At 39.9% G+C, this 71,742-nt stretch overlaps 2 protein-coding genes and 1 long non-coding RNA gene across 10 annotated transcripts in view; 1 reads left to right on the forward strand and 2 right to left on the reverse strand.

Moving 5' to 3' along the window:
- Positions 1-16,056: 16,056 nt before the first annotated feature.
- Positions 16,057-27,654, reverse strand: DUT (deoxyuridine triphosphatase). 3 transcript variants are annotated; one of them, XM_029238609.1, is made up of 8 exons: positions 27,188-27,477; positions 26,682-26,765; positions 26,415-26,553; positions 24,338-24,429; positions 22,643-22,687; positions 17,315-17,389; positions 17,086-17,156; positions 16,062-16,185 (listed from the first exon to the last, which is right to left on the reverse strand). In XM_029238609.1, exons 1-8 carry the CDS (start codon positions 27,309-27,311, stop codon positions 16,129-16,131), a joined length of 687 nt encoding a protein of 228 aa, XP_029094442.1. In that variant the 5' UTR covers positions 27,312-27,477; the 3' UTR covers positions 16,062-16,128. The 3 variants fall into 3 exon arrangements, with proteins under 3 accessions (XP_029094441.1, XP_029094442.1, XP_029094440.1); XM_029238608.1 differs by lacking the exons at positions 26,682-26,765; positions 27,188-27,477 and adding an exon at positions 27,561-27,654 and having other exon boundaries at positions 16,057-16,185; XM_029238607.1 differs by lacking the exon at positions 26,682-26,765 and having other exon boundaries at positions 27,188-27,472.
- Positions 27,060-48,462, forward strand: LOC114904542. The gene is made up of 4 exons (XR_003795979.1): positions 27,060-27,302; positions 45,484-45,572; positions 46,565-46,643; positions 47,162-48,462. It is a non-coding gene; the product is annotated as an uncharacterized LOC114904542 (long non-coding RNA).
- Positions 48,463-53,736: 5,274 nt separating this feature from the next.
- SLC12A1 (solute carrier family 12 member 1) overlaps positions 53,737-71,742 on the reverse strand; it is a 93,233-nt gene continuing 75,227 nt past the window's right edge. For 4 of the 6 annotated variants that reach the window (XM_029238597.1, XM_029238593.1, XM_029238598.1 and 1 more), the window contains 7 exons: positions 69,107-69,250; positions 65,735-65,866; positions 65,388-65,499; positions 63,576-63,662; positions 57,491-57,626; positions 56,061-56,128; positions 53,737-55,034 (listed from right to left, as the gene is read on the reverse strand). In XM_029238597.1, coding sequence (XP_029094430.1) covers positions 54,899-55,034; positions 56,061-56,128; positions 57,491-57,626; positions 63,576-63,662; positions 65,388-65,499; positions 65,735-65,866; positions 69,107-69,250 — 815 coding nt within the window. In that variant the 3' untranslated portion in view covers positions 53,737-54,898. The remainder of the gene's footprint in view (positions 55,035-56,060; positions 56,129-57,490; positions 57,627-63,575; positions 63,663-65,387; positions 65,500-65,734; positions 65,867-69,106; positions 69,251-71,742) is intronic. The other 2 variants (XM_029238596.1, XM_029238595.1) reach the window with 1 other exon arrangement.

Here is a 71,742-nt window from a genome sequence, read left to right on the forward strand (position 1 = left end):
AATAATTCATTGGGGTTGGGGATGGGGGAATAGGTGGAGACACAGAAGAAACAAAATCAGCTAAGAGCTGATAATTGTTGAAGTTGAGTGATGAGTACATGGGATTCCTCATACTACAAATTCTACTTTTGTACATGATTGAAATTTGTTTAATAGCTATTTGAGAGAGTAAGTTCCTTGGTCATCCATGATGCAGGAAATTTCTCTGGCTTCCAGTCTCTTCTCCAATTAGCCTCATACCACATTTTGGGACCCCCTCCCAGAACTTCTGAGTCTCACTGCCTCTCCTCCTTCTCAGGCTGCCCAAGCAAGCCTTGAGCTCTGGACACACTCTAATACTGGGGGAGCCCAGCAGAATGGTTTGCTGACTCCCTAAAAATTCAAGAAACCAGTTTTTACCCTAAGAGGAATTTTGCCCTAGCTTTACAAAATGACATCAGGTAAAACTAGCATAACACCTGGAGTGTATAGAATTTTTTAAAAAGTTACTTCTCCTCCTCTTACTATTTGTATTTTAATTGAAGTCCTGACAATTGATTCTAACAAAAGTTAATATAGATAGTATATCAGGACAAAGCAGCTAAAAGATGATATTCTATACCTGCAAACAAGTCTTGGGGAGAAATAAGTAAACTGTGGCAAAAGGGTAATTATTTTTGCCTTTTAACAAAAGATGTTCAGTGCAGACGTTGTGTCATACATAAATAAAACTATCTTTAAAAATAATTTTTTTTTTTTTTGCTACTCAATTATACTGCAGTAGCCAAATGCTAGGCAGCTATCACAGTAGGCTCATCAGAGGTGCATGGGAGGCCTGAGGAGTCTGAACCCTGCCCCCAACCATGAACTTGGTGAGGCGGAGAGAGAGGTGCACCACTGGCTCCCGGTTCCTGATGGTGATTAACCCAGTCTCTCTCCTATCGTAGCATCAATTAGCAACTGCTCCTTTCGCTTTGTCTACTTTGGCCTAGAAAATGAAAGCTTTGCTTAGTGCAGGTCTGAAGTCAGCTGAGATTAATGTTCAAACCCCCCCCAAAACGTGTGCTAACAAAAAGAGGAAATGAAGTCATGTAAGGAAAAAGACTTTTCACACTTTTCACAAAATACATGTACAGGAAGAATAAGAGAATTCACTCTGGATGATTATGCTAATAATGCAAAGGTGGAAACTGTGCCTGTTGTCCCCTTTTAATATTCCCAAGAGGAAGGAAAGGGATTCAGAGATGTGGGGACGGGGAGGGAGCCACTTGCCAAAGGCCTCTGAGCAAGGGACTCAAAAAAAAAATGGACGTGTTACCATTGGCATGTGCCATTGTCCCCAAACATATGCGAGACAATGTCAGCGCTCACTTCTGGCTCTAAATTGAAAAAACACTTCCTCTCCTTCTGCCAGCACCATTTTCCCTCCTCCGCACCCCTGGAGTCTGACACAGTTTCCATTCCGAGGAGACCCCGTAATGACTCCAAGGAGACTGGGTAACATATTCCAGTGAAAGAGCTGGCAGACAGTGTGAGACAGCACGGGGATAAGTTTAGGCTGACATGAATTAGGAAGCATTTCTAAGTTACCCTTTGAAGTTTTTATTGCCTCATCATCAAACGGCTTCTCTTCTTTGGCTGTATATTGATTTTTCTGACTATGAAAAAGCGTTTCATCTCTTCTATGATAATCAAACACAGTCTCAGCCAACGGGCACCTTCTTTTTTCTGAACCGTATTATTGCACATATCATGGAATTATCCTACACTCCCTATCTGACAGGACCCCCATACAGCATTAGTCTCTTTCTAATGTTATTTTCCTTGTCATGCCCAACAATATAATGTTTACATTCCAAACATATAGCTGCAGGGATCATATTATTTGCCTTTGCTCTAGTCAAGGTCTATTTTATGAGAGCTTCCTGTCATTTGTCCTGATCTATGCTACTGTTTGTCAAAACATCACCTCTGAAATTGCCTGCTTCCCTAAGATGCCAGAAAAAAAATATTTCATGTCAACTGAAAATTAAGTCATTATAAATCCCACAGAAGTTTCTAAATGGGGCCACCCTTGGAATTTTATTTTTCTTTAAGTATAATGCGCTTTCTAATAGTCAAAGTGATTGGACTGGAAGAGTATTTTTGTCATATTTCCCCTCTAGCCCCTGGCACATCAGAAAATAGTCACAAAAAGGTTGCTTCTTTTTTATCTACTTGTACAATGTGTGATGGCAGGGCCAACCTCATATGTGGTTCAGTGTTCATACCTGAGTGGAAAGTTGGGTTAACGTCTTTCCTGAATGGAGAAGGGGTATGAGACCCTTGATCAGGAACTTGGAAACTAGCCCTACAACTGCTGTGGTTTGGTTGGTTTCATGACCCCAAACACATAGCCTCCTTTAGGCTCAGGCAATTCATGTGTTATCTAACAATGTCTTAGGTCAGCTTGAAAGATGCAGTCCCTATTTTGTTCTTACAGTTTCTCACTGTCATTTCCATCCTCTGTGCTCATTAGCTGGCTATTTTGGTGATGGCTTCTTAACCTCATTGTCACAGACATCAGATTAATATCAATTCCTGAAGCTCAGCTCTGGTGATGTCACTCTTTGCCCCAAACTCTTCCATGGCTGGCCACTGCTTCCCTGGTGTTTAGGACCCTCCAGAGTGAACCTGCAACCTACAATTCCAGGATGCTTACCAGCGATTTTCTATATGTCCTTTACACTCCAGTCTATCTGAACTTTCGTTTTGCCATTTTATGAATATGCCTTGTGTCTTCTTTGTATTTTCAAGGTATATCGCTTACTGCAGAGATTTCTATATTTATCTTACTTCCCCTGCTAGATGGTAACATTCCTGAAGATAATTGTGACCGTTTATTGACCAAATATTCTTTGCTATGGACTGTGTGAGATAGTTTACATCCATCAACTCTAGATTTTCTAATAATGTAAGGTGGATATTACTATCTTGATTTTTCAGATGGGAAGATAGTGGTTAGATGATGTCCTCAAGGTCATGTAGCTAGCATGTGACAGCTCATGTCTTAGTTGTTTCACGTATATCATCTAGAAAAACACTAAATTGAATGAATGATGATGCCGGCACTTGTTCAGCACACAGATGCTAGGCAATTACAAATGTGAATAAATGAATGAACGACGGGATTTTATACCTTAAATTAGCCCCCTAACTTTAGATAATTGCCACCAGGTGGCAGTAGTTCGCCACAGCCATACAGACTGGTCGCAAGATTCACTAAATGGAATAAGAGAGCTGGAAGGGACCCTGGAGATTATCTGACACGTTCGCCCTATTTTATGCTAAGAAAATTGAGAATCCGTAAAGTTATTTTATTTACTCAACATCTTTTAGTTAGTGAAAGAGCGGACTTAAACTTAGGTCTAAAATTCCCAAAGCCACTGTTTTACCATTAGACCAACTTGTATATTTTTTCTTCAAAACTTATAATTTATAGTAATAATTTTCCCATTGAGTATTAAAATATTCAGTAAAATAGTAAATGTAATCAAAACTAAACAAATATATTTTATCATAAAATTTTAAGTGTTTCCCTTAACCAAGTAATATAGTTTTCATGTTAAAAGATGTTATGATATAGATAATGCAAAAAGGAAAAATACCACCAATTCCAAAAGCCAGAGATAATCATTATTTTAGAATATATTCTCCCAGAGGATTCTTACTCATCTGTAAAACCCACTTTTGAAAATTAGGATCAAACCAAGACATAATTTAGTAATTTGTTAACTTTAATTTCTCTCTATAATCTGACTTTCATAAATAGTTACTTGACATTATCTTTAGGAGACCTCCTGGATCTTAAAAATTCTCCAAAATTAACCACGTTTAGTTGCTAGTAAAGGGAGACCATTTTTATATTTATTTATATTTATGTATTTATGAATTTATTTATTTAACATCTTTATTGGAGTATAACTGCTTTACAATGGTGTGTTAGTTTCAGCTTTATAACAAAGTGAATCAGTTTTACATATACATATATCCCCATATCTCCTCCCTCTTGCATCTCCCTCCCACCCTCCCTATCCCACCACTCTACGTGGTCACAAAAACACCCAGCTGATCTCCCTGTGCTATGCGGCTGCTTCCCACTAGCTATCTATTTTACATTTGGTAGTGTATATATGTCCATGCCACTCTCTCACTTCCTCCCAGCTTACCCTTCCCCCTCCCCGTGTCCTCAAGTCCATTCTCTATGTCTGTGTCTTTATTCTTGTCCTGCCCCGAGGTTCTTCAGAACCATTATTTTTTTTCTTTAGATTCCATATATATGTGTTAGCATACGGTATTTATTTTTCTCCTTCTGACTTAACTTCACTCTGTATGACAGACTCTAGGTCCATCCACCTCACTAGAAATAACTCAGATGCATGTCTTTTTATGGCTGGGCAATATTCCATTGTATATAAGTGCCACATCTTCTTTATCCATTCGTCTGTTGATGGACACTTAGGTTGCTTCCATGTCCTGGCTATTGTAAATAGAGCTGCAATGAACATTGTGGTATATGACTCTTTTTGAATTATGGATTGCTCAGGGTATATGGCCAGTAGTGGGATTGCTGGGTTGTGTGGTAGTTCTATTTTTAGTTTTTTAAGGAACCTCCATACTGTTCTCCATAGTGGCTGTATCAATTTACATTCCCACCAACAGTGTAGGAGGGTTCCCTTTTCTCCACACCCTCTCCAGCATTTATTGTTTGTAGATATTTTGATGATGGCCATTCTGACTGGTGTGAGGTGATACCTCATTGTAGTTTTGATTTGCATTTCTCTAATGATTAGTAATGTTGAGCATCCTTTCATGTGTTTGTTGGCAGTCTGTATATCTGCTTTGGTGAAATGTCTATTTAGTCTTCTGCCCATTTTTGGATTGGGTTGTTTGTTTTTCTGATATTGAGGTGTATGAGCTGCTTGTAAATTTTGGAGATTAATCCTTTGTCAGTGGCTTCGTTTGCTAATAATTTCTCCCATTCTGAGGGTTGTCTTTTTATCTTGATTATGGTTTCCTTTGCTGCGCAAAAGCTTTTAAGTTTCATTAGGTCCCATTTGTTTATTTTAGTTTTTATTTCCATTTCTCTGGCAGGTGTGGCAAAAAGGATCTTGCTGTGATGTATGTCATAGAGTGTTCTGCCTATGTTTTCCTCTTCCTAAGAGTTTAATAGTGTCTGACCTTACATTTAGGTCTTTAATCCATTTTGAGTTTATTTTTGTGTATGGTGTTAGGGAGTGTTCTAATTTCATTGTTTTCCATGTAGCTGTCTACTTTTCCCAGCACCACTTATTGAAGAGGCTGTCTTTTCTCCATTGTATATTCTTGCCTCCTTTATCAACGATAAGGTGACCATAAGTGCATGGGTTTCTCTCTGGCCTTTCTATCCTGTTCCATTAAACTATATTTCTGTTTTTGTGCCAGTACCATACTGCCTTGATGACTGTAGCTTTGTAGTATAGTCTGAAATCCGGGAGCCAAATTCATCCAGCTCCATTTTTCTTTCTCAAGATTGCTTTGGCTATTCGGGGTGTTTTGTGTTTCCATACAAATTGTGAAGTTTTTTGTTCCAGTTCTGTAAAAAATGCAAATGGTAGTTTGATAGGGATTGCATTGAATCTGTAGATTGCTTTGGGTAGTATAATTTTCACAATGTTGATTCTTCCAACCCAAGACCATGGTATATCTCTCCATCTGTTTGTATCATCTTTAATTTCTTTCATCAGTGTCTTATAGTTTTCTGCATACAGGTCTTTTGTCTCCTTAGGTAGGCTTATTCCTAGGTATTTTATTCTTTTTGTTGCAGTGGTAAATGGGAGTGTTTCCTAAATTTCTCTTTCAGATTTTTCATCATTAGTGTATAGGAATGCTGGAGATTTCTGTGCATTAATTTTGTATCCTGCTACTTTACCAAATTCATTGATAAGCTCTAGTAGTTTTCTGGTAGCATCTTTAGGATTCTCTATGTATAGTATCATGTCATCTGCAAACAGTGACAGCTTTATTTCTTCTTTTCAGATTTGGATTCCTTTTATTTCTATTTCTTCTCTGCTTGCTGTGGCTAAAACTTCGAAAACTATGTTGAATAACAGTGGTGAGAGTGGACAACCTTGTCTTGTTCCTGATCTTAGAGGAAATGGTTTCAGTTTTTCACCATTGAGAACGATGTTGGCTCTGGGTTTGTCATATATGCCCTTTATTATGTTGAGGTAAGTTCCCTCTATGCCTATTCTCTGTAGGGTTTTTATCATAAATGGGTGTTGAATTTTGTTGAAAGCTTTTCCGCATCTATTGAGATGATCATATGGTTTTTATCCTTCAATTTGTTAATATGGTGTATCACATTGGTTGATTTCCGTATATTGAAGAATCCTTGCATTCCTGGGATAAACCCCACTTGATCATGGTGTATGATCCTTTTAATGTGCTGTTGGATTCTGTTTGCTACTATTTTGTTGAGGATTTTTGCATCTATGTTCATCAGTGATATTGGCCTGTAGTTTTCTTTCTTTGTGACATCTTTGTCTGGTTTGGGTATCAGGGTGATGGTGGCGTCATAGAATGAGTTTCCGAGTGTTCCTCCCTCTGCTATATTTTGAAGGATTTTAAGGAGGATAGGTGTTAGCTCTTCTCTGAACGCTTGATAGAATTCACCTGTGAAGCCATCTGGTCCTGGGCTTTGTTTGTTGGAAGATTTTTAATCACAGTTTCAATTTCAGTGCTTGTGATTGGTCTGTTTATATTTTTTATTTCTTCCTGGTTCAGTCTTGGAAGGTTGTGCTTTTCTAAGAATTTGTCCATTTCTTCCAGGTTGTCCATTTCATTGGCATATTGTTGTTTGTAGTAATCTCTCATGATCCTTTGTATTTCTGCAGTGTCAGTTGTTACTTCTTTTTCATTTCTAATTCTATTGATTTGAGTCTTCTCACTTTTTTTCTTGAGGAGTCTGGCTAATGGTTTATCAATTTTACCTTCTCAAAGAACTAGCTTTTGGTTATCTTGATCTTTGCTAACGTTTCCTTCATTTCTTTTTCATTTATTTCTGATATGATCTTTATGATTTCTTTCCCTCTGCTAACTTTGGGGTTTCTTTTGTTCTCCTTTTTCTAATTGCTATAGGTGTAAGGTTAGGTTGTTTACTTGAGATGTTTCTTGTTTCTTGAGGTAGGATTTTATTGCTGTAAACTTCCCTCTTAGAAGTGCTTTTGCTGCATCCCATCCGTTTTGGGTCATCGTGGTTTTTTTTGTCATTTGTTTCTAGGTATTTTTTGATTTCCTCTCTGATTTCTTCAGCGATCTCTTGGTTATTAAGTAGTGTATTGTTTAGCCTCCATGTATTTGTATTTTTTACAGATTTTTTTCCTATAATTGATATCTTGTCTCATAGCATTGTGGTTGGAAAAGATACTTGATATGATTTCAATTTTCTTAAATTTACCAGTGCTTGATTTGTGACCCTAGATATGATCTATCCTGGAGAATGTTCCATGAGCACTTGAGAAGAAAGTGTATTCTGTTGTTTTTGGATGGAATGTCCTATAAATATCAATTAAGTCCATCTTGTTTAATGTATCATTTAAAGCTTGTGTTTCCTTATTTATTTTCATTTTGGATGATCTGTCCATTGGTGAAAGTAGGGTGTTAAAGTCCCCTACTATGGTCGTGTTACTGTTGATTTCCACTTTTATGGCTGTTAGCATTTGCTGTATGTATTGAGGTGCTCCTATGTTGGGTGCATACTTATTTACAATTGTTATATCTTCTTGGATTGATCCCTTGATCATTATGTAGTGTCCTTCTTTGTCTCTTGTAATAGTCTTTATTTTAAAGTCTATTTTGTCTGATATGAGAATTGCTACTACAGCTTTGTTTTGATTTCTATTTGCATGAAATATCTTTTTCCATCCCCTCACTTTCAGTCTGTATGTGTCCCTAGGTCTGAAGTGAGTCTCTTGTAGACAGCATATATATGGGTCTTGTTTTTGTATCCATTCAGCCAGTCTGTATTTTGGTGGGAGCATTTAAGCCGTCTACACTTAAGGTAGTTGTCGATATGTATGTTCCTATTACCATTTTTAAAATTGTTTTGGGTTTGTTATTGTAGGTCTTTTCCTTCTCTTATGTTTCCTGCCTAGAGAAGTTCCTTTAGCATTTGTTTTAAAGCTGGTTTGGTGGTGCTGAATTCTCTTAGCTTTTGCTTGTCTGTAAATGTTTTAATTTCTCCATCGAATCTGCATGAGATCCTTGATGGGTAGAGTAATCTTGGTTGTAGGTTTTTCCCTTTCATCACTTTAAATATGTCCTGCCACTCCTTTCTGGCTTGCAGAATGTCTGCTGAAAGATCAGCTGTTAACCTTATGGGGATTCCCTTGTATGTTATTTGTTGTTTTTCCCTTTCTGCTTTTAATATTTTTTCTTTGTATTTAATTTTTGATAGTTTGGTTAATATGTGTCTTCGTGTGTTTCTCTTTGGAATTATCCTGTATGGGACTTTCTGCGCTTCCTGGACTTGATTAACCATTTCCTTTCCCACATTAGGGAAGTTTTCAACTATAATCTCTTCAAATATTTTCTCAGCCCCTTTCCTTTTTCCTTCTTCTGGGACCCCTATACTTCAAATGTTGGTGTGTTTAATGTTCTCCAGAGGTCTCTGAGACTGTCCTCAATTCTTCCATTCTTTTTCCTCATTCTGCTCTGCAGTGGTTATTTCCAGTATTTTATCTTCCAGGTTACTTTTCCGTTCTTCTGCCTCAGTCATTGTGCTATTGATTCCTTGTAGAGAATTTTCAATTTCATTTATGGTGTTGTAAAAATACAAAATACACACTCACAAAAAGGGAAAATGGAGAAAAAAAAAATATATCATTGCTCCCAAGTCCACCGCCTCAATTTTGGGATGGTTCATTGTCTACTCATGTATTCCACAGATGCAGGGTACATCAGGTTGATTGTGGAGATTTAATCTGCTGCTCCTGAGGCTGCTGGGAGAAATTTCCCTTTCCCTTCTTTGTTTGCACAGCTCCTGGCATTCAGCTTTGGATTTGGCCCCGCCTCTGCATGTAGGTCACCTGAGGGCGTCTGTTCTTCACCCAGAGAGGACGGGGTTAAAGGAGCAGCTGATTAGGGGGCTCTGGCTCACTCAGGCCGGGGGGAGGGAGGGGCATGGAATGCACGGCGAGCCTGCGGCGGCAGAGGCCAGCGTGACATTGCAACAGCCTGAGGTGTGCCGTGTGTTCTCTCGGGGAAGTTGTCCCTGCATCACGGGACCCTGGCTGTGGCGGGCTGCACAGGCTTCTAGGGCGGGAGGTGTGGACAGTGACCTGTGCTTGCACACAGGCTTCTTGGTGGCTGCAGCAGCAGCCTTAACGTTTCATGCCCGTCTCTGGTGTCCGCACTGATAGCCATGGCTCGCAGTTATCTCTGGAGCTCGTTTAGGCAGTGCTCTGAATTCCCTCTCCTCGTGCACCCCGAAACAGTGGTCTCTTGCCTCTTAGGCAGTTCCAGACTTTTTCCTGGATTCCCTCCTGACTAGCTGTGTCGCACTAGCCCCCTTCAGGCTGTGTTCACGCACCCAACCCCAGTCCTCTCCCTGAGATCCGACCGAAGCCCAAGCCTCCGCCCGCCCCGGCAGGTGAGCAGATGAGCCTCTCAGGCTGGTGAGTGCTGGTTGGCACCGATCCTCTGTGTGTGAATCTCTCCACCTTGCCCTGTGCACCCCTGTTGCCGTGCTCTCCTCCATGGCTCTGAAGCTTCCCCCCGGCTACCACTGTCTCCTCCAGTGAAGGGGCTTCCTAGTATGTGGAAACTTTTCCTCCTTCACAGCTCCCTCCCAGAGGTGCAGGTCTTGTCCCTATTATTTTGTCTTTTTTTTTCTTTTGCCTTACCCAGGTATGTGGGGAGTTTCTTGCCTTCTGGGAAGTCAGGTCTTCTGCCAGCGTTCAGTAGGTGTTCTGTAGTTGTTCCACATGTATATGTATTTTTGATGTATTTGTGGGGAGGAAGGTGATCTCCACGTCTTACTCTTCCGCCATCTTGAAGGTCCGACCATTTTTAATATATTTTTCTTCATATACTTCTTGAGAAGATTCTCTCAGTGAAAATTCCAGTTTCATTTATATTTTTCCCTTTTCTCATTCTCTTTTCAGTAAGTAAAAGATCAATGCCAGGGCTTACCTGGTGGCGCAGTAGTTGAGAATCCTCCTGCAGATGCAGGGGACATGGGTTTCCTCCCTGGTCTGGAAGATCCCACATGCCGCTGAGCAACTAAGCTCTGTGCGCTCCAACTACTGAGCCTGTGCTCTAGAGCCTGTGAGCCACAACTACGATCTCGTGTGCTGCAACTACTGAAGCCCACGTGCTTAGAGCCAGTGCTCCACAAAAAGTGAAGCCACCGCAATGAGAAGTCCATGCACCACAACAAAGAGTAGCCCCTGCTCACCGCAACTAGGGAAACCCTGTGTGCAGCAATGAAGACCCAACACAGCCAAACATAAATAAATTTTTTTTAAAAAGAGCAATGTCAAAACGCTGTGTACACAATCCATCCAAATGGAGATGTCTTTTCAGCAAAAGGCATTTTACTTTCACTTTTGAGAAACTGTTCCTCCCCACCTCACCTCTCTTCTCAGGATGATGATACAATACTAGAGGGTATTTCTCAGCTGAAAGGATCCAGTCAGTTACAAAAATAGTATATTTTACACTAATGAACAGAAGATAAAATGGCTCCAAATGCCTAATCAAAGATCACAGTATTACCTTTACTTGAGTGATTACATGCCTCTTAGCATGGATTTTGCATGTAAAGCTTTCTCTACATCCAGGGATGCTCTCTGAATCTATAAATATTACTACAAAAATTATCGTTGAATTTTGGCCCAGATGATTTCTGTCCTTTGTAATCGTCAATTCCTGTAACTGTCAATCTATCACCATTACCTTAAGGGTATATGCAGTAGAGGTTAGCAGTAGGAAAAGAAAGTTGTGAGGGGTGGGGTCGGGGTGTGTGTGTGTTGGTGCTTTCCTAACAAGGACCACTGCTGGAGTTGAAGTGGGGAAAGAAGAGCAAATGAGAAGTTGCATCAAGTGTGATTTGGGGATGGTCAGAGCAAGAGGATCGGGGTAGGTAGGAGCCCTGCTGAGAATGGTCTATATGACAACTTGGACTCAGTACTCATGTAATTATGTTAATATGTCCAAGGTCCATTAACCCCAAACACAAAACTCCAAGTACCTACATATCTCAGCCCTCTAGTCTTCTACCATTCTTTCAATGATAAGATGGAAAATGAATTTGAGGAAGTAATCATTTGACATCTCCTGCCAGGTGGGATGGAGATGGTCATGTGGCAAGAAATACAGTACGTTCCCTACATATGCATGAGTTCTTTTCTGAGAGCGCGTTCGTAAGTCCAATTTGTTCCTATGTCCAACAAAGTTAGCCTAGATACCCAACTACCTAACAATCAGCTATATAGCACAGGATTGTAATAGGTTTATAATACTTTTCACACAAATAATACATAAAAAACAAACACAAAAAATAAAACATTTTTAATCTTACAGTACAGTACCTTGAAAAATACAGTAGTATAGCACAACACCTGGCATACAGGGGCTGGCATCGAGTGAACAGGCAAGAGGAGTTACTGATTGGAGGAGGGAGAGGAGGTGGAAGATGGTAGAGCAGAAGGATCGTCAGCAATAGGAGACGGAGGGCAAGATGCAATTTCACTCATGCCTGATGTTGATGGCACAGGTTCTGGTTCCTTGCTGGATTCAATTCTATCTACCCTCTTTAAAAAACGATCCAGTGATGTCTGGGTAGCAGCTCTTTTTTTCTCGTCATAGATGACACGGCAGCACTGGATGGCATTCTGAATGGCTGCTGCAACCTTTGTGTACCGTTCTGTGTTCAGGTCCTGTGTCTCAAAAACTAACAGTGACTCCTCAAATAAAGAAAATCCCCTGCCATTTCCTGCGTCATGAATCTCTTCAGTTCTACAGTTACTTCTTCCTCTTGTCTCTCTTCACGCTTTCTCTGGGCCTCCAATACCTGGCACTTCTTAGCAGTACCAGCTACATCACCGCTGCTTTTATGCTTGTTTCCAGACATCCTGGGCTTGAAATAAAGATACTGTACTACTGTACTCTATACAGTAAAGTACACAAGCAAACCACTTGTAGCGGATGCACATACGTGACAACGTACGCCAGACACATGAACTAACTTACGTGACTGGACATACAAACGCATGTTTGCATCTTTGAAAGCTCGCAACTTGAAGGTTCATATGTAGGGGACTTACTGTACTGTGTAGGGAAGGTGCTTTGAAATCCAAATCTTGGGCCTTCCCCCACCTCCATCCCCCCATTCATTTAGGCTCCCTGTTTAAATACTAGTATGTAGCTTCCTCTACAGATAGCCACCAAAGGAAATTAACTGAAGGAGCATCAGATTAGTTTGTAGGAGTCTCCCTGATTATTTCTCTTCTGATGTATACAGCACCAAGGACAGGAGTGGATAGTGGGCATCATTAGTGAGGTAGAACTGTCAAGGGAGAGGAAAACTGCCTGGAAAGAAACTGAATGGTAATTGCTATGCAATTTGCAGTTAATTGATAATCAAAGTGCAGCCCTACATGTGAAAATGATGCTTCTCTTTGGTCATCAGTAAAAAACTGGTTTCCTTTGTAGCAGAAAGGAAGACTTGCCCTAATAAAGTGCTGCTTCCTGGTTTTCCTTTGCTACCAACTGAATCTAGCTGATTGAAATAAGGCAAAGATGAAATGAGCTCAGGAACCAAGCCTTATTAACATAGGGTTTCACTTCCTAGAAAACTGGTCCAGACCACTATTTAGGTGTTCCTATTCTGCAGTTATTCACTATTCCATCCACTTTTGTTTCATAGTCTTTTCTAAATGTTGTATTTCATAATAAAACAGAGTAAAAATATTATAAAATATTTGAACTTTACATACATAAGAGAAAATGTCTCCAATAACCCCAACCCAACAGATTGTATTGTACTCTTTCACATGGCATTTCCTTTTCTTGCTTTTTCCATATGGCATTTGCACTTTCTTTGCTTTTTTCACTGTTTTAGGCAAGTTCCATGAGTCTGCCCTATGCCACTGTTAAGGAAAAACAGCTTTTTTCCTTCCTGTGTAGGGAAAAACTTAGTTCTTTCCTAACATGTCTTCCCTCCCTGTGAGTCTCCTTTACTACTCACAGAAAACACTTCACTTCTGGGCACCAAACGTGTGCAAGCTTTTTCCCACAACAAGCAATTCTGTGACACCAGCTGCATGTTCTACAATTTCTCAATTCTGACACTGTGTACTTGGAGATAGCCTCAGATACTGCAGGTTAAGGGCTCAGTCCCATAAGACTGACCACTCTCCCCCAGCCATCCCTCCCACCACCACTTCAGACACCAGCTGCAAGCTCAGGTTTTCACCTGTGCTTCTGACCAGCTATAGAAGTTCCAAAGACCTCCTCTCCTTGGGGTTGATTAATTTCCTAGAGCAGTTCACAGAACTCAGGAAAACACTTATGTTTACTAGTTTATTATAAAAGGACATGATAAAAGATACAGGTGAAAATACAGATGGGAGAGGTGCAGAGGGCAAGATACGTGGGAAAGGGCACGGAGCTTCCATAACCTGTCCAGGCGCATCACTCTCCCAGCCCAACCTGTGAGCTCTCTGAGCCCTGTTCTTTTTGGGATTTTATGGAGGCTTCATCACATAGGAACGATCCATGATTACTTCCAATTTCAGCCCTTCTCCCTTCACGAGAAGGGAGGGGGGAACGGGGGGGGGCACTGAAAATTCTAAGCTTCTGATCATGTCTCAGTCCATCTTTCCAGTGACCAGCCCTCATTCAGGAGCCATCCAGGAGCCCACCCAGAGTCACCCCATTAGAACAAGACACTACTACCACCCACAAAATTACAAGGGTTTCAGGAGCTCCGTGTCAGGAAAACAGGTCAAAGACCAATATAGAACAAGAGATGTTCCCAGTGTTCTTATCACCAGGGGGTCAGAGACCAATATCTATTTTCTATTATCTCACAGCCACTCTCTTCTATAGATTAAATTCACTGATCCTAGCTTCAGTCCCTCAGGTCACATATGACAAGCCTAATTCCCTGAGTCTTTAGACTATAAGAACACCTATTATATCCCTGGGACTTTCAGCCACCCCCCACCCCATTCCTCCCATCCCAACAAATACACTTCTCCAGACAAAAACCAAAACTTAAGACAAAAAAACCTCCATACCAGGTCTCTCATCTATCCCCCATGGATATCATTCTGGTCTCTAACTTTAGAGTAGCTTCAGATCTGAGCATCTTCCTTTAAATATGGTACCAAGATGGAAACATATTCCAGGTATGAACAAACTAGAGGAAGATTTTCATCAACCATCTCTTCCATTCTATATTCTCTTTACCACTTGAAAGACTGAAGATACTGCAAAGAACATGAGCTTTGAAGCCACAGGACCTGAATTTTAATAGTGGTCATCATTAGCTGAAATGTCTGAGCCGAATTTTGTTATCTATTTTTGTTTCATCTGTTCTCCCACAGGCATGTTATGAGAAAGAAATGAGTAGTTTGTAAGTGCTTAATATGGTGGACTTAATGTTAACAGTGTAAGCTAAGACCATATCTCTTGGTAGTCACATCATACTCTTTGTTCTTACTCAACTGTTGCTCCGTATTGGTCAGGGTTCAGAGAACCTGACTGGTTAGTTTAGCAGAAAAGAATTTATTTAAATTTTACTGACTTCAGAAATAATTTATACCATGACCCAGTACACACATGCACACATAAATATATAATTCAAATAATCTTCACAATATTTACCCATCTGACATGTTGTCCTCTGCTGTTTTTCTATTTTTTTTTTTAATGCTAGTTATGACCCACTGAGTTGATTTCATGACTCACTAATGAATCGTGACCCATAGTTACATTTCCAAAGTAATGGAAAACACTACACTGCAGGGTATTAAATGGCCTAGAGAATCACTAGAAGGACAGAGAAAAAAACTCTAACCTGTGTTTCCAGGAACTGGGTGGCCAAGAGAGCTGCCAGCTCCAGAAGCATTCCATCTGTATGACCCACACCTGCAAAATGATGCCTTTTGAGTCTCACACTAGTGCATCTGATTGAAAAAGTCCTGGTGTAAAGGGGTTTGGGAAATGCAGAAAAGGAAAGCACACCAAGAAGGCTGCAATAGATGTTAATCAAGCTAATTCATGCTGCCGAGACTTACTCAAAGGTACTTGGTTTGGACAAACCCAGTGGCCTAAGCATACCTCTTTACATCTATTTATCCCTATTAAATTGTATATTTTCTTGGATGCAGCCTATTACTGCTACTTCACTGAGGGAAGGTCACATAACTACAGTTTACTTGACAGAATGAAATTCAGAAGAACAAACTAACTGGAAATTCCCAAGTTACATTTCCTTTCACAAACACACCTCTACCAAGTTAACCTGGGGTCTACAAAAAAGGGAGGTTAAAAAAAAAGGATAAACCTAAAAATAAAAAAAATAAACTGAGGATTCTCTTCTTGCCACCCTCACAAAGAATCTTAAGTTTAAAAAGACATTTTTTAGATCACTGAAGAGAAGGGACGAATTAGGAATAATTTTAACTTCTTTATATTGTCCTTCAATTCAGTTTATACAGTAATTTGTATCTGTGAAAGAATTCAAATTTATTGAATGAAAGGCATTGCTTTAATTGCTTTATAAGCAATTAAAAAATAAGTTACTGAAGGGGTAATATATAGCAAATTAAATAATACAGGTTTTGGGGTAATTGATGTGCATTTAATTTAAAAGAAACTGTGTGAGGTCACCACACAGATTTATGTAACAGTTAAATGCAGAAAAACACAAGAAAGTAAGTTTCTATGTGATCCCAACAGAGGTATCCTTTCCTTGATCATAAGAGAACCCAGAGAACCCAAGTATTTTTAGAAGCTAAAACTGTTTACAGAAGTGCAAAACACCAAAACACTTTAAGCAAAGCCTTTATTTTCAAGGAAAAAAGTATATTTTCTCATTTTCTGTTCTTGTCATAAATTTTAATTATTTCCAGTGGAACCAAAACCTCCTGAACCCCTTTCAGTGTCATCTAAAACCTGAAAAGACATAAAGGTAGTAAGCCATGTAGTTAATTTCAGATGCTCTTTCAGTTCTCTCCAGCTCCAAATTTGTAAGACTTTTATTCTTGCTATAGCATTGTTTCAGAAAGGAGATTACAGAAAATTAAATTTTTAAAGTTTCATAAATTAAAATATTGAATAAGTTCCAAAAAAGCTAAGGGAACAGTAGAATTTCAGACTATTTAAGTGGTTTATTATCCAAAGTAATGCTGTATAATAGCTATGGAAAACAATTTCAAGAAGTTCTAAGATTTAAATTTTGCCTAAAATAGGAATAGTCACATATTCTACCTCAGATGGTCCCCAACTTAGGATGGTTTGACTTATGATTTTTTGACTTTATGATGGTGCTAAAGTGATTTGCATTCGGTAAAAACTGTGTCCCAAATATTGAATTCTGACCTTTTCATGGACTAGTGATATACAGTGTGATATTCTCGTGATGCTGGGCAATGGCAGCAAGCTGCAGCCACCAGTCAGCCACGCCATCACAAGGGTGAACCACTGATAACACAACTGTTCTGTACTCATACAACCATGCTATTTTTCACTTTCAGCATGGTAGTCAATAAATTACATGAGATATTCAACATTTCCTTATAAAACACGCTTTGTGTTAGATGCTTTTGTCCAACTGTAGGTTAATGTAAGCATTCTGAGCATGTTTAAGTTAGGCTAGGCTAAGCTATGATGTTTGGTAGGTTAGACGTATTAAGTGCATTTTCAACTTAAGATATTTTCAACTTATGATGGATTTATTGGGATGTAGTCCCATTGTTAAGTCGAGGAAGATCTGTATTTAGTTACAAACTTTTATTTTTCCTTCACTGAAGGTGTTACATCATGTATTCCCTATTCAGCTTTTAGGATACTTACTTGAACTTCCTCTATTTCTGGGTAAAATATCCGTTCACAAATGAGCTGTGCAATTCGATCACCCTTTTTGACTTCAAAGGAAAAAACAAAACAATTTATTACTGGTATTGATGCATTCTCTGTATCCTGTCTTGTACAGTACAATGAGATTTAGAGGAGTATGTGTTACTTAGACATACATAACTTGGAAAACTCACTGCACTTATGTGACTGCACATATTTGACATACCTTCGAACTTTTCTTTGCCAAAATTAAACAGTACAACACCAACATTTCCTCTATAATCTTCATCTATGACACCAGCTGGAAAAAAGAAAAAAAATATTAGCTTGGTTTATGGTACCGAAAGATTAAGGGTATATGATTACCTCAGAATCATTCCTAAGTAGCTCTGAGAGTTTTATCCTTACAACGAATATGTGAATCTTGCTCTGGTACTATGTAAAGCCTCAAAACTAAGAAATTACTAAAATGCAAAGAAGAATTAAGAAAGTGGTCCTAATTTTCCAACCTGTCATCCTTACAAATGGTGACCACTAACAACTCTAAATTGGGAGTAGGCACTTAGCATCTCAAACAAGTCATCCTGAATTGCTCTCTCCAATCCTACTGTCTATCTGTGGCACACCTGCCCAAAAGACTAAGAGAAAATTATGATTTGGGTTTTAAAGACTTCTCCTGGTAGCAACTTCCCACTAACATCCAGATTGAAATATGATTGAGTCATAAATAAAAATGTCAAAAAGCCTAAAGATCTGCAGTAGAATAAGTCAATGTTAAGCAGCAGTCTAGCAAATATTAGAACATTCCATTTTTATAATGAAAATGGAGCTGAATCGTTCAGTTCACATTCTTCTTCTTTTAATTTAAGCTACCAGCCTTTCTCAGAGCATCATCTCTCAGAAGACATTAGCACATAAGCTTAATAATGAGTACACTTTTACACAGAACCGTGTGTAATTAGTACCTGTTTGAGATTATAAACACAAAGGCAGCAAATCTTTGCAGGAGAGAAACTTGAGCCAGAGAAGTACATTTACCAGACTTGCTAGCATTTATCTTTGGGCCAAGAATCCAAAACATTTCCATAAACACAAGCACAGACAATATAGGTGCACCAGGCCTTCTCATTTCCTTTTTTAATATTGAGAAATAATTCACAATTCAACGGTTCTTAGCATATTCAAAGTTGTGCAAACACGACCACAATCAATTTTAGAACATTTTTATTACCGCAAAAAGAAACCCCCTGTCTGTTAGCAGTCACTCTCCTACCCGCTTCATCCCCCTCAGTGCCTGTCTCCTTTTATACATGATAATTCTTTCCCCCCAGTTTGTAAAATGCTGGATAGGATTCATGTGAATCTAATTAAACGTAGCTCCATGTCACATCTTACAGCTTCTCATTAACACCTCACTTCTTTAAAAAACAAAACAAAACAAAACTCTTATCAAAGAAGAAAAAAGAAAATAAAAAGAATCAGGAATTTAGCTCAATGGGTACTAATGCTGGTTGGTCAGACTCGTAATTATTTGAAGGTCAACTGAAAAAATTTTTTTTTTCTTTTTTAGAACAAGGGTAAGCATCCCCTTTCAATTTTCTCATGTAGGGGGAAAAAAAAGCAAAATTTTAAAAAGTTCCACCATGGGGAAAAATATTCAGAAAACCAACATTTTAGATTTTTCCAGTGGATTAGAGTAGTTTAAATGAACCCCTGTGGTTTATGCATGAATTACTAGGGGTAAGTGAAACTGAACTTAAGCACTTCTTAAAAGGTTCCTGATACAACACTTTTAAGAGTTTAAATTAAAGATAAACATATTTTTAACAGTGAGAAGGGTGAGTATAAAAGTGGCTGAAAGTGGTTCATATCATGTCTAGACTGAAGGAAACAGTATTCTTTTCTGGTTCTACAGCAATAAAACTTTGACCAATTCAAAAAATACTGAAGTCTGGCATCTTTCCCCACTGCCAGTTGATCATTAAATTAGTCCTTGATATTTATTGAAAGAATGGATATAAAAATGAGACCAGCTGTTTTCTATATTATCTAGATGTAGAAAGTTTCAGCTGCAGGAACAGTTTAGATCAGAGTTAATGAAGGAACCCCTCAGTAGCAGGTCATTCCATGCCTCCCATGCCGGAACAAATGACCACACGAGGCCTTGGCATCTCCATGTGGGAGTGCTGAAGTACAGGCTAGCACTCATTCACCTAGAATGCATTAGATGAAGGCAGTGTGGGCTGACTTCTGAACTCTTGTTTCATTACCCAAATAGTACAAATACATATGAAGTAAAGGCCAATAATGTTCCCCGACCCTCCCTCAGGTAGCCAAAGTTACAATAATACATTTTACACATTTTCTTTCACCTAAAATATTATTGATATCCTTGGGGAGTAATATATCTAAAAGTCATTGTTTTAGATCCAAGATATGGAAATACAGCACCATTATTTCTATGTAACTATTCTCTTACGTAACATCAGATATTCAGGTCGTTTTCACATTTTCCCCATAATAATCAAGGCAGTTCTTTACATACGTTCTTGAGTATTAGTGTTTTTTATTCTCATCAAATAGTTTCAAAAAAGCACTTTCCTGGGTTGAAGGGTGCGTATATTTAAAATTTTAATGGATATCGCTAGATAACTTTGCAAAAAAGGTATAGCAATTCAAATTTCTATCAGTGACATTTAAGAATGCCCATTTCCAAACTCCCTGACAGTACCAGATAGTAGCAATCTTTTAAATTCTGGCCAACGTGGTGAGTAAAAACTGGTATCTCGTGGCTTTATTACATTTCCCTGATGACTAGTGAGGCTCGGCTTTTTTCCTCCTTACGTGCATCACACATTTGCTCATCCTCTTGTACATTTTATGATCAGTTTTGTTTTTTTCTTATCTGTTTGGGTATTTAACTCTTTCTCATATGACTTGCAAGTATTTATTTGTTTACTTTATGGTATCTTCTACAATACAAAAACACTCCTTTTTGTAAAGGCCTTTGCTATGTATCTGTAAAGTAGTCCTATCACACTTATATGTTTGGGTGTCTTGAATTCTGCAAAGCCAGATTATCTACCTAGATTTTATGCTTGGCACACAGAAGTTTGAAAAGTCCTTAACTAAAAGAAATGAAGTAATTTGAAGTCAATTAAAATGTATAACCAAAAAAAGGCCCTTCTTTTTTTTTAAGTATGAATGCCAATAGTATAAAAAAAAAATCTAATAGTTCTAAGTTCATTTATTACTTATTACTCAAAGGCAAACTGACCTTCAAGAAAAACACAAGACTTATTCCTTTTCTACATAAGGGACATAAACATCAGGGATATTTCTCTTCATGAGAAAGCAGAAAGTATTTTGAAGTTATCACTGGAAAAATCATGCATTGGAACTGGCAGAGTGATTAACTGACTTCAGGCAAAAGTTTTACTGTGTCAAGATTTTGGCATGTCATTTGTTGGAAACCCTCTTTAGTGAAAACTATCCCCACCTACCAGATGTGAATTCTGAACGGAATCCTGCATACTCAACTTTTCCCTTTGACCCTTATTTACAGCCTGGGAATTCTAACAACATCCCTCTTCTGAAATAAAAACTGTGGCCAACTATGATAAACTTGTGCCTAAGAGACATTTCTAAGATACTATGCATCCAAGAACACACCACAATGTGACTGTGTGAATAATACCACACCAACCACCAGGCAAACTAACTTTCCACTGCTTTTACATGAAATTTTTTCAGAGGATTGTTTTAAACAGAGCAAAAATTAGTAACAAAGTCGGAAAAAGTTTCCATTTAAAAAAAAAAGGTCTGATAAGTCCCTAAGGGACAGGAAATATCAGATACATTATCATTCAATCTTCCCATCCTTCAGGGACAAGCACACTAATTTTCATTGTTACAGATAAGGAAACTGAGGCTCAGAAAAGTTAAGTAATAACTAGCTTGTTAGCGACAAAGCTGGGGCCCAAATCCTGTTGTTATTCCAAAGCCCATGTTCCTTTCACAACCCTTTGAAATTTATTTAAAAATATATACAATCTTTTACATCCTTAAGTTATAGGCCTAAGTGACCATACTGACCTTGTAAAAGTAGTTTTGAAAGTCAAGCATAACTGAACCCAGGCAATCCTCAGCCCCTGAGGTCTGTCCGTCTCAGTCAAACTCTGCTCCTCTTCAGTCCCTAAGACCTACTTTTAGGCTCCCGATTTGCCCCACAGCACCATCTAGTGACGCCATGGGGAGACAGCCCAGGGACAGGCCTTAGCCACATGTTAACCCCTGAAGTGCAGGTAACAGTGAGCTAATTCAGGGCAGGGCTCGGCTGGTGGAGGGAAGGGGCAGGGTGATTCACAGTATTTAACTGCAGTGGAAAGAACAAGGGGACTGGAATAATATGGATGGATTCCAGTTTTTAACGTATCAACTTGGGCTCATTTTTTTTAAATAAATTTTTTCATTTATTTATTTTTGGCTGTGCTGGGTCATCGTTGGTGCGTGCAGGCTTTTCTCTAGCTGCAGTGAGTGGGGGTTACTCTTCATTGCGGTGTGCGGGCTTCTCATTGTGGTGGCTTCTCTTGTTGCAGAGCATGGGCCCTAGAGCGCATGGGCTTCAGTAGTTGTGGCATGTGGGCTCAGCAGTTGTGGCTCACGGTCTCTAGAGTACAGGCTCAGTAGTTGTGGCGCACGGGCTTAGTTGCTCTGCGGCATCTTCCCGGACCAGGGCTCGAAGCCCTATCCCCTGCATTGGCAGGCGGATTCTTAACCACTGTGCCACCAGGGAAGTCCCAATTTGGGCTCATTTCTGAGCCAGTTTCCTGGTCTGTTAAAAAGTAGCTTTGTAGGGCTTCCCTGGTGGCGCAGTGGTTGAGAGTCCACCTGCCGATGCAGGGGACACGGGTTCGTGCCCCGGTCCGGGAAGATCCCACATGCCGCAGAGTGGCTAGGCCCGTGGGCCATGGCCGCTGAGCCTGCGCGTCCGGAGCCTGTGCTCCGCAAGGGGAGAGGCCACAACAGTGAGAGGCCACAACAGTGAGAGGCCCGCGTAACGCAAAAAAAAAAAAAAAAAAAAAAGCAGCTTTGTAAAAACGGCAAGAGGTGGAGAATTTAGCATACCCACTTATCCGAGGGCCAGGATGTCTTGTTAGAGAAGCACTCACTACAGTTGCTTAAATAATGATATAAAAGCTTTTCCTTTCCTTATAATAACAAACTTCCTTCTATGAATAGAGTCATTTTTGGACTAAATGCAGATTATCACTAAACCAAGGCAAAATCCTATCTGTCAGATAGTGTCTAGCTTATTAGGAAAATAACATGCATTTCACATAATGGTCATTAAAAAATTAGACATTCTCAAATAGCATTTAAAACTATATCATAGTTGTAACTTCAGAGATAGAAATTTCTAAAAGGCAAGACACAACAAAAATCATTTTCTTTTCTTGATAAAAATAAAATTTGTCATTTGATTACTGCCTCTTAAGCAAAGACAAAGTAAACACTTGCAAATATTTACAGAATAAAAATGTAAATATATTACCTCCTACATCTATGAAGTGTTTTGCAGCCAAGCCAGAACGTGGAGCTACAAAACAAAAAAGGAGAAATTGACTGTCTTAAGAGGGAAGGGCAATACTGAATATAACTGACACAATTTAAGCATGTCACTCTCATCTCCTATAACATCCGTATCTTAATCTTAACCTTAGCAGATGGCTCTGAATTAAAAATGTATTTATCATATTGTATTACCAAAGTAGAAAAGAACAGTTTAGAAAATGTTGACAAGGTTTAATTCAAAACCAAGTTAAACCACTCCAGCATGTCTTTAGGCAACTGAGGATCTATGGTGGTGAAGCTGTGGACTGCTGGAATGAACTGGGAGGTGAACAAGTGGGGAAAACTGTAGACAACTCTGTCCAGATGTCTGGTCACAAAGGGAGGATGGTAGCTGGCAGGGACATGGGGCAGAGGAAGAGGACTTTTATTTTAAGGTAGGAAATCAGAGCATGTTGCAGTATGGGAACAGACATACATGGGAACATGCAGGATGGGAACATCATACTGGAAAGAAGGCAGAGAGAGAGAGAGGCATAAACGCAACCAGAGTAGCAGAGCTTAGCCTAGAACTTGGAACTCCTACTCATAATTCAGATGCCAAAAGACATGTTTGTATGAAACAAATGAACCAGAGTAAGAAGCTAAGTTTATACCTTATTCTTGCTGACTTGAGCATCAGGCCTACCATTAATTACCCTAACTTCTAGTATTTTATTCCAGAATAACCTGTATCAGGCACTTTGTCAATAAATGCTACACCTTCCTGCCTTCACTGTTATTTCACCCCATCTCCTAACTGCCCCCCCAAAATACACTAAAAATGCAGTCAGTGCTGGCAAAAAGAGATGAAGAGAGCGCTCATCTCATTTTTCTTTTAAAGGCTGAAGTATTAGCAGTTCTCTGACTCGTGGCTAACAAGACTCCCCCAGGGATCACAGTTCCATTTGCTCCTTTATGTTTACTCTGAACTTAGTCAGCAAGTAATTATGCTCTTCAAAAGAAGTTTTAAACTCTTTCTATAGTGACAACTGACTCGGGGCAGAAAAGTCAAACCTGTCGACTTGACCTGCATTTTGTCCTCTCTCCTCCCACTGTGAGGCATTTCCCTCTAGTGCACTGAAGCGCATCCCTTACCTAGCACACCCCATGAGAGGATACCCAAAGGGGGAAAGGCTAAGGGGCCTGATGTTTTCAGGGGTTAGAAACTTTACTCTCATAAGATGCCATGTGCCATTATCCTGAACCTGCCTCTTTTTTCTTATAAAACAAACACCACCTTCACAAAGAAATCTGACTTCATATGCAATCTGATCCTTGAAGGGGGAGTTGGTATAAGACTGGAAAAAGCACCAGTTAAAAATCACCTATACTTTCAGTTTTTCTCACAGTGAGTAGTTGTGAAAACAACCTCCTGGGCCAATGTGAGTGTCCTAAAAGCTTAAGTAAGGAATTGAAAGAAAAAAAAAAAAAAAAGCAAAGCGATAGAGGCAAAAGTAGATACGTAAAGGAAAGTTTTCAAATGACTGCAGTTGCCATCACAGGTGGCATGTCTTTATTTTAGGACACAGGCTGAGCAATATCCCTTCCCTCATTTATACCCCAAATGAAACTAAGATAAAAGAACACGTCACAAAGGAAGAGCCTGACAAAGTTACCTGTGTCTCAAATCACTTACCTACTCTCCCATAGCACCCAGAAGGAAGAGCTATCTGAATGTCTGTTTTCACAAGGGCTTTCTCCATAGGTGGTACTGTGTAATCATAGGCACTAGGAAAATAATGAAAGATAACTGGTATTTAGATATAGTAATTCTCTGTGCATTTTTTGGTGAAAGAGGTGACATGTAAATGTATTCTCCCCTGAACAAAATTTTGTTGGCAAATTGAGGTAATTATTTAGCAGGAGGGGGCTGAAAGGCAGACTTTAAAAGGTATATGCTTCACTAACATGGTATGAAAAGGGGAAAATAAAGAACCAAGAAAGAAGGGTAGATAATAGCAAATAATAGCTAACATTTATTAAGCCCTTACTGTGTGCCAGGCACAGTTCTAATTGCTTTGTATAACTCATTTTATTCTCACAACAATCCTCTAATCGTTGGGGAAAACATGTAGAAGGAAAGGAGAAAATAGATGGCCAACATAAATGGTGGGGCGGGGGGGGGGGCGTTGGTTCAGCTGTGTTGCATCTGTTCTGGTCTTGGTAGTTTACCAAGCTTACCAAGCGGTGGCCATGAACTTCACTGGCTGAGGGAGAGAGCTGACCACTGTGAACAGGCCCTGGAGATGGACACTACTGAGGAACTGATTCTCTAAGGTCCACCCACCAAATACTGCTACTTTGTTATTACTGTAGCCCTCTCCTTGATAGAAATTTAAGAGATTTTACAATAAGCAGAACTGGAAGTTACTTTTGAGCCCTTAATTAAGACTGGTAAAGTGGTGCTATATTTTTACTTCTTTCATTGGAATTTCCTCTCTTGAAATAGTTAAAACTCTAATTTATCGAAGAGATATTTCCATGTCTCTTTCAGTATACAGAAAGTCACCTGTGTTAGGAGGATGCTTACAAAGTATCTTAAATCGAAGTCTCTCCTAAGACTCACAACAGCGCCCAGATATGGCGTAGTCAATGTATATCACTCTACTTTTATTCATGAAAATAAAGGACTACAGCTTTCAGCCACAACAGTCTATACCTCACTTTTCTTTTTCCTTCTTTTCTCCCACTATCATCACATACTCCTTTCTTCCCTTCTGTGGTACGTATGACTTAGACCAGTGGTTCTCACATTAGAATTATCTGGGATGCTTTAAAATAAATCCTAAGGCTTGGGATTTAGTCATGTAATCAACACCCCCTCCTCCCCAATATCACTTTTGACCTACCTTAATGGTTCTAAGAACTGGGGACAGTAGTCAAGTGGAAAAAAAAAAAGCACTGAATTCAGGGTCCAAAATTCTATTACATTCAAGCCCTTGGGCAATTAATTCATCTCTTCACAAACTCCCACATCTGTAAAAAGTACCACTCATCTACTTCAGGATTGTTGTTGAGTATTAAATACAATAGCACATGTGGCAGTTTTTAGTACAGGTAAAAAGTGCTGTACAAGAGAGAAGATGGTAGTATTACCAGCATCCCTGCTTTTCATATTTGGACCCTTTTGGAAATTTCCAGTCCTTGGAGTGAACCTAAATATGGACATATAGAGAAATGTTACTAACCCTTAAAGGTAGAAGCAACTTTCATTAATCTTTCTTAGCTACCTTATTACCTAAGAACCTAGGCTCCTACCGTGGCTTTTCTTTCTACTGAGCACAGCATCATTCTCAGGCCACTCCCTGAAGGCCAAAGTGGGCCTTCTTCATCTCTACTTTCCACTTAGAAAGGGCGCAATAAATGTTGCAAAATAAATAACACCTGGGCGGACATTCACTGGTATTTACCACTCCACACTCTGCCCAAATCCGTATTTAATTTATGCTAAAGAGGAAAGCTAAAATTTTCAACATTAAAAAAAGGCAGAAACCCTATATAATGCAAAAAGCGTTTGTTTCTGTACTTTTAAGCGGCTGTTTCAAGCTTTGGCAGCAGCGGGCTGGAATGTAAGCTAAGCTGAGAGCGCTATACCTCAGGAACTGGGACTTCTCCGCAAGAGGTAAGGATGACGGGACAGAAGGCGGCCCTCTCAGCCTCTTCGCCCGGGCCGGCCTTCGTCGGGTACGCGGGCGGACAGAGTGCCCACTCACCTGTATAGGTCATAGCCCGCGGCGCGCTCGGACCCCTTGGTCGGAGCGGTGGCGTGCTCCGAAAGCCGGACAAAGCGGAGCCGCATGCCGCCCTCCTCCGCAGGCCGGGCCCGTTTGCTGGGGGAGATGATTTGCGCCTCTTGAGAGCAGGGCATGGCACGGCAGAACGTGAGCACAAAGGACCAGGCGGAACAAGAGACAGCAGGGTGAGCGCAGCGCGCCAGTTCTAAACTTCCCGCCAACAACTCCCCGCCCCGCCCTCCCTACCCCCCCCCCGGACGAGCCCACGGTTCTGGCTGAGAGGGGAGATGGGTCTCAAATTTGGGGCTGGAAATCCTCCTCGAAAAAGATCTGGGAACAGAAAGTACTAAGCCTTTTCAAGCTTTCCAAACTCAACGCATGGATCCAAAGTTAGTGGCAGCTTCTCTGGCCTTGCCCTCACCCTAAAATAGAAAACCATTTCGCTTCCCCATGAGGGGACGCGAATGAACTCGCTCCCGCGCCGCTGGGGCTGCGGTCCCTCCCACTCCCCCCCAACGCCCAAAGCCCAAGGGCTTCCTCCGGCCCTGCCTGTTGGCCCGCCCCATCTGCGGCCAGGGGACGGGCGCGGGGTCAGCCGGCCTACACCCAGCCTCTCTACGCCGTGTCCTTCCAGCCTGGGCCCCGACATTACTGGCGCTGCGGCAACCTCGGCTCAGACTGCGGGCGCTGGTCAGCGGCCGGAGCGCCGGGAGCTACACGTCCCCCCCGCGGGGTGGGATCGAGGGACGAACCTGGCCAGGAGGGCCCTGCGGCCTCCGTTCTCGGTCTTGCCTGGCGCGCGCCGTTAAACACAGAGCGGAGCAAAGACGGAAGGAAATGGTAGCCGAGCACTGGGCGAGGGCAGAGGTAAGTCATTTGCCCGAGTTTGGGCGCAGGTTGGTGCCGCTACTGCAGGCGCGCGCCAAGTCTGCACCGAAAGACGCGTCCCAGTCAAATGACCTCGGAAGCAGTAACCGCCGCCGTTTGACGAGGGGCGCACGGAGGCGGCGCATCAACAGTCCTCGGGCGGGCGTAGGCCCGGGTCCTCCCGGAAAGCTGAGCACTCGGCGTCCTGAATCTCGCTGCTGCCTCCGTCTGCCTCTGCCTCCCTATGTCGACTCTCACCTTTCATCTGGCGCTGGTTTTCCGAGGTCCGGGCCCAGCGCTCTGTCGATTTACCTGGGACGGTGCAGCCCGCGGCCATGACTCGCTGGCTTCTAATCTCAGGGGCCCCAAAAGCGACGCAACCGCATCACGATGCCCGTGACGGTTACCGCTCAGTGCTGCGCCCTAGGCGGTGGGCAAGGCAGCGAGTTCGATTTCCTTCCAACACTGAAGAGTGCAAGCTGGAGTGTTGTGGAGTGTTGTTTATTCTCAAAGGGGGCGGGGGACACAGTCTTGAGGATAAACCACGGGGACATCTCGGTTGAAATCCTAGCACTCTTTCGGATGACCCCACAAGAGCAGAGAGGAGGACCCCTGTAACTGATTCGAACAAAGGTTCCGGGCCACACTGGTATAATTTACAGTGGGGATGAGTAAATAACTTTTCAGGTAATTGTAAATTGATTTTTCTAGGATACGAGTATCTCCACATACCTCTGGAACTGACGCTAAAATCTCAAAACTAAATTGTAATGCATTTTGTCAACAGAAATGCAAACTATAGGGCAGTTTTAGGAAAATGACAAATAAAAATGTTAGGGAATTGTTGGGGAAGTTTTCAGACTTCCTGGCTGTGCCTTTCCTTACAGACCCCACCTTTTCGATCTCCTTTACTGGCTCTTCCTCTTAAATGCTGGAATTCCTCTGGGCGAGGAATGCTTTATTTACACTCTTCACCCATGGCTTTAAATATCTGTACTCTGAGGACTCCCCAAATTTATACCTATAGCAAGGTGATCTGGGCCCTCCTCTTCAACCTTCTTTAGAGCCTTCTGGCTCACCCCTGTTGCTCCTGGCCACAGTGGCATTCTAACAGTTTCTAGACCCACCAGCCTTTCCTGCCTGGGAGTCTATACACATCCTTCCTTGATTTATGCTCCATGTGTTTCAAGTCTCGCTCATCTCTGAAAGACCTTCCCTGACAAACAACTGAAGTAGCTGCCCTTTGTTTTCCTCACCACCATTTTCTAGCACACAATCAGTTTTTTTCTATTCACACCACTTGTTACTCCAGTCTGTATCTCTTCTATATATTTATTTTCTTGTTCATTGTCTATTTGCTCTAGTAGACAGAAGCTCCATGAGGAGCTTGACAGAAGCTCTCATTGCTATTCCATTGGGACCCTGCATATGATCTCAAAGTCTTCTGATTTTTCCGTCCATTCCTTTAATTTTTAATCAGAAGTTTGTTCCATATAATGCTTTTTCAAGGTCTACACTGAAAAACATCAATCCCTTCCTAACCCCTCCACAAACACCCTCCCTCAACTCTCACTCCTCAGGGGCAATACTTCCAACTTTTTTTGGCTCTTTCTATTGGAATCTACCTCCCTGTTTCTAAATTATATGTTGCTATTTATTTTTTTAATGGCATAGAAATGACCTTCTGAATTAGAGTAGTTGAGGATTAAGTCTCTTAACCCCCTCTCCACCCCATTCTGCCAATAGTTTTGTAACAATTTTTTGTGTAAGTCAGCAGTTAGTATTTACTTTATCATGGCTGTTAAATAGTGACTTCAGAGACAAGTAATATGATACGAGTATTTCGGTTTTTTACACCTGTCCCCCTCAAGTTTATAACTGCCTTATTTTCCTATTTTTATTGGTGATGGTGTTTTTCATTCACCCATTGCTTGTTTTCTCCAAATGTTCCAGGGATCCTATACCTTAAACATCTGTCACATCAAATGAAACACTGAAACTTAAATCCCCTATCAGTTCAGATTTTCCGTCCCTCACTCCTCTATTGTTTTGCTCTGGTCTGTGCAAGTGACCCTCTAGTCCTGCTGAATAACTGTTATCCTGGGACTTCCCTTTGCCCCTATCTTATGTTGGAGCCCTGGTTTTTTGGATGTAGTATCTTCCTTTTAGTTTACTTCCTCATTTTGCTGAAGTACTTTCTCTAGTAATTTCCTAAGGAAGTTTGCATTAAAGATAGTTTGAGTCCTTGCATATCCTAAAATGTAGTGACTGTAATGACTCCTTTACCCAGACCCACGAATGAAGTGAGCTTCATTCGTGAAACTTCTTAGAACCAGTAGTGAGATCTGCCTTATCTTTTATAACACTTACCATATCATTCATTAGCTATATACTCCCCTTGTGTAATCATCTCAACTACATGCATTTATCTTTCACATTAGTAAAAGTCATAAACTTTTATGAATGCTTTGAAGCACCTACTTCAGTATTTTACACCGGAAATGTTTTGTTTGGCTCCTTACATAGCTAACACCAAGAAAGTATTAAGCTATTCTATTAATGTGGAGACTGAAAATTATATTGTTGTCACTTTTCATCTGAGTTTATTTTAGATTGAAAAGAGAAGAGGGAATAATCCAGCTGGAAAAGAGTAACAGGTTAGGGATCTGAACCACTAAGCGTTTAAAGAATATTCCTTATGACACTGAAATATAATTTTATATGAAAATACACCTTGAATTCAAGATACTACAGTAAAGAAGAACCAGACATGTTTATTTCGTGCTGTATATTGATCAGAATATAATTATCCTATCAGTCATGCTGATAATTTAATTACTTAAATCTTGTGCCAGAGTGAACCTACTGAGAATGCAAGTCTATACTTTCAAGCAAAGTTGTCCTTCCTATCTTTGCCATTTTAGGGATTTTTCTCTTTTTAACAAGGACATACATGGTGATTACTTTATATTCCAGGTATATTCTAAGTGCTTTATAAATATTAACTCATTTAATCACAACAAACAGAGAAAACAAGTGCTATTACTATCCCCATCATACAGATGGGGAAACCAAAGCACAGAGAGGTCAAATAATTTGCCTAAGACCACACAGCTCACAACCAGAAAGAGATGGAGCCAAGAGTCAACTTCAGGTAGTCTGGCTTCAGAGTCCTTGCACTTAGCCACTCTCTGGGTTTATATATGCCTAATGAGACTATGACAACTCTTCTTAATACTGAGCCTGGCCCTTGTTCTCCAGGTCTGGGAAAGATGTGTGTAGAAAATTAACCAAACATTCTTCATTTCACAGTTGACCGTGGCCTCCTTGTTCAAACATTTCTTCACCGGGACATACTCTGGTTTTCCTCCCACATCACCTGTCTCTTCTCAGTCTCTTTTCTGTCTCCTCTTCTCTTTTCAACCTTTTCTCTTGCTCAAGATAAAAAGCCTTAGAATCTTGCTCCCTCCCCTCTTCTCTCAGATCTTCCCTTATCTAAAAATAGTCTTCTTCTAAGCACCACCTAATGCTTTACCCTATTTGATTTTTCTTCATAGCACAATACTACATGAAATTATGTACATATTTATTCATTTCACTTGTATGTTTCTTCCACTAGCATGTAAACTCCATACTGGATATAAATCTATCCTAATTTGGGCTCCTTTCATATGTTCTCTGTTTTTACCCCTTGTGCCTTTTAAATTCTATTATTAATTTCATTTAAATTAATTTAATTATTTTATTTTTTCCCTCTATTAATTTAAAAGTTTTACTCTCTGATTCTGTTGTTTCAGATAAATTAAAACACACATGCTTAATTCATGAGTTTCAAAGATCTAAAACAAAATTATTATCTTTCTTCTGGATAACATAAGGACCTTAGAATGCTTTGACTCCATTAATTTTTCTTTTGGCATATATACTATTATTGTCTGGTATTTTAAACATTTTTTTTTTTAGTTATTTCTGACATATACATTTTAAAATAATAACTACAATTATGACTTATAACATTATACCAGAACATATAAGATTTTTAGAAATTTCATGTAATGTCTGAAACATTTATATTAACATATTTCCATACAAATAACCCAAAGAAAATTTAGTACTACTTGTTTTTTTTTGTTTGTTTGTTTTATACTGCAGGCTCTTATTAGTCATCAATTTTATACACATCAGTGTATACATGTCAATCCCAGTTGCCCAGTACAGCACACCACCATCCCCACCCCACCGCGGTTTTCCCCCCTTGGTGTCCATACGTTTGTTCTCTACATCTGTGTCTCAGCTTCTGCCCTGCAAACCGGTTCATCTGTACCATTTTTCTAGGTTCCACATACATGCGTTAATGTACGATATTTGTTTTTCTCTTTCTGACTTACTTCGCTCTGTATGACAGTCTGTAGATCCATCCACGTCTCAACAAATGACTCAATTTCGTTCCTTTTTTATGGCTGAGTAATATTCCATTGTATATATGTACCTCAACTTCTTTATCCATTCGTCTGTTGATGGGCATTTAGGTTGCTTCCATGACCTGGCTATTGTCAATACTGCTGCAATGAACATTGGGGTGCATGTGTCTTTTTGAATTATGGTTTTCTCTGGGTATATGCCCAGTAGTGGGATTGCTGGATCATATGGTAATTCTATTTGTAGATTTTTAAGGAACCTCCATACTGTTCTCCATAGTGGCTGTATCAATTTACATTCCCACCAACAGTGCAAGAGGGTTCCCTTTTCTCCACACTCTCTCCAGCATTTGTTGTTTGTAGATTTTCTGATGATGCCCATTCTGACTGGTGTGAGGTGATACCTCATTGTAGTTTTGATTTGCATTTCTCTAATAATTAGTGATGTTGAGCAGCTTTTCATGTGCTTCTTGGCCATCTGTATGTCTTCTTTGGAGAAATGTCTATTTAGGTCTTCTGCCCATTTTTGGATTGGGTTGTTTGTTTCTTTAATATTGAGCTGCATGAGCTGTTTATATATTTTGGAGATTAATCCTTTGTCCGTTGATTCATTTGCAAATATTTTCTCCCATTCTGAGGATTGTCTTTTCGTCTTGTTTATGGTTTCCTTTGCTGTGCAAAAGCTTTGAAGTTTCATTAGGTCCCATTTGTTTATTTTTGTTTTTATTTCCATTACTCTAGGAAGTGGATCAAAAAAGATCTTGCTGTGATTTATGTCAAAGAGTGTTCTGCCTATGTTTTCCTCTAAGAGTTTTATAGTGTCTGGTCTTACATTTAGGTCTTGTATACATTTTGAGTTTATTTTTGTGTAAGGTGTTAGGGAGTGTTCTAATTTCATTCTTTTACATGTAGCTGTCCAGTTTTCCCAGCACCACTTATAGAAGAGACTCTCTTTTCTCCATGGTATATCTTTGCCTCCTTTGTCATAGATTAGTTGACCATAGGTGTGTGCGTTTCTATCTGGGCTTTCTATCTTGTTCCATTGATCTCTGTTTCTGTTTTGTTCCAGTACCATATTGTCCTGATTACTGTAGCTTTGTAGTATAGTCTGAAGTCAGGGAATCTGATTCCTCCAACTCCATTTTCTTCCCTCAAGACTGCTTTGGCTATCCGGGGTCTTTTGTGTCTCCATACAAATTTTAAGATGATTTGTTCTAGTTCCGTAAAAACTGCCATTGGTAACTTGATAGGGATTGCATTGAATCTGTAGGTTGCTTTGGGTAGTATAGTCATTTTCACAATATTGATTCTTCCAATCCAAGAACATGGTATATCTCTCCATCTGTTGGTATCATCTTTAATTTCTTTCATCAGTGTCTTATAGTTTTCTGCATACAGGTCTTTTGTCTCCCTAGGTAGGTTTATTCCTAGGTGTTTTATTCTTTTTGTTGCAGTGGTAAATGGGAGTGTTTCCATAATTTCTCTTTCAGATTTTTCATCGTTACTGTATAGGAATGCAAGAGATTTCTGTGCATTAATTTTGTATCCTGCAACTTTACCAAATTCATTGATTAGCTCTAGTAATTTTTTGGTGGCATTTTTAGGATTCTGTATGTATAGTATCATGTCATCTGCAAACAGTGACAGTTTTACTTCTTATTTTCCAATTTATATTCCTTTTATTTCTTTTTCTTCTCTGATTGCCATGGCTAGGACTTCCAAAACTATGTTGAATAATAGTGGTGAGAGTGGACATCCTTGTCTCATTCCTGATCTTAGAGGAAATGCTTTTAGTTTTTCACCATTGAGAATGATGTTTGCTGTGGGTTTGTCGTATATGACCTTTATTATGTTGAGGTAGATTCCCTCTATGCCAACTTTCTGGAGAGTTTTTATCATAAATGGGCATTGAATTTTGTCAGAAGCTTTTTCTGCATCTATTGAGATGATCATATGGTTTTATTCTTCTGTTTGTAAATATGGTGTATCACATTGATTGATTTACGTATATTGAAGAATCCTTGCATCCCTGGGATAAATCCCACTTGATCGTGGTGTATGATCCTTTTAATGTGTTGTTGGATTCTGTTTGCTAGTATTTTGTTGAGGATTTTTGCATCTATATTCATCAGTGATATAGGTCTGTAATTTTCTTTTTTTGTAGTATCTTTGTCTGGTTTCGGTATCAGGGTGATGGTGGCCTCATAGAATGAGTTTGGGAGTGTTCCTTCCTCTGCAATTTTTTGGAAGAGTTTGAGAATAATGGGTGTTAGCTCTTCTCTAAATGTTTGATATAATTCACCTGTGAAGCCATCTGGTCCTCAACTTCTGTTTCTTGGAAGACTTTTAATCACAGTTCCAATTTCATTACTTGTGATTGGTCTGTTCATACTTTCTGTTTCTCTCTGTTTCAGTCTTGGAAGGTTATACCTTTCTAAGAATTTGTCCATTTCTTCCAGGTTGTCCATTTTATTGGCATAGAGTTGCTTGTAGTAGTCTCTTAGGATGCTTTGTATTTCTGCGGTGTCTGTTGTAACTTCTCCTTTTTCATTTCTAATTTTATTGATTTGAGTCCTCTCCCTCTTTTTCTTGATGAGTCTGGCTAATGGTTTATCAATTGTTTATCTTCTTAAAGAACCAGCTTTTAGTTTTATTGATCTTTGCTACTGTTTTGTTTCTATTTCACTTATTTCTGCTCTTATCTTTATGATTTCTTTCCTTCTGCTAACTTTTGCGTTTGTTTGTTCTTCTTTAGTTCCTTTAGGTGTAATGTTGGATTGTTTACTTGAGATTTTTCTTGTTTCTTGAGGTGGGCTTGTGTGTATAGCTATAAACTTCCCTCTTAGAACTGCTTTTGCTGCATCCCATAGGTTTTGGGTCGTCGTGTTTTCATTGTAATTTGTCTCTAGGTATGTTTTGATTTCCTCTTTGATTTCTTCACTGATCTCTTGGTTATTTAGTAATGTATTGTTTAGCCTCCATGTGTTTGTGTTTTTTACGGTTTTTTTCCTGTAATTCATTTCTAATATCATAGCTTTGTGGTCAGAAAAGATGCCTGATATGACTTCAGTTTTCTTAAACTTACTGAGGCTTGATTTGTGATCTATCCTGATAGATCCAAGATGTGATCTATCGTGGAGAATGTTCTGTGCACACTTGAGAAGAAAGTGTAATCTGCTGTTTTTGGATGGAATGTCCTATAAATATCAGTTAAATCTATCTGGTCTGTTGTGTCATTTAAAGCTTATCTTTCCTTATTTATTTTCATTTTGCAAGATCTGTCCATTGGTGTAAGTGAGGTGTTAAAGTCCCCACTATTATTGTGTTACTGTTGATTTCCTCTTTTATAGCTGTTAGCAGTTGCCTTATATATTGAGGTGCTCCTCTGTTGGGTGCATATATATTTATAATTGTTATATCTTCTTCTTGGATTGATCCCTTGATCATTATGTAGTGTCCTTCCTTGTCTCTTGTAACAGTCTTTATTTTAAAGTCTATTTTATCTGATATGAGTATTGCTACTCCAGCTTTGTTTTGATTTCCATTTTCATGGAATATCTTTTTCCATCCCCTCACTCTCAGTCTGTATGTGTCCCTAGGTCTGAAGTGGGTCTCTTGTAGACAGCATGTATATGGGTCTGGTTTTGTATCCATTCAGCAAGCCTGTGTCTTTTGGTTGGAGCATTTATTAATCCATTCACGTTTAAGGTAATTATTGATATGTACGTTCCTATGACCACTTTCTTAATTGTTTTGGGTTTGTTTTTGTAGGTCCTCTTTCTTTTGTGTTTCTCATTTAGAGAAGTTCCTTTAGCATTTGTTGTAGAGCTGTTTGGTGGTGCTGAATTCTCTTAGCTTATGCTTGTCTGTAAAGCTTTTGATTTCTCCATCAAATCTGAATGAGATCCTTGCCAGGTAGAGTAATCTTCATGGTAGGTTGTTCCCTTCATCACTTTGAGTATATCATGCCACTCCCTTCTGGCTTGTAGATTTTCTGCTGAGAAATCAGCTGTTAACCTTATGGGAGTTCCCTTGTATGTTATTTATTGTTTTTCCCTTGCTGCTTTCAATAATTTTTCTTTGTGTTTAATTTTTGCCAGTTTGATTATTATGTGTCTTGGTGTGTTTCTCCTTGGGTTTATCCTGTATGGGACTCTCTGCGCTTCCTGGACTTGGGTGGCTATTTCCTTTCCCATGTTAGGGAAGTTTTCAACTATAATCTCTTCAAATATTTTCTCTGGTCCTTTTTCTCTCTCTTCTCCTTCTGGGACCCCTATAATGCGAACGTTGTTGCATTTAATGTTGTCCCAGAGGTCTCTTAGGCTGTCTTCATTTCTTTTCATTCTTTTGTCTTTAGTCTGTTCCGCAGCAGTGAATTTCACCATTCTGTCTTCCAGGTCACTTATCCGTTCTGCCTCAGTTATTCCGCTATTGATTCCTTGTTTTGTAGTTTTCATTTCAGGTATTGTATTGTTCATCTCTGTTTGTTTGTTCTTTAATTCTTCTAGGTCTTTGTTAAACATTTCTTGCATCTTCTCGATCTCTGCCTCCATTCTTTTTCCGAGGTCCTGGATCATCTTCACTATCATTATTCTGAATTCTTTTTCTGGAAGGTTGCCTATCTCCACTTCATGATGTAGTTGTTTATCTGGGGTTTTATCTTTTCCTTCATATAGTATATAGCCCTCTGCCTTTTCATCGTGTCTATCTTTCTATGAATGTGGTTTTTGTTCCACAGGCTGCAGGATTGTAGTTCTTCTTGCTTCTGCTGTCTGCCCTCTGGTGGATGAGGCTGTCTAAGAGGCTTGATGGGTGGGACTGGTGGTGGGTAGAGCTGACTGTTACTCTGGTGGGCAGAGCTCAGTAAAAGTTTAATCCACTAGACTGTTGATGGGTGGGGCTGGGTTCCCTCTCTGTTGGTTGTTTGGCCTGAGGCAACCCAACACTGAAGCCTACCTGGGCTCTTTGGTGGGGCTAATGACAGAGTCTGGGAGGGCTCATGCCAAGGAGTACTTCCCAGAACTTCTGCTGCCAGTGTCCTTGTCCTCATGGTGAGACAGAGCTACCCCCCGCCTCTGCAGGAGACCCTCCAACAGTAGCCGGTAGGTCTGGTTCAGTCTCCCCTGGGGTCACTGCTCCTTCCCCTGGGTCCCGATGCGCACACTACTTTGTGTGTGTCCTCCAAGAGTGGAGTCTCTGTTTCCCCCAGTCCTGTCGAAGTCCTGCAATCAATTCCCACTAGGCTTCAAAGTCTGACTCTCTAGGAATTCCTCCTCCTGTTGCTGGACCCCCAGGTTGGGAAGCCTGACGTGGGGCTCAGAACCTTCACTCCAGTGGGTGGACTTCTGTGGTATAAGTGTTCTCCAGTCTGTGAGTCACCCACCCAGCAGTTATGGGATTTGATTTTACTGTGATTGCACCCCTCCTACTGTCTTATTGTGGCTTCTCCTTTGTCTTTGGATGTGGGGTATCTTTTTGGTGAGTTCCAGTGTCTTCCTGTCGATGATTGTCCAGCAGCTAGTTGTGATTCTGGTGTTCTCACATGAGGGAGTGAGCACACGTCCTTCTACTCCGCCATCTTGGTTCCTCCTCCTGGTATTTTAAACATATTTTTTCTTAAATCCCAATAAGTGTTATTATTACTATTTTTTTCAGTCATTTAAAAAAATGTTTGCCCAGACTTTTATCATTTTCTTTGTTTTTCTTTCTGCACCTCAAACCTCCATCTCAGATTAGTGTCCTTTTGCTCAGACTTCCTATGGAGAGGTTCTTCAGTAGGTGAACTTTCTCAGTTTTTGTCAGTTTAAACTAGGGGTCCCCAACCCCCAGGCCACAGACTGTTATCTCTCTGTGGCCTGTTAGGAACTGGGCCGCACAGCAGGAGGTGAGCAGCGGGCGAGTGAGCGAAGCTTCATCTGTATTTACAGCCGCTCCCCATCACTCGCATTAACGCCTGAGCTCTGCCTCCTGTCAGATCAGCGGTGGCTTTAGATTCTTAGATTCTTATAGGAGCATGAACCCTGCTGTGAACTGCTCATGCAAGGGATCTAGGCTGCGCACTCCTATGAGTATCTAATGCCTGATGGTCTGAGGTGGAGCTGAGGCAGTGATGCTAGGGCTGGGGAGTGGCTGCAAATACAGATTAGCAGAGACGTTTGACTGCACAGAGACCATAATAAATCAATTGCTTGCAGGCTCACAGCAAAACCCTATCAGTGAGTGGCAAGTGAAAACAAACTCAGGGCTCCCACTGATTCTGCATTATAGTGATTTGTATAATTATTTCATTATATATTACAATGTACTAAGAATACAAATAAAGTGCACAATAAATGTAGTGCGCTTGAATCATCCCAAAACAATCCCTCCCCCCATCCCGGTCTGTGGAAAAATTGTCTTCCATGAAACTGGTCCCTTTTGCCAAAAAGGTTGGGGACCGCTGGTTTAAACAAAACTCTTGAACTCTTCTTCAGGGGTAGTTCATTCTTTGACAATCATTCAGGAATGGAAGCAGTGAGAATATTAATGGGAAAATATCATAATTCCCCATAACTGCACAATCCTGTAGCTGAATTTAGAACATCCCAACATGGGCAAAAATAACTCATTTATCATTGCCACACTTCATGTTGGCTAGAAATATGTGCAAACCCCAAAATGACAGAAGCTATACTTTGGGTTCTGGTACCAAAAATTTAGAAGTTCTCCTTTGTTTCAAGCCCAGAGTTTTTTACACCAAGGAAAAGCACCAGTTAGCCTGAAGTTGGTGAGTCATATGCCTAGCTTTTGTAAAAGGGCAATTATGATAAAGAAGATGGGAAAGAACTAGTATATAGGCAGATCAATTTCAGTATAAAGTACATATGTATCACTATCTAGAAGTTCATTCTTTTAAAACTGTTTTGTCCAGAATGCCATCAAGATACCTCCTGGGATGTCTTTTGTTCCCCCAGGAGTATCTATAGCCCAATTTTAAAACACTAAACTAGCATATGACTTGTGAAACCCACAAGAATGTTCCTACAAGGCTCTTGGGAAGAACACAGAGATCAGATAAATATATGTAGCCTTTCAATTTCATAAAATCAGCACGTGGATCTTAACCATATAAGTAGCTCAGAAGGTTGACACTAAGGTGAGCAGCTGTTAAAAAACAAGGAACTAGCCGATAGTCAACAAAACAGGTATTTATTGCTACAAAACTACTTTCGACTAACTCACAAATTACTGCCAGAAAAGTTCAAGGGGATCAGAATAATTAACATACAAACTCAGAACTATAGTTCTCACTATGCACTGAGTACCCAGTCTCTTATAACATAATCATGAAAAGCTGACTCTGAATTATGCCATTCTGTATAGGAGTACCAGAAAGTGAAAGTTCTGTAAATAACAGCCCAGAGAAGGACTATTGTTATTTCATTTTAAAACATCATCAACTTTTCAGGAAGAAAATAAAAGCAGGTGGCTTAAGAGCAGGGTACACGTGAGAATCATCTAGAAAGACTGGTCAAATGCACATGTCCAAACCGTACTACAAACTGACTACTCTTGATCTACAGGGTGATTCTTGTTGCCCACACTTAGTTAAGGACCACCGCTTTAGGGAATTTATTTCTAGAGAATCTGCTGGGATCAAGACTTGTTAGAAAGAATTTCTTCACATTTAACCAATATTATGAATTTTACCAAAATCACTGTACTCAGGATCATTTTGATAGAGATTCCATTACCTTAAAAATAGAGGCAGGTCCAAGGCCTTTGTTCTTAACAATAAATTTGCAGCTATAATTTTACCAAGAATAATCGCAGACCAAGCATCATTCAGAATATCTGCTAGTTTCTTGGTTAAGCCAAAGGGAGGCCATCAAAGCAGGTCACAAAAGGTGCTCTACCAAAAGTTAAATAGGACTAAGAGGCTGAAATTTACCATAGAATGTAAAGTGAAAGTTTGAGCAATAAGAAATGATATATTTGACAATTTTAATTGCAAGACTAGGAAAAGAGGAAAGGGTTAGGGGAAGGAGGATTATATGGATTAAACTGGAAAGTTGTCTGAGAACTAAGGCAGCTCTCTACTTCTACTGTCTTTCTTGGCTCACATGATCTCTTTCAAATCATGTCTCCCTCTTTCACCTTCGAAGAGCATCTGATTGGACTGGAAAATTAGCTGTATAATATATTGTCATGTAACCATCCCTACTGACTAGCCCCCGGTTCAAGATTAGTTGCATTGTCCACTCTGGCCAGAGTAGTAGAAATGGTTTCACCCCAGCACACTGACTGATTTCATCAGTAGGGCTGTGTAACTGGTAAACACTGCAAGACTTTATAAACCAACCAGTGTGTTCCTATTGTTCAACATGTTTGGTGATGAAGCCCCTGGAAAATCCTGTTGACTGGTCTCTCCAAGGACTCTTTTCAGGGCATTTTCAGCAGTATTCATTAACCTTCCACTTTGAACTTTGGCAGGTCCAGAATAGGCACTTCAGACCTTCTGATATTTATGGGAGCTCAGTTTGAATTCAGACCTTCTGATATTTACGGGAGCTCAGTTTGAAAACATTGCCATTTGTAGGCTCTTGAACAGGGAAGTCGAATGAGTAGTGTGATAGTGGACAAGAGTTTGGTGAGTAACCGTTTCTAAGATGACCTAGAGACTTGAGAGCCCGGAGAAATTAAAATTTTTCTATTGTACTAATCCAAGCTTGAGGTGAGGAAGACTGTATAAGTTTTTACATTGCTGCTGTAACAAATGACCACAGCAAATAACCTTAGTGGCTTAAACAATACAAATTTATTATCTTCAGTTCTTTAGGTCAGAAGTCTGGCATGGGTCTCACAGGGCTAAAATCAAGGTGTTGGCAAGGCTGCAATCCTTTCTAGAAGCTCTGAGAGGGAACCCATTTCCTTGCCTTTTCTAGCTTCCAGAAGCTGACCACATTCCCTGCCTTGTGACCACCATCCTCTGTCTGCAGAAGCAGCAACAGCAGATTGAGTCCTTATGCTGCCATCTTTCTGGTTCTCTGATCATAGCTGGGAAAGTTTCTCCACTTTTAAGGAATCATGTTATTAGATTTGGCCCACCCAGATAATCCAGGATAATCCCTCTATCTCAAGGTCAGTAATCTTACTGACATCTGCAAAGTCCCTTTTGCCATATAAAGTAGCATAATCACATTTTCCAGGGATCAAAGTGTAGATATCTTTGGGTGCCATTACTATGTGTACCATAAAACACCTAGAACAGATATTTTAGGCAATCAAAAGGCCTTCTCTTTTAGCTGGGTTGATGGCCCATAGTCAATTTGGTATGGAAATGGGGTAGAAGAGGTAAAGGAAGATATTGAGATCAAGCCTAGTCATTTGGGTAATTTCACCCCTTTCAACCATTCTAAGATGGGTGAAAGTCTGTCTGCCTACTGCCTCTAAGAGGGACAGCCTGGTTCTCACGAAAGCACAGTGTCTAGGGGAAGCTTCCAGATTTGTAACCAATAAGCCTTAAAAAAGCAGGCCTGGTTTTTCTCCCAAATGTTCCCAGGGATGGGCTTATTTTCTCACATTCCCTGAGAGCACTGGTGCCTCTCCTGTTGGCTCCCAGTTGCTGGAAACCATCTGCCTTCTTCTCCTCCTCTTCGCTCATATGGGCCCCATCTCAGTCAGGCTTACTTCTTGGAGGGAGCAAATGGGACCAGGGAGCAGGATGTGGAGAAAGACTGTGGAAGCAGAAGTCAGTGTTGGGGCGGGGCCACACTGGAACTGGTATGCTAGTGGAGACCCACTGGGTAGTTGATTTGGGTGCAGGCAAATGTGTGGCAGTCATTCTGAGCAGAATGTGAGCACCAGAGCCTTTCTGTACCCCAGGGAGTGGCTCCAGGAAAAAGGATGCCTAGCTAAGACACTACCTCTGAGAGTTTTGATATCTTTATTTCTCAGTCTCATTGGTTGCGCCTGATTTCCTCCATGACATTAAACAACTGTTGTATGATTTTTCTGTTGGTAGCACACAATTTTTCCAAATTAAAAAAAAAAAAGGAACAAAAAGGTTATGCTTTTCATCTGTGTCTGTGTAAACAAACCCAGTAATTACCATAACTCAAATTGCTGCTGAAGCTCTCCATATTTTAATGTGCACTTGCTACTAAATCTCTGCCTATATCCTGGGAAGTTAATCCTGAATTAGGAAACAGAAAAACTGATTAAAATAACATTGGGCCAAGTCCATGATTTTTATATTCATAAGGTTCAAAATTTCTGTGAGGAAATGCGCAATGCAAATTGAATTATCTTCCAGAGTAATAAAAAAAAAAGAAGGAAACCAAAACAATGGTAAGATATGGGTATCCATGCAGAGAGATGTATGAATTAGGCTTTCTGTGGCTTGGTTTGATGGTGATTCAATATTCCACTCCTCTGAAACAACCTTGACTTACCAGGCTGCATAAACTCAATTCTCTTCTGTATAAAGTGAATATTATCCAGTTTTCAAGTAGCAACATTTCCTTAAGTTCTACACTTTTATCAAAAGAGGTTTTTCACTGAACTTTGAAGATAACATTATTAGTCCTTGCAAGTGTTCTAATCACGGTCTTTCTTGATTGCCTTTAGGACAAAAGAGCAGTTGTAAATGTTCAAAGAAAAATCAGGAAGGTGAAAGCCATTGTTTTTGTGCCTATCGGCATGGGGTAGGTGAAACTGAGTATTAAGGAAATAGTGTAGAAAATTCAGGTCTCCACATTTTCTTTTAATAAATTGGGCTAATTTAAACTCTCTACCACCTATCTTTCTTTTTTCCCTCCATATCCACTCTTGTCCCTTTCTACCCTGTTTCCTGCCTGGGAAGGCTGACCTGTAGGGACTTAACCAATGAGCTCTCTTGCTCTCTGGCTTGCGTTTGGGTTTGGCAATAGAGAGCCCCAGCAAGAGGTCAGAGGGAGAGGGGAGGGTAAGGTCAGAGTTCCCTCCGGATGGCTGTGTCTCTCCGCTGAAGACCACCGTTCTTGTCATGGTTGCCCTTTCTTCCAGGCTCTGGAAACTGCTTTCTCCCCCTTTCCCTTCAGGCTTGGCACTGTTTGTTATAAGCTTCAGGGTACTGTACTCTCCTTTGTTGTTTTGGTTTCCCATACCTTGCCAAACCTTTATAAATACCCTCTTTAGTAAACACTCCTCAAATTATTCTAATTTGACTGAGCTCTGTTTCATATTTCAACCCTTACAGAGACAGAATCTGCCTCATCCAGCCCTATATCTAAATTCTTCCCACATCCTGGGGCCACCATCATTGCTTACCGAGACGACTAACTGACCATTCTACTTCTACTCTTTATGGCTCGAAATCTTCTAAAAGTTTCTCATCACAAATATAATAAAGTCCAAATTCCCTACCATGGCCCAGGGCCCTGTCAGACTGTTAACATTCAACTTCATCTTGAGTCACGCTCATCTCCCAGGTTCTAGAACCCACCAACTTCTCTTTTGCCTGAGGACCTCTGTCCATGTTGGTCACTCTGCCTGGAGTGTTCTGCTCCCTGTTCGTCGTATGGTTAGCACTGTCAAAGACAAAAGCATGAGTAAGTGAGGAGATGGATTTTATTCAGGCTATTGCAATAGGGAAACACCTCAGATCTGAAGATTAGAGTACATATTAAGTTTCCTATGGTTGGTGTAACAAATCATTGCAAATTAGCAGCTTTAAACAATAGAAAGTTATCCTATTATTGTTGTATGGGCCAGAAATCCAAAATGAATCTTACGTGGCTAAAATCGGGGTGTTGGCAGGGCCGTGCTGCCTCTGGAGGGTCCAGGGGAGAATATGTTCCCTTTCTTCTTCCCACATCTAGAGCTGAATTCCTTGTCTCCTGGTCCCTTCCTCTATCTTCAAAACCAGTGATGGAGCATCTTTTCTCTGACTCTGCTTCTCTCTGCTTCCATCACATGGCTGTCTTCTCTTTTATCTGTGGTCGAGTCTCCTGCTCCCCTCTTACAAGGATACTTGTGATTCTGTTTAGGGTCCAACCAGATAATCCAGGATAATTGTCCCGACCCAAGCTCATTAATCACATCTGCAAAAGCTCTTTTTCCGCATAAGGTAAGATATTCATAGATTCCAGGGATTAGGACCTGGGTATCTTGGAGGGCCATTTTCCAGCCTACTACAGCGTGTCTCAGCAGAGGGGGCTTGCCTTAGATTTTTATGGGGAGGAGTAGACAAGTTACAGGTGGGGTTATTTCTAGTTGGGATTGTTTTTTCAATCAGAGGAAGTTTCAGTGGAACAGGAAATGCTTAGCTGGTTTCAGGGGAACAAACAATTCTAATCTTGGCTAATTATTCATGAGACAAAGAAGAAAGAGGATCTCTGTCTGACCATGTCAACAGATTCAGGCAAAAGAGGAATGGTCTGGGTCTAACCTTGTCACCAGTAAAAATGGGAGCCATCTACAAATCTTGTGGGAGTCATGAGAAAGAGTGGATAGCAAGTCTTATCTAAGCCATGTGGGGAATGGTGGTTCATTGCAGTTAGTCATTTTCTAGAACACAAAGGGGTGGGGGATTTGGGGAAAAAAAGACTGGGGAGATTTCTTAACCATCACTGTTTTCTGGGAGCATAGAATTCAGGTAAAGTTCAACACTGTCATCACTCTCTCATCCTTAAATATATTTTCATAGATGCCCTCCCTGAACACCCTATGTAAGTACTGCCCTCTGCATTATTCTGTGTCATAGTTTCCTCTTTATTTCCTTCACAATATTTTTCACAATCCATAATTATTTTGTATACTTCTTTGCTTGTCTCTCTAGACCATAAACTTTTTGAGGACAGGGAAAATGGTTGTCTTATCAAGAGCTTAGAACAATGTATCTTTATATCTTTACAGCCTGGCACATTTTTGTTGAATTGACAAAAGAAGCAATCCCAGATGGCCAATAAACTCATGATAAACTGTCTAGTGATTACCTCATTGGTAGTGAAATAAATAAGGATAAAAATAACAGTGAGGTAAACAAAAGAGAGTCAGACATCGTAGGCAGCAGGACCCACATGTTCAGAGACACACAGTGGTGTGTGTGGAATGTGGGGCATGGCTGGTGTGAGATGGGACCTGAGCCTGGCAGGCTGAGGCTCCACAGTGAGTCAAAGACCAAACCTCAAAAGAGGTGGGGCTCTATACTTCCTATTCCCCTCAGTGCCTGCATTCATTCATCCTTTCAACAAATATTTTTGAATGTGTTCAGTTTGCCAGGCACTGGTCTAGACTTTGGGGACATAACAGAGAACAGACCAGACAAAAATTAGCCTTACAGTAAAAAGAAGAAGTGATTAAAATAAATAGTGCTGAATGTTAAAGAGAGAAGCAGAGCAGAAAAGTGAAATGTGGAATGTAGGCTTGCAATTTAGGGAGAGTGGCCAGGGAAGGCCTCAGTGAGAATATGCTATCTGCCAGGTGTGGGATTGGGGGTGGAGGGCATGTAACCAAACTTGAAAGAAGTGATATTTGGGAGAAAGGCATTCCACGCAGAGGGCACAGCAAGCACTCAGGTCCTGAGGTGCACACTCACCTGTAAGAAGGCTGGTGTGGTCTAAACAGAGTGACAGAGAGGGGTGCACAGTTGTAGGAGATGCGGCCACAGAGGCAAGGGGTGACGGTTGCAGCTGTAGGGCCTTATAAGCTTCTGTAAGGACAGTGGTTTTTCCACTGAGTGAAATGGGAAACCATTGGAATATTTTGATAAGAGGATTGACATGCTCTATTTCATTTAACAGGATTGCTTGGGCTGCTATTTTGAAATGAGACAGAAGAGGATCAAGGCCCAATGCAGGAAGACCCTCGAGGAGGCTACTCCGTGATCCAGGTGAGAGATGATGGAAGTAGCACGTATCAGGGAGGTAGCAGTGGAAATGATGAGAAATGGTTAGATTCTGGATGTACTCTGAAGCCACTAGAATTTGCTGATGGGTCAGATGAGAAGTGAGGGAGAGAAGTCAAGGATGACTGCAAGATTTACGGCAAGGATGGGGTTGCCATTTACTGAGATTTGGAAGAATACTAAAAGAGCAGCTTTGGGAAGGAAGATCAAGAGCTCAGTTTGGGACACATTAACTCCAAGGTGCACAAGTTCTATTTTAAAATAGAACTCATTTTGAAAATGTTCCTGTGAACATTAGGAAATTACTTCTCTGAACTTCTCACCTTCCCGGAGAATATTTCTACCACGGCTTTGTTGGGAGAAGCACAACAGGAAAATTAGAAAATCTAAGTATATAACTGCTTTGGAAATAACAACAGAAAAGTCTGTATGTGAAGTATCTCCTTTTCCTGATCTCTTGGGCACCCAAAAGAGCAGATGAATTGAATTTGGAAGTTGAAGAAAGCCACCAGCTTTGGGGAAACAGCTGCATCAGAACAGAGGCCCAGCTTTGGCCCCCAGGGCTCTGCAGCTGAGTCCACAGCTTGGCAGTTACCGTGCCTTTCTCTAAAAAGCTGACTGCCTAGCTTTGGCCTCAGGCAACCCTGTGCTGAGAGATCTTCCAGGCAGAGAAAGAGAGCCCAGGCTCCTTGCTCCAGTTGTCATTGCTTGTCACCTGCTCTGAAGTGATGACACTCATAACCTAGATCTTGGCCTTAACCTCTGAGTTCTCCTGCATCCCTCATCTTGAACTGCCCAACCTGAAAATACACTCTTAAAGTCCCACACAAGAGCTCCATACACTCTGCTTCACTGCAGGGTCATTCCATGTAAATTAATTTTCCAGGTAACTGAAGCTTAGCTGTCCTTTGATGTCAACCATATGAAGGAAAATTTTTCTGAGGCTGAACTGTAAACATTCTTGCTTTCTTAACCAGGGCACCTAGAACAAAATTGAACTTTTCTGACGTTAGGCTGTCTCCTCACAACTTGATGATGCCCTCAGGCTCTAGTGAGGTATGTAGAGTCTGTGCCTACTACACTTACAACCTCAAACTGCTGTGTATTCGAGGCTTGTATTTTCTTTTTAAAAATGTTTTTGTTGTTTTGCTGCATCATCCCTGCGGTCATTGCTAGTTACTGCTTGATTATTTGGGTGCTTCACAGGCCATTTTTAACTTACTATCTGATTCCAAGCTTGGGTCTTGGTAGCTAAAATATGATCTTCAGAAATGCAAGATAGCATTTGTGGTGGACAGAATTGTAAGGTGGCCGCTTCATGTTCACACCCTGTGTAATCTCCTCCCCTTGAATCTGATCAGGACTTATGAGTATGATGGGATGGCCACTCCAGTGATTAGGTTACCTATATGTTTGGCAAAGGTGAAGGGACTTTGATTATGTAAAGTCCCATAATCATTTGACTTTAAGTTAATCAGAAGGAAGATTGATCCAGGTGGGCCTGACGTAAGCAGGCAAGCCCTTTAAAAGATGATCTAGAGGTTCAGAGGTTTTCTCTCCTGTTGGCTTTGAAGAAGTAAACTACCATGGATGCTATAGCAGCAAGAAGATTAATTTGGCCAAAAACCACATGAGCTTGGAAGAGGACCCTGAGCCTCAGATAAGAACACAGGCCTGAGCAACACCTTGACTGCAGTGCTGTGAAACCCTGAGCAGAAAATCCAGCTTAAGCTATGTCTATATCCTCAACCCATGGAAATTGTGAGATAATAAATGGGTATTGTTTTATGCTGATACGTTTGTGATAATTTATTATGAAGCAATAGAAAATTAATACAGTATCCTATTTGGATTTTGTATTTAAAAGGGTAAAAGCATACTGCACTTGCAATGCATGGGTTCATACAAACTAAATCACATTATTATAATTACCCCATCCTACTATGCATAATAGCAATTCTGAGTTTCATTCAGCTCAGGAAATAAAACTCCAGAACCTATTAAGATTATGCTTGTCCATTCCTGAGCTTCAGCAAATAAAATATGCAGGGCTGTAGTGGAAATCCAACTCAATATTTCTCTTCTCTACTAATTTTTCTACCCAGGAGAGAATCATAAATTAGAAAAAAAAAAAGATCTCATGTTTAAAAAAAAACTCAAATGGAACAAAACTAAACTTATCAGTGGCTGTGTGGTGGGGTCAACTTTTTCTACATGATATTTTAGTTACCTATGTTATAAGTAAGTGCAAAAAAATATCATGATGGTATAATATCTTATATTTTTGAGCATTTTATAAAACTTTAAAAAGTCTATTTCATATGACCTTCACAATATGTCACTTCAAACACGAATTAAGAACTAAACACAGCCTAGCAGGCTAGTAATTTATTTATATATTCAATTTTTTAAATATTGTTTTTGAGTAATTATTATTGGTGCATAGTAAAAATCAAATCTCTCTTTCACAGCCACCTTCATTAATCTTGTTTTCCTCTCCAGAGTCAACTCTTACTGGTTTCTTGTGCATTTTTCTAGAGGTATTCTCTGCAGTTACAAATAAATATTCAAACATGATGTGTTAATTTTAGTAATTTATATTTTACTAGAAATTGATGTATGTCACTGGAATTTAATAATTTACCAGAATAAAGTTTTAAAGGGTGTTCTTCTCCGTAGTTGTACTCATAGTTCCTTGCTCATTTGTAAATTTGGATATTTATATTTTATCCTTCGACATTCCTTTTTTTATTAAGCAATAGCAACAAATAGCACTTGAGCTTACCAGTTGTACTGTTTTTGTCTGTCCTGGTCTAACATTTAGTTAAGTACTTACCACAAAGTGCTCAGCCAGGTACTGTGCTCTGCTTTTAATACACACGATCTCTCAGGGCTTCCCTGGTGGTGCAGTGGTTGAGAGTCCGCCTGCCGATGCAGGGGACACGGGTTCGTGCCCCGGTCCGGGAAGATCCCTCATGCCGCGGAACGGCTGGGCCCATGAGCCATAGCCTCTGAGCCTGCGCGTCCGGAGCCTGTGCTCCGCAATGGGAGAGGCCGCAACAGTGAGAGGCCTGCGTACCGAGAAAAAAAAACCAAAAAAACCACGATCTCATTTCCCTGCAATAACCCTCCAGGGTAGATCTTTTAATAATGCTCATTTTACGTATGAGAAAATGGATTCTGCAGGAGGCCAGGTAATGAGCCTTCCACTAGTAAGGGGGAAAACTGAGACTCAGCCCCTCTCTTTCTGACTCCAGAACCTCAGCTTTTAATTTTACTTCCCTGCTTTTCTTCCTTAATGTCTTCTTCATGCTTTCCTTTAGTTATCTTGCACAGTTTCTAACTTCTTGAGTTGACCATTAACTTTCATTTTTCGTATTTATTAATAAATCCATTTATAGATATAAATCTACCTCTGAGCCTGCTTTATCAGCATAAACTATGTTTTGTTATGTGGAATTCTCAATGTCATTTTTGCTAAATAGTCAAAATGTGTTATTTCTTTCTCTTTTGACATGAGATATTTAGAATTTTATTTTCCCAGTAAGATTTCTCATGTTGTTGTTTATATATTTGTAAATAATATTAGTTTTATTGTATTGTAATAAAAGTGTAATATTTCCTATTTCTACATTTTAGAATTTACTGAGTTATCTAATATACAATTTGTTTTCAAAAACATTCTATAGATCTCTAAAAGACAGTGTAGTGTTTGTGAGCACTACGGTACCTATTAAATCCGTTTTTTTAAAAATGTAGTTTGAATTCTCCTATACTTGATCTGTCAAAGTTAGAGATACAGGTGAGCTGTTTCCTAAGAAAATTGACTTTCTTAGTGACTCTCTCCTCGCTTCCAACGATTCTTGTGTTATTTATGTCAATATGATGTTATTTATTTAGATAAAGCTCCATTATTACCATAGCTATATTATGGCTATATATCTCTTATAAATATAAAAAATGATGCTCTTTTATCCCTCCTAATTCTTTTAATCTTAAACTTTGAAATTAAAATTGCCAACTCTATTCTTTTTGTTTGAATGTTTCTATATATTTTTTTATTCTTTTGTTTTTAGCCTTTTGGATATATAATTTAGAATATTATGCTAGCAGATCAAATAGAGTTTGATTTTATCTATTTTTTATTAAATTTGAGAGTCTGTTAAAAAAGATAAACACATTTATATTTTCTGTTTATTTCTTGTATGTTTGATCTGTCTTCTATTGTATGATTTCTCTTTTTTTAAATGATAATTTTTTTCTGACTTTTTAGGATTATTTTTTCCTTGTTTTTATGTCCTTTATGCATCAGAATTTACATACAATGTTTTAAATTCTTTGGGAGACAAATTTAAGCTATTAAAAAACTACTCAAACCTAGAATTATCAAAATTATTAAAGCCAATGACAAAATAGTGTCCACTGGCTTTCTCTTGTGAGAAATGCTGAGCCACTAGTGCTCCTCCTGGCACTGAGGATCTGTCCTGTGAAAAAACAGACATAAAAAGAGTGGAAAGGTGAAAAGAAGAGTGGGACTTTGAAGTGGAACCAAATTTATTTCACTTATCTTTTCCTTTTTTTACATGCACAAGAATGGTATGTGATTTAAAATTCTATACCTACATAAGCCTAAAAAAAGGCATCTCAATTAATATAACAAAATGCCAAGTGATAGGATATTATGTCATAATTTAAATAGCAGAAAATTTTCTTCCTTAGTGGGACCTAAAATAGTGTGTTTAGAATGGTGTCATAGATGAGAGATGAAATATTATATATTCTTTTTGAAAATGCTTTTCTGCATTAAAAAAAGGGAGACTGAGATGGTTCTTTTCAGCATCAGAAATCCTAAAGAGGTAAGACTGACCAACATACCTTCTCTGGAGAGGAGATTTTGCCTGTAGACCAGGGCTGCCATGCTCTGGGGCAGCTGGTGGCCCCGTGGGAATGCCTGGGTCAGATGCTGGGCCCTGAGCACTCTTGGCTTGACCTCTTGGCTCTTACTGCAACTCATGGGGATGCCCTGATCTGTCAGCAACTGGGACATCTGAGTCACACCCAAAGAGGAATTTCTCCTGTTCTCGTCCAGACAGATTTCATCCTTATGTCAACACGTCCCCTACATCTCTGTGGAGGAAAACATTAGAAATATCTAGGTGGACTGGCTCCAGGTGACCTGTGCAGCAATATCCAGCCAGCAAGGATCCTGTGGATGCTAAGTTTGACAACCAGCAGATGTGCTGATCTTCTGTGAATGACACAGGGACCTTCACCACATCACCTGGTTATCGTTACAATCCTCCTATTTAATTTAATTAATAAGGCCTGGTTGATATCAACTTGCAGTGCCAGTTTAGGAACCCAGCAGCCTAAGAACAGTGAGACCCAGGGACAAGATCGTCCATCTCTGAGTTTTCTTCTCTGTACAGTATTAGGAGAATTGTGCATCAAGGGCTGATTTTCTCTTTGGCTCAGCCTGTATTGATGGCACATATCTTTCTGGTGCCTTTCAAGGACACCTATGAGATGCTCCACTGCAATACCCATGTCTGCTTTGAGTGTTCACCAAGCATACCATTTGGCCTCTCCGGGCAGCCATTTCTGAATATTCTCAGTATCCAACAAAAGGGATCCCACCCAATGCTGCACTCTGTCTGTCGTACCTTCAGCTTCTAACCTTCACCTGCACACTTGGGGGAGGAGTTAGTGGACTTCTCCCAGGGTCTCTTGCAACTATTTCCTGTGACATGTTGGATTTTTCTCAGGAGCATTTGTTGCAAGCTGACCTTTTCTAGCTTTCATCAATCTCATCCCATGTAAACTCCAGCTTGATTGTATTTCTAAAAATGTTATCATGTGAATGGCATCCTTCCTTAGTTTCCTGCCATGATGCAGAACTTTCCTATTTGTATGTCTTTTTGGTCGTTTCAGAAAGGATCTGATAGGCAATGGAGAAAGGCAATGCTCTAGTTGTGTGTTTGTTTTTAACAGAAATCTGGTCATCTTGCATTTAGAGTGTCTGCAGGATATACAAAGAGAAACACCATGAAAATTAGTGATTGAATATATGGATCTGAGACTTAGGGGAGCTCTGTGTTAGAAATATAAATTTGGGAGGCATCAGCCCATGGTGGGAGTCAAGTCACAGAAACAGGGAAGACTGCCTAAAGCAGGAGTTCCAAAATCTTGCGGATCGTCAGAATATACAGATTCCTTGGTCCTTCTCCCGTAGAGTCTAATTTGGTAGGCTTATGATTGTCCTCAAGAATCTATAATCTTTTTTTTTAAAGCTTCCATTGAAAGAGCTCTAAACTTGAGTATTGAGGGAAGAAATTGTAAGGCAACGCTCCCAGTGTGGTCTTCCTTACATAAGAAAGTTTTACATCTCTATGTACCTGGCTATGTTGTAGGGATGGTGCCAGGGTCATCAACTGAAAAAGTGATGAAGATTTTGAAAAGTCATTGTGAGAAAAGGGTAGGGATGCTGATGAGACACATGTACAAAGTGAGGGGACAGAGAAAGCTGGACATCAATGAACATGAATGTGTAACCTTCTTCTTGCTCAGCAACCTGAGTATAGACATGGGGATAGTGGGAGGTTGGGTTAATAGAGTTGGGTAAATCAAAGGACAAGGACAGGACACTGAGGACTACAAAAATCTGTTGGCATTTGACCATAGCCCCCATCCTTTCAATTTTCTGCTACCCTAACCTATTCCCAATACAGCTGCTCTTGACCTCAGGATCACCAGTCCCTTACTACCACCCATCCCCGTTTTTCTCGGTCCATGTTCTCCTCAATTTCTTAACCTGGAACCCAAGGGACATCCCTTCAGTCACTCTTTTGCCAGTAACCCTCAAAATATTAAATAACTAGTTTAAGGTAATACCACTAATAAATGGTGAGACTTGAACTTAGGCCAGTGTGAGTGCTTGTTTGTTTGTTTTTTGACCAGTACTTTATATGACGCCTGCAGTTGGCATGGTGATACCCCACCCACACCCTGTTTAATGAAGGACTTTTTGCCACAGCATCTGGGAGTGCTGTCAGCAGACAGACTTGAGCTGTCAGGCCCTTTGGCATGCCTTACCTGCAGAGAGTTGCCTCATCCAAGTTCACACTCCTACCTGGGCCACCCCACCTCCAATGACTGATAAATGCGGCGGTATAAAGTCCTGGCCCTCTCGGCCCTTCTTGGGACTATTCTGAAGGGACATTCTATCTCCAGAGCTCCCTGTGAGGTCACTGAGACTGTCCTTGGGACTGCATCACACCTCACCTTTCCCTCACCCTTCCACAGGTGTTGATCCCAAGGGCACTCCTTAATAAACAGGCTCCACGCTAAACTCTCTCCAAGTCTGTTTCCTAAGGGACCTAACATAACAGCTTCTTCAAGAAACGAGAGCCAGAATTTCATGTAATAGAAGTCATAGGACTTTTCACCTTTTCCAGAGACCCTATCAAGTGTTTTAGGGAAGTGTCAGATCCAGATGAAGCCGGGTGCTCCTTGCTCTGGTCACCAGGATGGCATCTAGCCATTTGGATTTCAGGTACATAGGGCTCAAGAGAGAGGGCTAATCCAGGCCTGAGTTAAGTCCAATGGTGTCAGATTTGGAATAGGGATATGCTGCTTCTTAAGCTTTGCTATTTCCCTTTTCCCTCCCTAGTCATCCTTCTGAGGCCAGAGTCTGGCCTGGAAGACTAATCTTGAATCCCATCTTTAAACAACCTGCAGATGAGGCAACCCATTGAAAATTTCAGGCTCCAATCTGATACACCATTGCACTGTGATTTTTAAAGAAGATGTTGGGGGTAGGAGTTTATTAGTTAATTTATTTATTTTTGCTGTGTTGGGTCTTCGTTTCTGTGCGAGGGCTTTCTCTAGTTGTGGCAAGCAGGGGCCACTCTTCATCGCGGTGTGCGGGCCTCTCATTATCGTGGCCTCCCGTTGCGGAGCACAGGCTCCAGACGCACAGACTCAGTAGTTGTGGCTCACGGGCCCAGTCGCTCCGCGGCATGTGGGATATTCCCAGACCAGGGCTCTAACCCCTGTCCCCCGCATTAGCAGGCAGATTCTCAACCACTGCGCCACCAGGGAAGCCCTGCACTGTGATTTTAGTGACTGAAAGGTAAAAACATGACCTAGGCCAGAGCAAACGAATTTGAGTGGTTTTATTTCAGGTTGATTTTTTTCCCCTCACATTTTATCAGTTAGAATAAACAGTCATAATATGTCAAGAAAAAAAATAAGCAAGTCATCCATCAGAAAAAAATTTTTGGTTGTTTTTTAATATGATTAAGTATTATAGGAACACTAACAAATGAAACAAAATCGATACTTGCATATTCCAAATTTGCAAGTTTCTCCACTTCACGTTTTAATTATTCTTTTAAATCTATACAATCACTGTATAAAGTAACTAAATATATGATTCAGGATATACTTCTTTATAACAGTTAGAAAATGTGTGGTATTTGGTTTTCAATTAAACATCTATGAAGACTTCATCTGTGCTACCCACTTAATTAGAAAAAAAATATGCAAAGTAACACCATGCTGGAAATGTCTAAATAGGGAAAGCAACTGAAATTTATATATTAAGGATGGAATATATTTCACTTAATTGGAATATATGTTGCCTCCTAATCCAGCTAATATATTTTTCAATCAGCCCCAAATTGAAGCCATATGTTATCAGCGATCGCTCAGATCACTCTAAGTATATGATCTGTGTTATATTAAATAACCTCATTTAGGTAACTGCTTTAAACACTGTGTAGAAGCAAGTACTCCTTAAAGGTTTCAGTTACTGATTTTCAAATCTTCTTTGTAGGTATAAGCTTCTCAGAAGGCTAAGCATAATCATGTTTCCTGCCCAGTTGGTCCTTTCCTTTGATAACCACCCATGGTTACTATACCAGCCTGTCAATAGGAATTTAATGAGAAACTGCTGGGGGCTGAAGCCTCTACCAGGGCCTAGAAGCACACAGAAGATTAGGTGTGCCTGGAAAAGCTTACAATAAGTTGGTGGTTTTCATGGGCATAAGCCAGCATGGGTTTGCTTAATTTTCTTGTTTTTCAACAGAAATGACAAGATGTTTTTCTAGGGGTAGCATTGGCTTTGACACCCCCTTAAGCTGATAGAAAAAAAAAATAGCTCCCATTAAGTAATAATTTAAAAAATGACAAAGTTTACTTGGTCTCCAGAGGTTTGCATATCCACAGATCAGATTTATAACATGAAGTACTGGAACATGTCTCCTACTTATTCATACATTAAGGTAAAATGTGTTCTAATCCTTTATCTTTTAAGAATAAAACGTCAGGACATTTTTGTGATTTCCTCTAACTAGTAAGACAGGAGGGAGGTTCTTCGTGAGGATTTCCAACCAAGCCATGTACAACCAATCTGATATAGATCCTTTTCTTGCCACTGGAAGGCTCCTGACAGCATGGAAGAAAAATAAAGAACAAACGTGACAATTAGTACAGGCAGTAACATCACTAGTTATCTGAGCTATGTAATAACAAGTGGCCTGAACCTTTTATGTGCCTCCCCGACAAAATGAAAGCATGGAAATTATTTTGAATATAGATATTAAATTGATATACTTCTCAGATAATATAAATACCTACAAACCAGAAAAATAGGCTTGGGCATTGTAGGGTAGAGGCAAAGCGTAAATATAATAAATTTTCACTCTTTAAATAGAAAATGTGATCAACCAATACCTCTCCCCATTTTTGGAAAAAATGACTTTTCCTAATGGTTTAAAGCTCTTATATTTGGGAGAAACAGCTGTTTGAGTCCTACCACCCAATTCAGGAGAACAATCTATGTCTTAAATGGATAGTCCTCCAGTGTAGACCTTGTTTGAAGACATACTTAACTTTGTACATAGGAGTCAGTTCATGAGGTATAAATGTGAAATTGTTGGTTTTCATGTTTAGCAATGAATCTTTAGGTAAACATTCATATTTTCAGCAGGTACACCCCTAACATTTGTGGAGTGGAGGGCAAAGAGTGGAAATGGAAAAGCCCACTCCTTTTTCTCCTGCCCTGGCCTCTTCCCCCATGGTAAAGAGTCTTGCAAACCTGCTATGGACTCCATACCTCAGGAGCAGCTATCTAGGGAAGGGGCCTGGGAACCTTGGTAGCCAGCTTGGGGCTAATTAGGCAGGGAATTCCAGGGTCAGGTTCCCTGGAACCTGGGAGGAGCCAGGGTTCTAGATGGGCATGCACTATGCCCCTGGCCCTTTGAGTGGGGAACACCTGGTGGAAAGTCCAAATGGAGCCCTCTAAAGCCCATGGGCCTCAATTGTCAGTGTCTCAGGGTGGCCTTTATTTTCCCTCGCTGCCTAAAATCCCACATGTTCCAAATTTAACTTTCCACCTGAATAGTTGTGAGCTTTTAAATTCACAACTAAGGTTTCTCTGTAACAATCTTAAATGTCTGCAATGATACTTACAGGACTATGAGATTAGCAGCTCTTGAGTGCTCCTGTAAGAGTTCGTTCAGTCGAACTTGGCGGTAACTCTGTGGACAACATTCAGATTTTGTTGAGGGCAGTTTTCCCAGAATTATGAATGAGAATTTATCTTCTTACCTCAAATTATGGACAAGTAGAAAAACCTCATTTTAAAAAATTACAGTTATTTCATTCAGGTTTGGAAACTTAACAGTGTTTTTAAAACTCATGGGAAATTTTAGAAACATAAAGAATAAGACCATTGTGCTATAGTGGCTTATTAAATTCTAGAAGAAAAAAAACAAGCAAGCCACATGGATAACGGTAAAAAGAAGATAAGAATGGCCAGTGCTGGGGAACAGGTTTGCAGCTGAAGAAAACTAACCTAATCTTGATACTAATTTGATATCCTAAGAACATAGGTTATACCCTAGTCTATCTTTATTTAAGCTCTTTGATTTTTACCGGCACAGGGGACTGGTTTCAATGAAAGAGTTACCAAAAGACACATTTGGAAAAATAACTACATTAACTATTTTGCAGTGATGAGAGTAATATTTATTATTACATTTCACTGGTTCAGAAGACAAAGTATAGATAAGTGATTTGCTCAATTATATGAAAACTTGTTGTTAGAACTGGGAAGTTTATCCCACACAGAGCTTATGATTCTTAGCTCAGTATTTTCCCACTAAATTTGAAAGGCTTTTAGTATCTCCTGCTCTAATTTGTACCAACTTCAGCTCCTAATATAATTTATTTAAATTTTGTAGTTTAGAGGTTCTTGTGGTCCTTTTCCTTGAATGTCTAATCCAATTCAGATGTCAATTCTTCTGCCTTATTTTTATGTCCCTGCCCTTTTCATCATCCTCACTATTGCAACTTCATTCAGCTCAGGCCATTAGGGTAACTCCCGTTTTATTTGGTTCTCTAGAAGAGCCCACCATTTTACATCTGTCCTACAAGATGTGCTGGATCCAACTTGCATATTCATTGCTCCAATTACATATTTTCTCAGATCCCTATGTTAGTTTTTATAGCTAACTTTACCAGGTTAAAATTCTTTGTTATTGTCTCAAACTGTGAGTCAGTCTATATTTACTTTTCATATGTATTGACTTAAATTATTTTAGACTGATGGGTCTGTCTCCTGTTCTATAAAATTAAATTGGAAAGAAGACTTCACAATATGTATCAATAACCTGTTCTTAACTTAAAAATTGATTTTATACTAAAAAATGAAAACAGTTTTCTAAATCCTCATATTCAATAATATGATTGAAAGAGCACTTGAAATATGGAGAAACCCTGGATCTTGAATAATGAAATTCTATAATAGATACATTACTTCTTGATCTTTAAATCAACCACTGTTTTCTTTTTCAGCTAGTCAGATAGCAAAGTAAAGATTAAGGGAGACAAGTTCTTACCTTTTCCTTGACTGCTTCCAGTTCTGCATCTGTAATTTTCCACGGAGTTTCTCTCTTCAATTTCTCAGCAGTTGTTAAATCTTTGCAGCTTTCATGGAGACGATATGGTTCAATCATTTCTTCAAAGAATTTCCAGCTGAAATTGGAATTATAAAAGAGGCCTCGCAGTGGGAAACCAACTCATTATTTCACAGATTCTCTAGGCATGACTAGCCCTGCTGGCTACAGAATCAGAGCTGAATGTCATGCAAATCTTTTAAGAATTATCTTTGCAGGGGACTTTCTGTGAGTAAAACCATGGCTCTAGTAGTGCCTCCCTATCCAGAGAGAGGCCTTAACGTGTGTGAGGCCTTGATAGCCTACTAGGCATTAGATCCTCAATATAAATACACAAACACACAGATAGTAATTATTCTGCAAATACATGTTCTACATAATAGAGTCAAAGACACAGTTGTAACGTAGACACTTTCAGCCCGTAAATGAGTTTCCTTCTGCTTATTTTATAGATTCTATGGGAGACATTCATGAATTAATGTAGGAGATGAACTAGCATCCCTGAGAGTTGGATAGGGTTGCCCTCCTCACCTTTAGTCCACATGGCAACTCGCACTCATGGCAGGAGGCTGCAGGCAGGTAGGAGAATAGTAACTAAGAGGAGCAAGGAAGTGAGTTCAATGGCTATAGAACAATTTGAATGTTTGCTGTAAATAATGTAGCCTTTGTCCTTCTGGTATCTGATGTTGCTGCCTGAGATTTTCAAATGGCTATTGTTCAGGTGCATGTTAGAGGAAAGAACAAAAATCAATAATATTTTAAAGTCTGAGGGCATTTTAGAGCGATTAAGAATAAATCATTGAATAGAAAAGGAGGAGCAGTATCTCAGAGCTGCGGAACATCTTAAAAATTGCTGAAAAATCTCATTCTTGTCTTTCATGAGAATCTCATAAGACTTTCTTTTTTTTAATAAATTTATTTAATTTATTTATTTTTGGTTGTGTTGGGTCTTCGTTGCTGTGCACGGGCTTTTCTCGAGTTGTGGTGAGTGGGGGCTACTCTTCATTGTGGTGCGTGGTCTTCTTACTGCGGTGGCTTCTCCTGTTGTGGAGCACGAGCTCTAGGCACGCGGGCTTCAGTAGTTGTGGCACGCAGGCTCACGGCTGTGGCGCGTGGGCTTAGCTGCTCCGCGGCATGTGGGATCTTCCCGGACCAGGGCTCGAACCCGTGTCCCCTGCATTGGCAGGCGGATTCTCAACCACTGCACCACCAGGAAAGCCACAAGACTTATTTTTAAAATAGCACAAAACAAAGTTTCTAATTTGTAGGAGTAGTTGTCTTTACTATGCTACTGTAAGATGATCTCAAATATAAAGTTTTCTTTGGTTTTATATAATGTGGCTTACTTATAAATTAGTAATTTTGGAATGAGTGATAATTAGAATCAATGTGATGTTAGGTTAAGAAATTAAAATATGGAGCAATGAGTTCAGTGATCTCATCAGTTGTCCTGATTTAGGATTTGTACGAAGTACAGAGATTACAAAGGAGTAGGTTGTCCCTACCAGTGTGCTTTTTTTAAGGGATTGAAGAGATACTTAATGCAGTAGATTTCTGATGCTTTGACTTATTTAGAATGGTAGACAGTGACAGGGAAGGAATAAGACTGGTATGCCCTATTATTCTTGCAGCCACACAATACTTTTATTTGCTCTTCCTCCCAACAGTGCTGTGCTTTCAGAGACCTTGGCAGTGATCAGCGCAAAGTTGCTGGCCTAGGAGAAAAGAGCCTGGGTTCTTGCTCCAGCTCTTCCATTGTCCTCCTTGACCTGGATAACCTTGCCTATAATAGGGGGTAATAATGGCTGCTCAAAGCTGGCACGTGGTTGTTGTGAGTGTTAATATGATGATTTGGGTGACAGTGCTCTGCAAAGTATGAAGTGCCCTGTAAAAGCAAGGCATTCATTTTACTCAGCAGCCATAGGACTGAGGTTAGCAATTGACAGTTTCTCTGTTTAAGCTCTACATATAATTATTTTGATCAGGATAAGAGTTTTCTTCGCATCTCAGCCCAGGTGCTTATTAGAAAGAGCAGTTCAAAAATAGTTTCCTAAGAAATGGAAAGTGGAAAGGAGATTGCTGGTTGTCCCCCCAGCATGCATACTGTGTTTCTCCATTGTAGTTTGGGTGGGAATGACTCTATCCCCAGCATCAGACAGTCAATACAATTCTATTCCTTCTGCCAGACTGATTGGCCAGGGTGAGCACATAACCCAGGAAATCTTGACCAATAGGCACCTTGCATTTTACTGACCACAACAAGTGGCTCAGTGGCTTGGGTTGGTGCTACCTGAATGCAGCCAATGACCTGAGTTCAACAACTGGGGAAGAGACAAACTTTTTCTCCCACTGAACACAAATGAGCAAATATGTAGTTCTGGCTGCGATGGGCATTCATCTTGGTTTTATAAGCTAAATCAACTTTGATTGATGATTTCATAATACAAGGTAGAGTAGAGAGAATGAAGGAGAATTAGTCCTTAATTGTAAAATTAACCTAGATAAAGCTTCACCTGAAAGCCAAAATACCCTTGGATTTTTTCAGTTAAGTTTGATAATAATTTCCATTATTTAAGTCACTATGAGTTAAGTTTTCTTTTACTTGCAATTGAAGCATGCTAAGTGACACAGTAGGTTATAATGGGGCTGTATTTGTCCATTTATTTTCTCTAAACTCTTACTGCTCCTTATTTATGTTTATCTTTGATTTCTTCATCCTAAGGCTCATCCCTGAGTTGGCCATTTTCCATTCTCCTAGCTTGGTGATCCAAAGGTAGCTCAGGATTTCTATTTGATTCTTATTAAATCTGATCTTTCTTATAATTATTTTTTAATTGATTCTAGAATAGGTCGAGTATTACATACTATTAAATATAAGTGAGAATTAATTTAATTTAAAAAATTAACTTATAGCTGCCCTGCCTTCCCCATCCTTGTTCCTCATAATAACAAAGTTAAAAACATTTTTTGACTGCATAAAAATTTCCCCCTAAGTTCATATAAGATTTCTTCTCACAAATTAATGTATTTATTGCTTTTGTGATCACACTAGCATCTTTCAACTAAATTATCTAGTTAATTGCTTCTAGTTTCTCTCTGATTTCTGTTTAAAGATTGCTCTTCTATTGGCCTATTACTTTTAATTCAGTCTGTACAATAAAAAATGAAATTTAGCCACAAGAGCTTTTCAGTTTTCCCAATTATTTTCTCATTAACTTTGCTTTTGTACTCCCTTTCACCCTTGCTCTACCATATTTATAGATAATATTTTTATGATAGAATGTCTCCATCAAGACTTGCTCATGTTTTATGGGTAGTTGAAAGATCTATTAAAGGCAATTGAAGGACAGTTAACATTAGCCTCCAACACGGAAATCACTGACAAACTATTTTCAACATTGTGTGAAAATAGTGACCAAGAAAGAACAGTGATCAGGAGATAGCTGTTAATGGTAGACGAGGGCTGCCTGACCAACAAGGCCCATGTGAAAGCTGAAGTTGAGACAGTGCTGTAAGCTTTGGGCCCCGGGCCTGGGGCTGCATCAGCCCAGAGGAAGAGTTCTCTTTCTCTTATTAAACCACTCAGAGGAGTTGCCTTTTAAAAATTATCACAAAGGTGCTAGGTGTGCTACCAGTGGCCATTTGTGAGATTTACTGAATGACCATTCTCTGTTCTAAAATTTACCTTCAAATATTGGAAAAGGCATTGCCAGCATTGGACATGTGGTTGTTTTATAAAGTAATACGGCATCAGTTATAGCTGAAGACTGAAGAGAGAAGGATGGCACTTCCAGCACACCTCTTCTTGGTGGCCTTTTGTCTTCACACCAGGGTACATTCACTGCAGTTATTCTAGTAAGAATGGACTTTTTTTTCCTGCATCTTCCTCAAGACCTTGAAATATCACATAGAGAATCTCCACAATTGTGAAAACTAATTCTTTTTTTTTTTCCCTGAGAAAGGGGAATAGAACTCTTCACTGCAGGATGTGGAGGATATGTAAGAAACACCAAATCAGAATGGTGTCTAAAGTCAAATTTAGATAACAGGACAAAAGCACAAATGCCTGGGTCCTTTGTTTCTTACGACTGTGCATAGAGTTTTCTCCTTGAGAAGAGGAAACCATGGAACAAAGGTCAGGGGTAGGAAGATGAAGAGTGTCTAGCCTGTGATGGACACTCAAAGAAGGAAGAGACATGGTTAGTAAAAGAGATACATCAACATCCTCAGTGATAGGACAGAAAGGATGGGTACGCAGCAGGTGACCATGGCAGCTGGGCAGAGACTAGCACAAAAGAGAGGGAAGGAAACCGGAGTTGGGTAGAGAAAACCATATTGATGGGTAAAGAGGCAAAGGATATAGAAACGAATTAATCAGCAAGCACAGACAGTCCTTAGCTGCTGATAAGACAAACAACAGCAAGAAGAATTCACCTACGAGAAGTAGGTGACTGATCTGTGCCCAGCATTGAGCCAGGGCTTATAGAAAATCCAAAGTCAGTAGGGGACACTGTGACTGCTCTAGACAACAGTAAATGGTCCTGTACTTGCAGAGCGCTGGCAGGCTCTGGCCTGTTGCTAAGTGGCACATACTAGGGAATCACTGGACCTGCTGTGTTATGAAAGAGAATGCATTCCCACCAATTAGAGCTATAAGATGAGCCCGTTTGATCACATCACTGCAAAAGCCAAGAGGCAGCGACTTAGGAATTAAAATTCTTCAAGTGAAATGTGGAAGGCTACCAGAGGTTACCACATGACAGTTCACTTCATATCAGAATGTTAATTCCATTTACCAAGGAGGCTGATAAATCTGTTCTTAATTTTTTTTAACTGTTTATAACTGTAGAAATACAGGAATGAAAGGCATTAGTGGTATATATGATATAAGGAAATACTACATAGTAATAATCCAGGTTAACCCTGTCAATTATAGCTTTCTTATCACAGTTAAGATGTTTCGTAAAGCTGTTTTAACTGACCCATAACATTGGAGGAATCATGAACACCCTCAAACTATATGAAGTTCGAGGTTGCCATTTGGTCAATAAGAATGCGTCGTAAATCTGGATGATTTTCAGTTAGTTATTAAGCTCATCTGGGATAACAGTGAATCAAAAGAAGGTAAGAGCAAGAAGGCTCAAGGAATATGGAATTGCAATCCATCAAGAACTGCAGGAGGAAGGAGAAATGATGGTCAACAGAAATGAGAAGAGGTCCAAGAGTCCAGCAAGGACCTAAGCCATACTGAGACCTTCGTGTCTCCCTCTACTCTAACCCTTGGAGACCCTATTCCACACCAAATCAAATGTATTAAACTGCATCTAGATGCAACAGTAAGTATGATTTTGGACTGTAAACAATTGAAAATATTTTATAATTGCTAAGTCATGGCTCTAAGTACTTTAATTTATAATTGGCTATGATTTTCAGACAATCTTCTTACACCTCTGGGAACTCCTTTTAAGATCTACCTACAAATTGTTTTCAAATATCATGGACTTGACAAATTTAACAATCAATGAAGTTAAAATGATGTTGTTTTGAAGACATTTAAACAATTATTTCAATGTTTTTCATTTAAAAATTTTGGAAGCAATACATTTTCTTGCCAGGCTTCAGATAGAGACCGCCTTTAGGGGCTCTCATAGGCTTCCCATTCAGGATGCCCCACCAGTAATGTTCAATAATGAAAACTTACCCTGACTGCTCAGGTCAGAATTGTCTGAGCTTGTGCTTCCTGTTAATCTTGCCACCATAGAAACCAATAACATGAAGGGCAATTTTAAAATGTTAACTAAATGGTGTTTCAACAATTCTTCCTCTCAAGTTCATCTTCACCTTAAAACCTTTTCCTTCCGTTAGAACATGATAGCTCTGTGTCATGATTATTTGAAATCCCTTTTTATTATACCCTATCAGGAGTCACTGCAGTAAATCCATAACATTTTTACCTTCTGATAATTAACACAGAAGAGAAGGCGAGAGTACCACGAATAAACAATGGATCTTGTTCAATGTTTCATACCTTTCTTTGTTTGGCTTAATGTTGATGTCACCAATGACATGGATGTCTGCAAATTTTATCCTAAATTTGCTCAGGAGGGAAGCCATTCTGAAAATATAAGAGAGAAACACTTCATCATTGCATATTTAGCTATTTTCAATCAAAGAGTTTTGATTTCATGTCTTATTTCAGCTTAGATTTTGGACAAAGGCTTTGGTTAGTGTTTGATTTTCATTACAGTACTTGATGAATACAGATAAATGTGGACCAAGTTATTCCATTGAAGGCAAGGAGAAATTTCTGTAGGTGCAGTCACTGGAAACAGCAAACCCAGCTCTGCCTTCATGTTTCAGGGAAGATATTGTGGAGCTGTCCACTCTTCCTTATCATTTGGAAAAAAGAGAGCAAGTTCCAGTACTTATTGACTATTATGGATAATTTTTATAGAGTTACTGACAAACTACTGACAAACTAATAATTATTATATATTATTACATCATTATAGATTAAAAGGTTTTTTCCCCTAGAAACTGAAAATTTTGATATAATTTCAAAGTTACAAAAAAGTTACAAGAATAGTGCAAAGAAAGCTCAGATTCACCAACTGTTTATATTTTGCCCCATTTGATCTGTCATTCTCCTTTTCTCTTTTTCTATCTACATCTGTCTGTCTATATATTTTTTGCTTGCTGGCTTTCTACCTCCTACCTATTTTCCATTTTAAAGTAAGTTGCAGATATCAGGCCCCTTTACCTGTAAATAATTTAGTGGGTATTTCCTAAGAACAAGGACATTCTCTTTTATAAACAGAGTACAGTTTTTGACATCAGGAAATTTAACACTGATGCCCTACTACCATCTAATCCACCACCATTTTCAGATTTTATCACTTGTCCCAATAAGGTACTAGAGGCTTTAAGAAAATATAAATTATTGTAGACCTCATGTTAGTTTCCATTTTAGTATGACTCTCTTTACGAGGAATTAAATATTTATAATATCTTTCTAAGAGGGGGGAGAAAATGTGAAAAACTACTGAATAAGAGCCAGTCATTATTTTGTGATTTCTGGAAGTAGCAGTTCCAGGAAGGACTAGGACTTAGGCATGTCATGAGGGACCAAATGCCGCCAAAGGGCATTCTCCACATTCCCACCCGAGACCTTTGGATACACCACACTCGGCATGCTTGTTGCTCTCAAAACTACAGATCAACTCTCCATGACTAAAGTAAGAAGAGAGACACAGACTTAACACCGTGGGACTTACTTATGTTTTTAATTAGAAGAGCCATCAACAGTCATCCATTTAAACACTTTCACACTACAAGTGAAAAACTGGAGACCCAGATATGTGCAGTGACTGTTGCAAAGTCCTGCAGCTTGTTGGTGGCAGAGCTGTGGCTCGGACCAGATGTAGTCTCTCTGTTCTCTTCTAAGTGTGCTGTGCTAGAGTGACTGCTGTGAATTAACAGGTTTGAATCTCCCAGAAGAAACTATTGGACACAAATGCCTTCAGGCTCTTCCTTTCTTGGATGCATTTACCAGTCAGAACAAAATAAACATTATACAAGATAATGATACTCTCATTCAAGACCTGAGATGAGGCTTCTGTGCCACATGCTTGTTGGAAGCATTTGTGGAAGGGGATAAAAGGACTGAAGACAATGATTAGAAAAATTACACAGATAATTTACTGACCAGAGACAAGTAAGCTTGAGGCCTATCATGGTGACTTTGTCTTTAAATTTATTGTGCCTCAAAGATGCTTACAGTTCTTAAAATTAAAGCATTAAAACAGCAAACATACAAACACAGGAGTGATAAATTACTTACGTAATCTTTTCTTCTTCAATGCGATTGATCTTCCCTCCGACATAGATTCTTAATTTACAGTCTTTCCATTTTTTTCTGAGAGTCAAGATATAGGGGATAAGGAGTGTTAACCCTAACAACAAAAAAGAGAGTAGATTATGACAAAAGAATGAGCATATCCAACTGAAATGAGTAGCTTCATATCTTTATTCTTTCCCACATTCATAGCTCCTACCTAATTTAAATCTTTGGAGAACACGGAAATGTTATTCTTTAACTGATATCGTTTCATATACGTTCCCATGCAGTTTGTTAAATTTATCAACATAGAAATTCTGCTCCCTAGTGTATATTCTGGAATTTTTTACCTCCATCATCAAACAACCACCAAACATCAATTGTGCCTTTTCCTTGCTTCTTTTTAAATTGGGTGCTGGCTTCCACCAGTTTCTGGTTGATCTCCCCCACATGCATCGACTGGATTGTGTTAATGCTGTTCTCTGTAATGAAAGAGAAAGTAGTACATCCATTTGTCTTTTGAGGAAAGAAGCAAAATAACTTCCTAATAAATCTCTTCAGGAAAATAGAGGAAGGGTCATGAATTTGTAAGTGCTTTTTATACTTATGGGTAACTAGTGAGTCCTATTCTCCGGAAGAGGAGAGATAAAGGTCAAATTCCACAATAATTTAGATCACCTTCAACAGTTCAGAAAAACTTGATATTGATCTTATGATTACAGTTTTCATTATAAAGCAGCAGGTTTTTGTTTCAGATCCTTAGTAATCTCTCTCAGAGCAGAACTATTATTTAGGCAGGTACCAATGCTAAATTATCTGATACAAAAGCCAAAATATCCCGATTTTTCCAAATTTCAGGTATAACTCAACTTATATTTTCAGATGTACCTAAAAGTAGAACATGTGGTTATTGGTTTTCTAGAGATAAGCAGAAGAATCAGAAGTACTCCTTCACTAGACAGTTTGTTCATTTGAGCGCAATTTTGGTGTAAATTCCATCAATGTCTGGATTATAAACGTTGCCAGGGACCATGACCATCTTGACTCTCTATGACCCTTTGGTCCTAATGTGGACCTGGCTTACTCTTTTGTTTTCTCTTCAAGGAATCTGTGAATCTAAGGTAAAGCCATTTGAGCTATTTGAATCTCTGTGAATGAGATGAAAAAGCCAGGAAATATGATTAAAAACACCTTTTCTTGAGTTATAGTTAAGAGTGTACATAAAGTACTTTAAAAAAAAATTTAATGCAATTTCCACCCTAACATGGACACAGCAAAAGTGTACCAGGGAACTAGGGCAGTGTTTGCTCAGAACCGTTGTTCCTATTTCCCAGTAGGGGTTTCCTTCCTACTCCATATATGTTATTTCTCATTTCCACATCTTTGAAAGTTGTGACTTCATTGCTCTATTTCAAAGCGATGGTGTCAGCATAGTGCTTAGAGTAGAGCTGACAGCCTCTGCAGAGCTTCCTCTCTGATCTAAGAGGTTCTGAGGATGCTTTGTTCTGTCTTTTGTTGTTTTCATGTTTGGGCCTGTTGGTTCTGAAGCAATTATCTCATATAGTTTGTATCTCCCTAGGACCGCTAAGGGAGAAAGTTAAGTATCTTTACAAAACGGACCAAACTCTGCCCCCACTTACATGCAAATCAAAGCATCCAGAGGACCGTGTATGAGTGCCTGGAGGCGGAGTTGGTCCTAAGTCAGAAGAGTGGTCAGCTAACAAAGGCCTGGAGCAGTGAAGGGGCCTACTTCAGAGCTGTGTTTGAAAATTTAGGTGTTGGAAACAAAACATAACATAATCTTGCTTTTCTGAACAATGAGACATGTTGACTTTCAGAGGTGTACATTTTTGCCAAAAGTATTGCGATGCAGAAACAGCGTTCCAAAATAACTAAGTCCCACTTTCACTAATAAGGACCTTAATGCTTCCCTCCTCCCCATCAGCTAGAGAGCAGTATGGGTTATGACTTCTGAATTTTCCATTGCTTTTCAGATTGCACCATTGCATAGTGCAGATTCAATGGATAGTTAATTCTTCTCATGGGTACACGAAATAATTGAAAAGGAAAGAAGATAGTTAGTATCCAGGTGGTCATATTCTAATATTTACACCCTGAAAGACCTGATGTAACTCCAACTTTAGATTCACACACATCATTTTTCTAGAAAATGTCCTTTTAAGGGGACAAAGGCACAGTAGGTTCTCCCCTAGCCCGTGGAATGTTCCTGGCACCCAAGGGTACCTCTAGTGTTTGAAGAAGGTAAATGTTTGGATTTCCTATAATTCTGTGTAAATATATAAAAATGTTGTAGGGCTTCCCTGGTGGTGCAGTGGTTGAGAGTCTGCCTGCCAATGCAGGGGACACGGGTTCGTGCCCCGGTCCGGGAAGATCCCACGTGCCGCAGGGCGGCTGGGACCATGAGCCATGGCTGCTGAGCCTGCGAGTCCAGAGCCTGTGCTCCGCAACGGGAGAGGCCACAACAGTGAGAGGCCCGCGTACCGCAAAAAAAAAAAAAAATGTATTAAGGTTAAATTTAGCCCCTGGGTCACAGTAGGAAAATAAGCAAACAGAACCAAACCTTTTCCAGGGTAGGAGACAACCTCTTTGAAGGGCCTCTTTGAAAGGTTGGCTCTTATTAACCTAGACCAGCAGCTAAGTCTCAGTTTGGATCTTGCTACTTGACTTGGAGACCCTGCCAGAGAAATGATCTTTCCTGGGCGTAACACCAGTGAATGACTTCAGTAACTATATAGGATTATTTGTGCATGAAAGAAAGAAATGTTAACATTCTAATTTTCTACCAGCAGAGGTCGCTGTGGACCTCATTAAACTCAAACCGGCAGTGTTTCTGGAAAGAAAGCAATTTTCAAAAAAATCAGTTATTTGAATCACCTGTTTATTAAACTTATAACAAGGTCTCATTCTGTGGTCCTCCATTTCTGGGATGTATACTGAACATTCAGAGATAAGTGTACCATTCAGCCAAAATCTGCAGGTAATTAGTGTCAATGAAGTTCCAAGTCCGGAATTCTGGTTTGTGATAGAGATGCATTTTTGAAATTAGAATTCTATCTGGATCCCTTATTTACCTGTACCAGTCGACTTTCAATCTCCTGAAATGTCTGCAAGGTGTGTGTGAGGTGTGTGGGTGTAGATAAACCAGTTTGGGGGCTGGGTCACAAATTTCTATCCCCTTTACATCTTAACTAAGAATTTTCTGTTCTATGACGTTCCATCTGCTTAAGCACTGTATGACTCCCAAACCAAATATTATTTTAAAACAAAGTTTTTACAGTAAGATGGTACAAAGGGGTGAATGTTGTTGATAAGTTACAGTAGCTTCTACCTTTTAGCCATACTACCTTATCTTTTTTTTTTGCGGTCCACGGGCCTCTCACTGTTGTGGCCTCTCCCGTTGCGGAGCACAGGCTCCGGACGCGCAGGCTCAGCGGCCATGGCTCACGGGCCCAGCCGCTCCGCGGCATGTGGGATCTTCCTGGACCGGGGCACGAACCCGTGTCCCCTGCATCGGCAGGCGGACTTGCAACCACTGTGCCACCAGGGAAGCCCAGCCATACTATCTTCTCTTAAGGAAATATCTTTCAGTCCTTACCTACACTCAATGTCCCCAACGTTTTAGATGCTCACTACTGACACCCATATACACGCAAGTCGTGGCTCGTCTTGTAATCTTTCCTGTAAATTTTAAAGGCACTTACCTTTTTTGGGAGTTGGCTTAGTAATGTTCAGCTTGCCAGCTTTTTTAAACAAGCCTCGGAGGCCTCCACTTTCTTCTTCGCATTCATTATCTTTGATAGTGGCTTCCAAAGCCAGTCTCTCCTGTTCTAATTTCTCTAATTCATCTGATGAAAGAAGACAAAATCACTTACTCTGCTCAGAGCAGGAAAGTTTCTAGGAAAAATCTTATTAACGATTTTAATATTAAAAATGGTGTCTATGCAATTAAATGATTATTTATACATATATGATTTTTCTGAATGATTATTAAAATAACATATCACTAAATTGTATTCAGAAAGTAACGACTAGCTCAGAAAAATGACTCTATGTGTTGTTATAATACATGAAGACACTGGGTTTTTTATGTGTGAGGGCAAAGGGGGCTGTTTAATGCCATCTTTATTTACTACTGGCAACACAAAATACCAGATACACTGTAATAAGATCTTGTACACTGAAAGCTACTGATTTACTGACCTAAGCTACTGGGCTAGATATTTTACAACTGGGAGCGACAAAAATTACAGAAGTATACTGGGTGTATATCAGGCACAGAGCAATGCCTCCTGAATTGAAACATAAAACTAGAGAACAAGAATTAAGGAAAGAGAACCATATCTAATAATAAACCCTGTGGGCTCCAAATACAAATTACAGTGAAAAATATCCACCACCAACAGTTCTTTCCAAGAAGCAAAGATACTTTCTGGAGTGAGTGACCAAAGCAAAAGAAAGAAAAGCTGAGGTTTCTGTGTGCCTGTCGGAGTCCACATTGCTAAAAAGGGCCTCATGACACTGGAGTCTGGAATAAGAGTCAAGCTGTGTAAAATGTCCTGTCCAGGGTTTAGACCTACTATCCAAGCTTTTATGTTGCATGTAGCTGCCTTTTATCTTTTTTGGAGTCTGATTATGACGGAAAATTCCTAGCTGCTATGTAATCATTGCATCCCTCTCTGACCTTAACCTGCACTGAATCAGGGTAAATAAATAAGACTTTAAAGGCAATCATATGGCTGTGTTAAAGAATGATGGGCATTCTTGCTTACAGTCGTAAGGTGGCACTCTTTCAGATTCCCTCATCTTCTTGCCTACTAAAGACAGAGCCTTAGAAAATGAGCCAGGTTCCGAGGAAGAGAGTAGAAAACCTAGATTCAGTGTTACGAAACACTGGTAGGGCTACTGTAAATGTCAACCCTCGGAGCCTGTTGCCTTATCTATCTGGGAAGTGAAGCTATACAAACTCTAGATTTATCAATTTTGTACTAACTAAATCTGTCAGGACAGTCACATCCCTAGATGGTGCTGTTATTCAGCTACACAGAATTGTCTGGCCCCTTTCCAGGTGCTAGCAATTAATCTTTTGCCAGTGGCATGAGACTTAAGGTCAAATCACCCATGTGATTTCCCCAAAGCTTCAAAGGTTCTCAAGACCAGCAAGCAGCTATAGAAAATCTAAGAAATCAGATAGATGGTATTAAAGCTTAGAGTTGCTTACCCCTGACTTTCAAAAGGTGAACACAAGCTGCTTTGCACTGGGGGTCATAACCAATTACAGCTCTGCTCCTGGCTTTATGTGACATTGGGCAAGTCATTTACTTTTCCTATGCCTCTGATTTCCTATCTGTGAAATGGATTCTGTGAAATTTCTGTAATACTCCATATTTCCATAATATTCTTCCTCAACCTTTATTCCACTAACTATAACTATGTGACATAGAATAGAGTGCCTTGCCTTTCCCACCCTCCTAGCTTTGCAAAAAGAATAAACAGCTCCTGAACAGTGCTTTGTTGCTCCTTAGAGAACAAAGCAATGAGTACATTTCTATAGGCAGTGTATTGATGCAACTTCTGGAAATCGGCTTAGTCATGCAAAGCAAATCAAGTATTTTGAGAAGGCTGGGAGTTATTTTAGAATTTAATATTTATTTTACACTCTTGGGTGCCAGGGACTGTGCTGCATATTATTCATTCCCAAAAAACTCTGAGAAAGTTACTATTATTATCCTCATTTTGTAGATGAAGAAACTGAGGCTCAGAAAGTTTACGTAATTTGTCTGATGTCGCCCAGCAAATAACAGGGTTCCAGTGCAAAGAAGTCTGCTTGACTCCAAGTTCTGTACGCTCTCCTCTATGAAGACCTTCTGCTGTTGGCTTATTGCTATTATTTCAGGGTTGTTTTTATTAACTTCCAACTCTTTATCCTCAGATGAACCTAAACACTCAGGCACATGGTGTAATGCCAAGTTAATTCCCCAAAACTATGGTCCCCTCAAAATTGTCATTTTAAAGAGAAGACTCTAAGGATATGGGTACATATGACAGGCTGCCCCAGAAAAGCAGCATCACTGTCCTGGGTGATGGGTCACTAGCTATTACCCATTCTGTGGGTTGTTGCAGGGGTCAGCTATGGGGTAACCTGTTCTCTGCAGTCATCTGGAAGGCACGTATCTGTGAGCTGCTTTGGGGGCAACTGCAAGGGTTACACTGGGGAGGGGGTTCTTTTACTTTTCTTTTTGTAGCAGGCTCCAGCATACCCTGCGATTAGCCACTACTTGCCATGTTCTTTGTCCTCTAATTTGGACAAAGGAGGAAAAGTAAATAAATCCTCCTTTGT

The sequence above is a fragment of the Monodon monoceros genome, unplaced genomic scaffold (assembly GCF_005190385.1).
Source record: "Monodon monoceros isolate NGI ecotype Baffin Bay Population unplaced genomic scaffold, NGI_Narwhal_1 Super_Scaffold_21, whole genome shotgun sequence".
NCBI classification, from domain to species: Eukaryota; Metazoa; Chordata; class Mammalia; order Artiodactyla; family Monodontidae; genus Monodon; species Monodon monoceros.

Bases quoted from the DNA above. Each gene is read 5' to 3' on its own strand.
- DUT (XM_029238609.1), bottom strand. From the start codon at position 27,311: ATGACTTACCTCTGCCCTCGCCCAGTGCTCGGCTACCATTTCCTTCCG. The intron at 26,766-27,187 runs GTTCGTCCCTCG...TTCTGTTCCCAG, and splicing joins CGCAGGGCCCTCCTGGCCAG to ATCTTTTTCGAGGAGGATTT. The intron at 17,157-17,314 runs GTATGTCAAATA...TTTCCTTTGAAG, and splicing joins TGGCAAAGAAAAGTTCGAAG to TCAAAAAGGGTGATCGAATT.